A 72,089-nucleotide genomic window follows, 5' to 3' on the forward strand; every position below is an offset into this window, starting at 1 on the left:
AAGTGGTATCTTGTAGGATAGCTTAGCCAAGAGTCAAAGCTGGCTTGCTGCAATAACTCCACCACATTCTTGAGAATGAGCATGTATAGTAGGATCTGTTGTAAGACCTGCTGAGTACCTTTGTACTCATGTTGCTTTAATTACTGTTTTCAGACGACAACACCGCCCCCTCCGACGGGTTTTACGTAGACCTCGATGTCGATGAGTAACTTGCCACCCAGGTGGTGATTCTGGCCATGGAGGGGCCTATGTAGATAGACAAGCTTCGTCAAGCCTTCTTTCTTTCTAGTGTCTGTACTCAGACTTATTTGCTTCCGCATGTGCTTGTATGCTTGTATGACTTGAGTGTCGGGTCATGTGACCCCTACCTGTCTGAACTTGTTATGTATGGCTCCTCGGAGCCTTTAAATAAAGTACTTGAGTTGTAGAGTTTTGTTGTGATGCCATGTTGTATTTACACATATCGAGCATATTGTGTATTGTTGAAATGCTTGGTATGTGTGGGATCCGACAATCTAGTTGTTTATCCTTGGCAGCCTCTCTTATGGGGAAATGTAGTCTAGTGCTTCCATGAGCCATAGTAGTCCGCTACAGCCCGGTTCACCGGAGTCCTGCTGGCCCAGCACTACTGCTCAGGATGTTTGACTGGTCAGCATGTGTTTCACTTTGTTCCTGTGTCTATCCCTTTGGGGTATTGTCACATGGTGACATTCGGAGTCCTGCCTAGCTTGCTACAGCCCGGGTTCCCGGAGTCCTGTTAGCCCAGTGCTACAGCCCCGGATTCACACGCTGCTGACCGACATGTTCGATGTGATTCATGTATGCCTGTCCCCATAGGTTAGTGCCGCTTTGGGTTCACGACTAGCCATATCAGCCCAGGTTCTCTATCATATGGATGCTAGCGACACTATCATATACGTGAGCCAAAAGGCGCAAACGGTCCCGGGCCATGGTAAGGCGACACCCGTGGGAATACCGTGCGTGAGGCCGCAAAGTGATATGAGGTGTTACCGGCTAGATTGATGTGACTTGGAATCGGGGTCCTGACAGCTTTTCATTTCCTTCTGCTCCTCACTGGGTTTGACACTCTTACTTATCGAAAGGACAAGATAGATCCCCTATACTTGTAGGTCATCAGTCTCTCTAGTATTTTGTGTTGGGAAACATAGCATGTAATTTAAAAAATACCCTATGCTCACGCAAGATCTATCTAGAAGATGCATAGCAATGAGAGGGGGAGAGTGTGTCTACATACCCATGTAGACCGAAAGCGGAAGTGTTTGTTAACGCGGTTAATGTAGTCGAACTTCTTCTCGTTCCGACCGATCAAGCACCGAACGTACGGACCTCCGAGTTCTGTACAAGTTCAGCTCGATGACGTCCCTCGAACTCTTGATCCAGCAAACTGTCGAGGGAGAGTTATGTCAGCACGACTGCGTGGTGATGGTGATGGTGAAGTGATCCATGCAGGGCTTCCTCTAAGCACTACGTGAATATGACCGGAGGCGTAAACTGTGGAGGGGGGCGCCGCACACGGCTAAGAATGTTTGTTGTGTGTTCTAGCGGTGCCCCCCCCCCACATATATATAGGTTGGAGGGGAGGAGAGGAAGCCAAGGGGGCACCCCAAGTAGGAGGAATCCTACTTGGGGTCCTCCCAATTCGGCCTCCCCCCTTTCCTATTCTTATTCGGAGTAGGAAGGGAAGAGGGGGAAGGGGGAATCCTATTCCCTTTTTCCATTCCTCCTTCCCCTTTTCTACTCCAATTTGGCCAGCCCATATGAGGAGGTGCACCAGCCCCTTTGTGGCTGGTGTGTTTCCCCTCTTGGCCCATAAGGCCCATATCTTTTGCCGGGGGTGCCCGGAACCCCTTCCGGTGACCCGATAAGTAACCGGTGCATCCCGAAACACTTCCGTTGTCCGAATACCATCATCCTATATATCAATCTTTACCTCTAAACCATTTCGAGACTCCTCGTCATGTCCGTGATCTCATCCTGGACTCCGGACAACATTAGGTCACTGTCGGTGTCAAAACCGGCGGATCTCGGGTAGGGGGTCCCGAACTGTGCGTCTAGGCCGGATGGTAACAGGAGGCAAGGGACACGAAGTTTTACCTAGGTTCGGGCCCTCTCGATGGAGGTAAAACCCTACGTCCTGCTTGATTAATATTGATGATATGGGTAGTACAAGAGTAGATCTACCACGAGATCGGAGAGGCTAAACCCTAGAAGCTAGCCTATGGTATAATTGTTGTTGTTTATGTTATCCTACGGACTAAAACCCTCCGGTTTATATAGGCACCGGAGAGGGTTAGGGTTACACAAAGTCGGTTACAATGGTAGGAGATCTGCATATCCGTATCGCCAAGCTTGCCTTCCACGCCAAGGAAAGTCCCTTCCGGACACGGGACAAAGTCTTCAATCTTGTATCTTCATAGTCCAGGAGTCCGGCTGAAGGTATAGTCCGGCTATCCAAACACCCCCTAATCCAGGACTCCCTCAGTAGCCCCTGAACCAGGCTTCAATGACGACGAGTCCGGCGCGCAGATTGTCTTCGGCATTGCAAGGCGGGTTCCTCCTCCAAGTACTTCATAGAATATTTTGAACACAAAGATAGTGTCCGGCTCTGCAAAATAAGTTTCCACATATTGCCATAGAGAAAATAATATTTACACAAATCTAATCTGCTGACGTATTCCGTAGTGTGATACACCACGGCCAAGCCTTTATTCGAGTCGTTTCATTATCCCACCTCGGCGCGTCATGCAAGGCGGTTTCCTTGGCACGTCTTGTTAAAGCAGAGATCGTGTCCCCTTATTCCGGGATTCTCATCAATACAGGCGTGGGTAACCCAACCGCGCCATTGATTACGCGCTTGGAGATAGGCGAGTTTTACCAGGCTGGTGGGGACACGTACTTGCATCCACCCATATAAGGGGATAAGGATCCACCTTTTCACCTACGCCTTCTTCCTCCCTTGCTTATCCATTCTCGCGCACTCGAGCTCCAGCGCCCAAGTCCGCACTCCCCACCTCAACCTTCTCCAGCCATGTCCGGAGTGGGAGGCAAGTGGATGGTCTCCTCCGTCACGGAGGGACACATCAAAAAACTGAGGAAGGGCGGATACTTGTCTAACGACATCGCGTACCGGCTTCCCGAAAAAGGGCAGCTCCTCCCCACCCCAAGGCCCATGAGAGGGTAGTGTTCCTTCCCCACTTCCTCCGCGGACTGGGCTTTCCGATCCACCCATTCGTCCGGGGACTCATGTTCTACTACGGCCTGGATTTCCATGATCTGGCCCCGAACTTCATTCTCAACATCTCGGCGTTTATCGTCGTGTGCGAGGCTTTCCTCTGCATCCGCCCCCATTTCGGCATATGGCTCAAGACTTTCAATGTAAAGCCGAAGGTGGTGCGGGGCAACCAGGTGGAGTGCTGAGGCGCCATGGTGGGCAAGATGCCCAACGTCTTATGGCTCGAGGGCTCCTTTGTGGAGACCCTGAAGGGGTGGCAATTGGGGTGGTTTTACATCACCGAGCCGTTCGACCCTGAGTGGGTCGCAGCCCCCGAGTTCCGGTCCGGACCCCCAACGCGGCTCACGTCCTGGAAAGAGACAGGCCTGTCGTGGGGCAACAAAGGAGAGGTGACTGGACTGCAAACATGCATCCAAACCCTGGTGGACAAGCAGCTCAAGCTCGTCAACGTAGTCCAGGTTATGCTCATCCGCCCGATCCTCCCGTGTCAACAACGGGCCTTCAATCTGTGGGAGTTCAACCCGGCGCGGCACCAAACTCTGAGCAAGCTCTTCGACACTATGTACGAAGATGCCTGGAAGGTGCTTTTCAAGGGCGCAGAGGCTCCCGCATCCGCCACCGTGGATTGCGGATTTAGCGCGCAGCGTCATGCTAGCGCGGTAAGTTGTTTGTACCTTTTTACAGGGTATTAGTTTTTCATAGTTTAACTCAATGTGGGATCTAAGCTCCCTTACCTTTGACAGAGTTGGAAGGCAAGGTCCGGACAGATCGACTGTCTGGCTCCCTTGCCCGAAGACCCAGCTGATGCCCGCTTGGCGAAGCTGCTGGTTCCGGCACCCTATGTGGTGCCGGAGAAGAAGGCCATGAAGAAGGCCACGGGGACTCGAAATAGTGCCCGGCGCCAGGAGGTGTCGGGTTCATCACCCAATGGCTCCGAGGCGCATTCCTCCCGTGAAGACGAGGAGGAAGAAAAAGAGACCTCTCCCCCTCCAGCGGGAGGAGAGAAGAAAAGGAAGGCCGCCCTCTCTGGGGAGGCCAGAGGGTCCAAGAAGGGGAGAACCCTTCCCCAGGACTACTCCATCGATGCCGACGACGGCGGAGAAGAGTGGCCGCTCAGGGCCAAGCCCCTGGCGAAATCGTAAGTATTCGGATACCAGAGTAATTCATAGTATTCCTTTATTGCACAGCTTTCCCTTATGTCGAATATGATTATGCAGCCCACCCAAAGACCGGCTCGACGCATCGTCGAGCGGTTCACTGGACTCGTTGGATGTGAATTCTCTTCCGACGGCTTCCTCCCCCCGCCCTACGGACGATGCCAAAGTGCTGTCTCAACAGGTTCCAAGCCGGGAGGAGGTGGTCCTGGAGGCGCCGCAAGGCGACCTCCCGGACTCCAGGAGTAAAGGGGATGAAACCCCCAGGGCTCCAAGTCCGGCTCTAGGCCGAACACCGCTCCGGAATCTTCAAAGGTTCCAGAGTCCGGTGGGGGACCTCCGTCCAAGAGGAGCAAGCCCACCGTGCCGGTGACCCCCGTCCAACCGGAGGCGCCGGACAATCTGTTGGAGGCGCTCCAAGGCGCCTCCATCGACGAGGAGCACCGCACCATTATGAGTGCGGTGGTCCAGAAGGTTCAGTCCGCCAAGAGCGGACTGACTGAAGCTTGTACTAGCCTTTTAACTGGCTTTGAGGTAAGTAAAGAATGTGTAAATAATATTACCGCATAGACAGTAGCCCCTGATGCTCTATTTCGCATTCAGGAAGAAAAGCCGAATAGAGGATCAAATGAAATTCGCAGGAGTCTAACAAAAAGGAGTCAATATGCGTATGCAGGCTTCTCTACTTGCGTCCGCCGCACTGACTGCGGAAGTGGACACGCTAAAGCAGAACCTCGAGCGGTCCGAGCAAGAGCTCGGGCGTGCCAAGAAGCAGCTCGAGGAAAATGAAGGTAAGAAATACCTTGTTTAAATATATATAAAAAGGTGCAATTGCAAAAAATGACAGGATTATCGTGGTTATTGTAGGTGCCACGTCTGAGGTGGTGACCCTTAAGCAAGCGCTGTCGAGGCCGAGGAGAGGGCGGCCACGGAGCGCACCGAGCGGGAGAAGTACGAGGCCCAGGTTGGCAAGGTGCAGCAAGAGCTCCAGGTTCTCATGAAAAAACATGAGAGTTTGGAGCTTGACTCAAAGACGCGAGCGTCCGAGCTTGCGGCGGCTATTGAAAATGCCAAGTCTGCCAAGGCCGAATCCTAGAAGACCCTCCAGGAGTTGGATGAGGTGAAGAAGATAGCGGCGGGTAAGGCATTCTCTATGCAAAGCAAACACATAAACGTGAGTTACTTGTTACTTACCCGAATTCGGAGCTCTCCAGGAGCATTCGCAGATCTTCCCCGAAGTGTGTCTGATGCCGCCACATTCTATCGAGCCGAGGAGGGCAGCTCGATAGAGAAGGTGTTCTGGTCTCAGTATGCTGAGGCCGGACACCCCGTGCCCCTGAGCGACCAGCTGAAGCAACCGGTCGAGCTCCACAAGGCGGCCGAATAGGCCATGAAGGGCCTCATAGTTCACCTGTGGCCTGGAGAGGCTCTGCCTGGGAGCTATTTCGGGCTGGTGCGGCGGCTGGTGGAGGCCTATCCAAGGCTCGAAGTCATCAAGCACTCCGTCTGCATTGAAGGTGCCCATAGGGCCCTTGCCCGTGCTAAGGTGCACTGGGGCAAGCTGGATGATGAGAAGCTTGTGAAGGACGGGCCACCGCCGGGGAAAGGGCATCGCAAGCCCGAGAATTATTATAAGGATGTTCTGAAGGGTGCCTGCCTTGTGGCGGATGAATGTTCTAGGGATGTAATTTTTGAGTGAAACTTGCTCGTTTTGTCCTGTGCGCTGAAAACTTGTTCATATGCGCTAAGCAATGCTGTTGGAATTTAAAATATTACCTTCTGTGCGGCTGTTTATCAATTCTGAGAGATGGCGAGTCGTCGGCTTCTGCCCCCGTGCCGCTAGTGCTGGGGTGTTCGGGGATAAACCTGAGCGCTCTTTTTCCCATGTTTGGGTCCTTCGAGGGAGGCGCTCAGCCCAGCGAACAAGGCAATCGGACTATAATGCGTGAACACTCTCACTTAGCCATAGAATTCTATAATTTTAAATTTCGGCGAAGCCCCTGGTATTCGGAAGACCGAGTTCGGGGTGCTATCCACGCCTTGGCCGGACAGAGCCGACTCCTCGCTCTAAGCGGCATAAGTCTTTAGGGACTCGAAAAACCTCTTGAATAGCGACCAGCTCTCGCTTCATCATGATAGTCCGTTTTAGCTTTCTCCACTGAGGTGCTCGACCCAGCTCAACTGGGGCACAATCGCAGTGGTTCTCCTAGTGCTACCTTAGACGATATAGCGGAACGTAAGGCACCAAAACATAGGAGTCGGGCAAACCCAACTATTGACCCAAGACATGATTCGGAGCCGATGCATATAATGCTATAAGTTCGGGGTGCCGCACTTGTTAAAGTGTTCGGACTTCTCATACCATGTTGAGGGGTACTAAAGCCCCTGGCGTATCTTGGCCGTACCGAAGTGCACGGGTGCAACATGTCGTTAAGGAACATATATTTGTAAAAAAAAGAGTAATGCAAAAATAAAAAGGAGCTATGCATTGTTTATTAAAAAGGGCTGCGATCAAAGCAGAACGATACAAATAATGTGATAAGCAAAAGGTTGGACTATTTTAACATGTCCGTTCCAGGGGCAGGCTGCGGAATGGTATGCGAAACAGGTATACTGCTCGTGATAGAGACCACCTGGGAGTTACGTAATGCGGCATGGCTTGTCTGCTTCGCTGGTTCTTGCATCGTTTGTGCGGCAATTGAACTGCCGAACAGGCCTTCCGAAGAGTGGAGTCCTGAAAGTAAGAGAAAATTAAAAAATCGGCAGCCCCTGGTGCGGTTTAACCCATGTTTTGGGCGTGCCATGATGGTGCCCCTCCCCCTGTACCCATGGTATTTCTAGGGCGTAGTTATGTACGCGAAGTACTGGTGCCACATTTTTGCGATGGCTGGGGTTGGGGCCGCATTGCTACGCCTGCTCGGAACGTGCCAAGCGGTCTTGTTGTAGGTTACTCCAGGCACGCTTGATGGTGTCCGGACGTTTAATGGCCGGACTGGAGAACTGCCTGAAGAGGCTGCTTTGTACTTCCGCTGCAAGGGCCACCGTGTGCTCCTCCATTTGGAGGGAGCGTTCGGTGTTTCCATTGACCGTAATTACTCCTCAAGGGCCTAGCATCTTGAGCTTAAGGTATGCGTAGTGCGGTACCGCATTGAACTTGGTGAATGCGGTTCATCCGAGCAGTGCGTGATAGCCACTGCCGAATGGGACTATGTCGAAGATTAACTCCTCGCTTAGGAAATTATCTAGAGATCCGAAGACCACTTCAAGTGTGACTGAGCCTGTACAGTTGGCCTCTATACCTGGTATTACGCCTTTAAAGGTCATTTTGGTGGGCCTAATCCTCGAGGGATCTATGGCCATTTTCCGCACTGTATCCTGGTAAAGCAGGTTCAGGCTACTGCCGCCGTCCATAAGGACTCTAGTGAGATGAAATCCGTCAATAATTGGGTCTAGAACCAATGCGGCGAATCCGCCATGACGGGTGCTAGTGAGATGGTCCCTTCGATCAAAGGTGATCGGGAAGGAGGACCATGGGTTGAACTTTGGGGCGACTGGCTCTATCGCGTATACGTCCCTTAATGCACGCTTCCGCTCCCTCTTGGGGATGTGGGTTGCGTATATCATGTTCACCGTCCGCACTTGTGGGGGAAAACCCTTCTGTCCACTATTGTTCGGCGGCCGGGGCTCTTCGTCGTCATCGCTATGCAGCCCCTTGTCTGTATTTTTGGCATTTAACTTACCTACCTGCGTGAACACCCAACAATCCCTGTTGGTGTGATTGGCCGGATTTTCGGGGGTGCCATGTATCTGGCACAAGCGGTCAAGTATTTGGTCCAAACTGGATGGGCCCCTAGGATTTCTTTTGAATGGCTTTTTCCGCTGACCAGATTTATAGCCTCTGAATCCGGCATTATCTGTCGTATCCTCAGCGTTGTCGCCGCTAATGCGGCGCTTCTGCTTGTTGCGACGTGACCTGCCACTACTGTCCATGGTATCCGAATTACCAGGGTTCTTGGTCATGTTGTTGCTACGAGCAAGCCAGCTGTCTTCTCCCTCGCAAAAGCGGGTCATGAGTGTCGTGAGTGCTGCCATAGATTTGGCTTTTCCTGTCCAAGGTGCCGGGCAAGCCACTCGTCACAGATATTGTGCTTGAAGGCTGCTAGGGCCTCAGCGTCCGGACAGTCGACTATTTGATTTTTCTTTGTTAGGAACCGTGTCCAGAATTGCCTGGCCGATTCCTCTAGCTGCTGAATTACGTGACTTAGGTCATCGGCGTCTGGGGGTCGCACATAAGTGCCTTGGAAATTGTCGAGGAATGCGGCTTCCTGGTCCTCCCAACAACTGATTGATCCTGTTGGCAAGTTGTTAAGCCAATGCCGAGCTGGTCCTTTAAGCTTGAGTGGGAGGTATTTGATGGCGTGGAAATCATCGCCACGGGCATTGTGGATATGAAGGAGATAATCCTTGATCCATACCGCAGGATCTGTTGTGCCATCGTATGATTCGATGTTTACGGGTTTGAAACCCTCAGGGATTTGATGATCCATTATTTCGTCTGTGAAGCATAGTGGGTGTGCGGCGCCTCTGTACTAGGCTATATCACGACGTAGCTCCAATGTGCCTTGTCTACTATGTTCGGCCCTGCCGAATTTCTGGCCGGCGTGACGGTTACCGTCTCGAGTCATGGGGCGCCCATGCGATCCGTAGATCGATCTTGGTTGCCTTGCCTTGTCCTCCAACATATCTCGCAGGTCCGGCGCATTTTCCCGTGCCTTGGTACGGGGTGTGGCTTGAGTGGAGGGCCGAGAGGCCTCTCTGTCGCGGCCACGAGGTGGACGATTTACCGTCTCGAGTGCAGGTGATGCAGGTTTAAGTGCTTCCTCCTCTAGTCGGGGTAGCAACCTACGCTTTGGGTAGCTCTTGGAGGGGCGTTCGAGTTTATGCTCTTCGGCCGCAAGGACTTCAGTCCATCTATCGACTAGCAAATCTTGATCAGCTCTAAGCTGTTGCTATTTTTTCTTGAGGCTTCTTGCCGTGGACATAAGCCTGCGTTGAAAACGCTCTTGCTCGACGGGATCCTCTGGCACGACAAATTCATCGTCGTCGAGGCTTGCCTCGTCTTCGGAGGGAGGCATATAATTATCGTCCTCGACCTCTCTGTCTGCCACTCTCTCATGAGGGCTGGTTTCTCCATCCTCCTGTGCTAAATCTTGCTGGAGGGGGTTTTCTTCGGCACTCTCCGGAGTATTATTATCTCCAGTGCTGGAATCACCGTATTTGTTTTGGCGGGATTTTGATCGGCGCCGCTGACGCCGGCGCTTAGGCTGTTTCTTGGAGGGGTCATCCTCCGCTATTCCATCGCCATCTCCTTCTTTTGGGGTGTCCACCATGTATATGTCATATGACGAGGTGGCTTTCCAGGGCCTAATAGGCGCTGGTTCTTCATCGTCTCCTTCATCGGCGTCCATACCATCGATGTCTTCGGAATCGAAGTCGAGCATGTCGGTTAAATCGTCGACAGTGGCTACAAAGTGGGTGGTGGGTGGGCTTTGAATTTCTTCATCGTCCGTACCCCAACCTTGCTGACCGTAGTCCGGCCGGGCTCTCCTGATAAAGAGAGAGACTTCAGTGTCTTCAGAATATCGCTGAAAGGCGAGTGCTGAAAGATGTTCGCGGCAGTAAACTCCATGATCGGCACCCAATCGGATTCGATCGGCAGGGGCGTGGAGGGTTCGGAGTCCGGAGAGGAGTCCGACTTCTTGGAGTCACGGGTCTCGCGGAGTGCGGGGTTGGTGTTCGGCTCGATCGCCGTTGGGATCGCAGCCCCCGAGGCGGCGTCCAACTGCCCATCCTCGATCGGCGCAGTTGGCTCCAAATTAAAGGTCAAAGCCGATGCGGGTGCGGCCTCCAGGGCACTGTTTGGCGGCAGAGCTAGATCATGCTCGTCGTGACAGTGCGGCGCGCTCGGCAGTGGCTCGAATCCGTCGAAGATCAAGTCCCCGCGGATGTCAGCCGTGTAGTTTAAACTTCGAAATCTGACCTGACGGCCAGGGGCGTAGCTTTCGATCTGCTCCAGATGGCCAAGTGAATTGGCCCGCAGTGCGAAGCCGCCGAAGACGAAGATCTGTCCGGGGAGGAAGGTCTCACCCTGGACTGCATCGCTATTGATGATCGTAGGAGCCATCGAGCCTGACGGCGACGACACAGAGGAACTCTCAATGAAAGCACCAATGTCGGTGTCAAAACCGGCGGATCTCGGGTAGGGGGTCCCGAACTATGCGTCTAGGCCGGATGGTAACAGGAGGCAAGGGACACGAAGTTCTACCCAGGTTCGGGCCCTCTCGATGGAGGTAAAACCATACGTCCTGCTTGATTAATATTGATGATATGGGTAGTACAAGAGTAGATCTACCACGATATCGGAGAGGCTAAACCCTAGAAGCTAGCCTATGGTATGATTTTTGTTGTTTATGTTGTCCTACAGACTAAAACCCTCCGGTTTATATAGACACCGGAGAGGGTTAGGGTTACACAAAGTCGGTTACAATGGTAGGAGATCTGCATATCCGTATCGCTAAGCTTGCCTTCCACGCCAAGGAAAGTCCCTTCCGGACACGGGACGAAGTCTTCAATCTTGTATCTTCATAGTCCGGGAGTCCGGCTGAAGGTATAGTCTGGCTATCCGAACACCCCCTAATCCAGGACTCCCTTAGTCACCAAATCACATAACTCATATAATACAAAATCATCATCGAACGTTAAGCGTGGGGACCCTACGGGATCGAGAACTATGTAGACATGACAGAGACACCTCGCCGGTCAATAAACAATAGCGGAACATGGATGCTCGTATTGGTTCCCACATATTCTACGAAGATCTTTATCGGTCGTACCGTAATGACAACATACGTTATTCGCTTTGTCATTGGTATGTTACTTGCCCGAGATTCGATTATCGGTATCTTCATACCTAGTTCAATCTCGTTACCGGAAAGTCTCTTTACTTGTTCCGTAATTGTTGGGGATATGGTTACTGGAGGTAAACCGGCTAGGCGTAGCCGGGTTAGCTCCATGAAGATTGAAGCCCATGAAGAGGTGAAGATATTGGCGCTTTACGAAGGCCCAAGACCCAAAGGCGGGTTAAAGCCTGTATATGTGAACCGACTTTATCATATAAACTTGTATTGTAAGTTAGAGGAATAGAGACCGAGCCGGAAACCTCTATGATCCGGCCTCGGGACTTTGTAAACTGGCGGGCGTCAACCTATGTATATAAAGGGACGACCCGGGCGCGATTTGAGAAGAAGAAAACAACAACTCGAGAGCCAGGCAAAGCGGATTCGCTCCCTGGTCATCGAAACCCTAGCAATACCAATCACAACTAGACATAGGCTTTTACCTTCATCGAATTGGCCGAACTAGTATAAATTCCCTCGTGTCCCCTTGTCCGGTTTAACCCCTTTAAGCTAACCCGTAGCGATGGCTCCACGACTAAGTCCTTTCATGAGGACATCTGCCATGACAAACCCACGATAGTTGGCGCCCACCGTGGGGCTATCGCACGATGGTTTCAAGTTCTTGAAGGGAAGCTTTGATGGACTCAAGGGATACGCTATGGGCCGGATGACGAACAGTCGTCGTGGCAAGCTCTACATCAACGACACAGGATGGGGCCCCGAGGCCGGTTCAATCGAATACGGGTACCGGGTCCCCTTTGGTGGGATTCATGTCTTCATCGGCAAGATCGGCGAACCGGACCCTGAGCCGGACACCTGCGCCGACATCATCGAGACGGCTCAGTGTGCAAGCCCTTCCCCGGTTCAGCCCGCAGCAAGGCATGTTTTCGTAGGTGTCATCCATGGAGCAGAATATGAGGATGGACCAACATTTGATAGAGAAACTGTTGTCTGCTCTGACAACGAGTCTTCTGGAGAAACCGAATCGCTATATCAGTTGCAGGACGGCCGGATTAGCGGAGGCTCCGATGGCAACAGTATTCTGGACTCCCTTGATCTACCAAGCCAGGTCGCTATCTTCATGGCCGGTACACAATCAGCGCCCCACTCAACAACCGCCATAGCAATGCTCTCTGGTTCAGCAACAGCCACGCTGGCAGGAGCAGGGGGCTCTGCACCACCTCCAGCTCAAGTTTTGCCTGACTTGTTCGACACTTTCGCAACATTGATGGTCGTGGAGGTGGACGCAGCAGCCCGGGATCAGCACAATGCGGAGATCGCAAAGGTGAAAGATCAGATAAATCGGGCTAAAGCGGACCTAGCAGCAGAGAACGCTAGGATGGCTATAGAACGGGACGAGTTGGAAGCTCAGGCCTACCGGCTTAGGCTGGATCAGAATGCCTCACAGGAAGTCAAGAGAAGAAGATACCGGTCGCATCTTCCACTGAGTTATGAGCCAAGAAATCTCTTCAACACGCCAGGAGCAGGAACTAGTAACCATCTAGTATTAAACCGGGCGGAGGCGCCGGGAACAGGAGCGCCGGTTCAGCCGCGCATGATGGACCCGCCTCGTCAGAATAATATTGTTCCACAGTATGTTCCAATGCCCCCAGGGCATTACTCCAACCCGTTGGACAACATTGTGGCCGCCGCTTCATGATTGGCAGCCCTCCCAACCGACGGCGAATCACTAGTTGCGATTGAGGCACGATGGGCCAGAGAGCTCCTTCAAATAGCTTTAAACCAGCAGCGGGCTTATTCGCATAGTCGTGAGAGGATTCATTCCACCTCCGTCCGAGCCAGAGCTACAGCAGGCACGTTGAGGATGAACCGGCCGTGTCAAGCAGTGCACATCACCGTAACTCGCCGCGAGGGCACAACCCGGTAGGTGGAGGTGCTAATGCGCAGGATGTGGTGGATCATGGTCGTGCACGTCGAGAGGCCAAGTTAGCAGCTCTGCATGGAGCCCGTCAACCTACTCCGGTTCACCCTGCCGCTTCAGTGGAGCCAGGTGTAGTATTCAGTTCCTTAGGGGTGCCGTGTCTCACCCCCGCTTTGCGTAATGTGCGACTGCTCAAGGATTTCAAAGGCCCTCGTAAGGTACCCAATTACACCATCGATCTGCAACCAGAGGCATGGGTTGAAAGCTACGAGATGGCAATGGAGATGTTATATGTGATGAAGCGGTGTGTGCTAAATACTTCATCATGATGTTGGAAGGGACAACTCGTACTTGGTTGAAGAGCTTACCAGCTAACTCTGTCGGATCATGGGCCGAATTGAAGCACCGGTTTATCCAGAACTTTAAGGATACTTGTAAGCAGCCTATGTTAATCGTGGATCTAGCCGCTTGTGTCCAAGAGGATGGGGAGTCCACAACCCATCGGGTGAAACGGGTCTCAGCTATTCTGCATTCATCGGATCGCATCAATGCACATACCGCAGTGTTAACGTTGGAGGAAAATTGCTGTTTTCTGCCGCTCAAACAGAAGTTAGGAAGGCTCAAACGTCACTGCAATGATATGTCAACACTTATGGCCGCTTTGGTTAAGTATGTCGATTCAGATAATACCAAAGACCCTGACTCAGAGGAGGACAAACCGGGGAAAGGGAAAAAGAACGGCAACACCAAGGGACAGCAGCATAATCTGGCAGGCCATGGGAATAATGGTAAGCGCAAGGCCGACAATAGTTTGGACTTTGTGGCTAACACCAATGCTCATGAGAACGGCTGCGCCGTAAGGGCAAGCAGCCCCAGAGGGGCGGAGGTTCAGGCCCCAATTTGGAGCGCCTGCTAAATCAACCTTGTCCAAAGCATGGATCAAAGGAGAAGCCAGCGTCGCATCTTTGGAAGGACTGTTATATCATGCGAGAGTTCAAGAACTCCAATATGTTTCAGTACGATAATGGCCCGCCCGGCGGTTCAGGAGGTGGTTTTCACGGGCTGGGTTACGGAGGCAGCAGCTCCAGTTCAGGATTTCAGGGCAATCAAACCCGACACAACAATCAAGGGAACCAGGGAAACCAGGGAGGTTACAACCATCAGGAGAACCAGCAACAACAGCAGTCGGGTTATCAGAGCAATCCAAAGCAGTTAAATAGTGGGCAGTATCATGTCTTCACCACTAGCTTGTGCAAGCGTGATCAGAAGCTTCACAAGAGGGTTGTAAACTCTGTTGAACCGGTGATGCCTCGGTATTTGCGCTAGTCTAAGCAACCCATTCTATGGAGTAGAGAGGATCACCCACCCCGGGTTGACAATCCGGGTCATCTAGCCTTAGTGGGGGCTCCTCAAGATGGGGGTATAAGTTCACCAAGGTGCTCATGGATGGGGGAAGTAGTATCAATATTCTATATTATGATACCTTCCGTCGTATGGGGTTGACAGATAAGAATCTTAAACCGTCAAACACCGTTTTTCATGGTGTGGTGCCCAGTAAGTCCGCATATCCAGTGGGCAAGATAGCCTTAGAGGTGGCTTTTGGAGATGATCATGATTCTAGATCAAAAACATTGACTTTTGAGGTGGTAAAAATCAAAAGTTCATATCACGCTCTGTTTGGGCGGCCGGCTTACGCTAAGTTCATGGCAAGGCCGTGTTATGTTTATCTGTAGCTTAAAATGCCAGGTCATAAGGGGACTATCACAGTACATGGGAGCAGGAAGATCGCTTTGGAATGTGAGGAAGGTGATGCGGCTTATGCTGAGTCGGTTTGTGCCACGGAGGAGCTGAAGTTTTACAAAGACAAGGTTGATCCGGCAGATATGACTTCTTTGAAAAAGCCAACTACGAACACGATCCGGCGTTGAAGTTTAAATCGGCCATAGATACTAAGATGTATGATTTTGTTCCTGGTGATTCATCCAAGCAGTTCAGCATCAGTGCTAACTTGGATCCCAAATAGAAAAGCGCGCTCATCAAGTTCATCCGTGAGAACTGGGACATCTTTGCATGGAAGCCTTCTGACATGCCAGGTGTACCGAGGGAACTCGCTGAGCACACACTTAACATTGATCTGAAGTTTAAACCGGTCTGACAGTTTCTCCGCCGCTTCAATGAAGAAAGGCGCAAGGCTATTGGTGAAGAGGTAGCTCGGTTGTTGGCTACAGGGTTTATCGTGGAGGTCTTTCACCCAGAGTGGTTGGCTAATCCGGTGCTGGTTCTCAAGAAAAACGACACTTGGCGTATGTGTGTAGATTACACAGACTTGAACAAGGCTTGCCCAGCAGATCCCTTTGCACTCCCTCATATGATCAGATTATTGATGCTACGGCGGGTTGTGACCGTTTGTGTTTTTTGGACGCGTATTCTGGTTATCATCAGATCAAAATGGCAGTTAAGGACCAGGAGAAGACAACTTTTATAACTCCCTTTGGATCCTTCTGCTATGTCTCTATGCCCTTTGGGCTCAAGAGTTTCCAGGCAACTTATCAATGTTGTGTTCACAATTGTCTTCATAAGCAGATTGGGCGCAATTTTCATGCATATGTGGATGATATTGTGATAAAGTCCAGGAAGGAGGAAACATTGATAGATGACCTAAGAGAAACCTTTGACAACCTCTGGGTTTACAAGATGATGCTCAATCCGGACAAATGTGTTTTTGGTGTCCCGGCAGGCAAACTCCTGGGTTTTCTGGTGCCAAACAGGGTCATTGAGGCTAATCCGGAAAAAATCAGCAATTACATCTTTGGCTAAACCGGCGTGTATCAATGACGTTCAACGTTTGGCCGGCCAGATTGCAGCTTTGAGCCGATTTATCAGTCGTCTCGGGGAGAAGGCTATCCCTTTATACCAGATGCTAAAGAAAACAGATGATTTTGTCTGGAGCGAGGCGGCTGATAAAGCGTTTGAGGATCTGAAGAGGCAGTTAGCTGAACCGCCTGTGCTTGCAGCTCCGATCGATAAAGAGCCTTTACTGTTGTATGTGGCTGCTAATGCCCGAGATGTTAGCATGGCTACTGTTGTGGAGCGCAAGGAGGCTAGAAAGGAATATCCGGTTCAACAGCCGGTTTATTATATTAGTGAGGTGCTTATTGAATCAAAGCAGAGGTATCCACATTGGCAGAAGCTAGTGTATGGAGTGTTTATGGCAAGCCGGAAGCTCAAACATTACTTTCAGGGTCATCCTATCACAGTGGTCAGTTCAGCCCCTCTGGGAGATATCATTCAAAACAAAGAAGCAACTGGCCAGATTGCCAAGTGGGCTATTGAGCTTGGACCTCACGGGCTCAAATACACACCTCGCACAGTGATTAAATCCCAAGCACTCGTGGACTTCATCAATGATTGGACAGAGTTGCAGGCACCATAGGAAAAGCCAGATAACACGTATTAGACTATTCACTTTGATGGATCCAGACAGTTGGAGGGCTCGGGGGCTGGAGTCATACTAACTTCCCCACGAGGTGACAAGTTTTGTTATGTCCTCCGTTTAATGTTCCCTTGTACTAACAATGCAGCTGAGTACGAGGCCTTACTCCACGGCCTTCGGATGGCAAAGGAGATGAACTTAGGCTGGGTTAAGTGCTTTGGTGACTTGGATCTAGTGGCTCAACAGGTGTCTGGCACTTGGGATTCTAAAGACCCACTCATGGTTGCATACCGACGAGAAGTGGTCACAGTGGCTGGCCACTTCAAGGGTTATCAAGTTGACCATATAGACCGGCGAAAGAATGAAGTGGCAGACACTTTAAGCTGCCTTGGCTCTTAGCGTAAACTGGTCCCACCAAATGTCTTCCTTGATGTACTGCATAATCCGTCGGTCAAGGTACCAACAGAGGAGGAGTTGGCTATTCCTGATCCGAAGGCTCAATTGGTGACATCTTTTCATGTCATACCGGATTGGACAATCTCGTACCTGGCTTACATGAACCGGGGCGAGTTACCGGAGGATGAAACCTCGGCCCGGCAGGTAATCCGGCGTTCCAAGTCAATGACCATAATCAACGGGGAGTTACATCATTACAGCATCACAGGGGCAATTCAGCGTTGTGTCTCTCCTCAAGAGGGTTGTGAGATTTTGCGAGAAATCCATGAAGGGGATTGTGGTCACCACGCTGGTTCAAAGTCTTTGGCAGCTAAAGCTTTTTGCCACGGTTTCTATTGGCTAACAGCTCACGCTGATGCTGAGGATTTAGTCAAAAGATGTGACGGTTGTCAAAAATTCGCACACCGTGCTCATATTCCGGCTCAGGAGTTGAGTATGATTCCAATAACTTGGCCGTTTGCAACTTGGGGGCTCGATATGGTTGGAACCTTTAAGCGATCCAAGGACAAAAAGACCCACTTGTTAGTGGCAATTGATAGTTCACCAAATGGGTGGAAGCAGAGCCAGTCAGTAAGTGTGATGCGGGCACGACAGTTCAGTTCATCAAAAAGGTGATATTCTGGTTTGGCTTTCCACACAGTATGATAACTGATAATGGTACTGATCTATCAAAGGGAGAGATGGAGGAATTTTGCCAACGTGAGCACATCTGGCTTGATATAGCATCGGTGGCTCACCCCCAATCTAATGGTCAAGCGGAGAGGGAAAATCAAGAAATTTTGAGAGGTATTAAACCCCGGCTTATGGTTCCTTTAAAGTGGACACCGGGTTGTTGGGTGGATGAGTTACCTTCTATGTTATGGAGCATCAACACCACGCCTAACAGATCGACGGGTTACACGCCTTTCTTCATGGTTTATGGAGCAGAGGCGGTTCTTCCTAGTGACATCCGTCACGACTCGCCCCGTGTGGCAGCTTATGTTGAAGCTGGTAATGAGAAGGCACGTCAGGATTCACTGGACCTGTTAGATGAGGAGCATGATCTCGCAGCAGCACGTTCGGCGATCTATCAACAAGATCTCCGACGTTATCACAGCCGCCGGGTTAAGACCAGAACTTTTCAAGAGGGCGATCTGGTGCTTCGGCTCATCCAGGATCATACTAATATGCACAAGTTGTCCCCACCTTGGGAAGGACCTTTTGTGGTCAGCAAGAATCTGCACAATGGGTCATATTACCTCATTGATGTTCGAGAGCACAAAGACTCACGTAAATTGGAGGAGGAGACCAAGCGGCCGTGGAATATAGCTCTTCTTCGGCCTTACTATACTTGAGCCACAGGCTCCTCTTATGTACATATTTATGACAATGTATATATTATATAATAAACCGGAGCCTCGAATAAAGCGGGGTCTCTGTTCTTTTTACATCATGTGTGAGCCTACAAGAGCTTCTATTGTCAAAGCAGAGTTTTGTTAAACCGGCCTATACGGCCACACGGAGATAAAGAAAATCACTAGGGGGCTTGGTCGTATCCGAACCATAGCTACACCTCTTGATCGGTTTAAAACCACAAAGGGATATCACTAGGGGGCTTGGTTATCTTCCCCCCATAGCTACACCTCTTGATGGGCTTTAAGCCAAAAGGAAATTATATGGAGCCAAAGGGAGTCTGTTGCATTAAGAATAGCTCAAACATAGGTAACCACCGAGCACAGCTCACATATTACCTGGGGGCTCTTTGCTTCTCAAAGAACAATGAGTTTGAACCCTTGTAATAGGCTATCAAGCCAGGCTTGGAAGCCAGGTGTATTCACCTAAAACCCCGGGTTATCCTGCCTCTTTAAGTAAGCCACTCCGTCCAGGTAAACCTGGTATGACCCATCGAACGTTTGACAAGTCAATCCCATGGACCCTGAACTTGTCAAAGTTAAATCGGTGATTGGTTAAAGATTGAGGTCCATCTTAAAAGGCTTTGTAAAATGGTTTAACTCAACGGCCTGGCAGCCCATGAAAAGCCTCGATTTAGGGCCTGGTAGCCCATGAAAATCCTTGCATATTTCTTTTGTTTCTGTTGTTTTATGATAAGGGATTTATAAATATTCTTCTGATAAACCGGTGTTCATTACAATCCGGCTTGACTTTTAGCGCTTAGTTGTGAGTACATGATCAGATTATAAACCGGTAGCGAACTGCTCCGGTCTGGTTTTGACTAGATGTCACCAGCCTTATACGAACAAATCAACGGCTTTTTAGCCCAATATGATTTCTACCTGAAGCGGCAAGAGGGCCAGGAGTTATCAACTCTCTGGATTGCTGTTTTTCACCTCTACCATACAAGCAGTTGGTCAGCCAACGAGGTATGTCGCAGATATTCTTTATTTTATCTGATTAATACAAACTTTGGTTATTCATCCAAGTCCTGTATATTTTTGGGCATCATGACCCGTCTAGTGGTAAACCAATAGGACACTTTCAAGTTCTTGTATCCAGGAACACAAATCATCATGGACTATGCATAAATAGATCCCAAAAGTGCAACATGTTTTCCAAATATAAAGCAACATAAACATGCTCGATGGCATGACAGATAAGGGTGTTTTTGCTATCCTATTACAAGAAGCTTCAAAATGGCTCCAATTGAATAATTGTTTCAAGCAGTGGCACACAGTAGCTGATAAATCGGCTGCTGGTTTAGGATGCTTTGTCGGGATGGCTTGATGATTGAGGGTCATTTGGTGCAGTTACCTCTTCTTCATCCCTCCCCAGACGCTAGAAATCAATAGTTGACCAATCGATTCCGGTTAAAGCTTGAAACACGGCTTATTCATGGATAAGGCTGCAGGGGTTAATGTCAGGAGCGTAAGTATGCTTACGGATTGGAGGCACAAGTTCTTCGACTTCATGGATTTCAGTAGGCTGTCTCTTCCCTTCAACGTCGTAAACCGGCTAGAAATGAGATAAGTCTGTGTCTTCCGCCAGTTTGCTGGCTATTGGCCGCATCTCCTTTGTCAGCCTTCAAAGATCATCATTGTTGAAGTTTGAACCGTCCTCCTTCACACCTGGATATCCTTTAATGATGCCATCCGCTTCAAGATCCGGAATCCATGTCTTGGCCCGGATTAGTGCGGTTAGCGCTCCTGATCTTGCGGCTGCCTTCTTCAGTTCAGTAATCTGGGCTGGTAGCATGGCCAGCTTCTCAAGGGTTTCTTTTATCAGTGATGGTGCCGGCTTATTGTAGGCTGCAGTGCATATAGCACGCTGGGATCCAGAGTAAAGTTGTTCTATTAAGGTGTAAGCTGCTTTAAGCTTCATCCGCATATCAGCGCCCAGATGAGTAATACGAGTGCCTGTCATGGTTTAATATCAGCCAACTGGTAAATTATAAGATCTCATGAATTGGACAAACAGCATAAGGAGATACTTATCAAACACAGCGGACGTCATGGCGTCGATCTGCCGCTTCAAGCCAGTTAGTTCATCTGCAACTGGCTTCGGGGCTGCTTCTGCATCCTCGACTCTCTTGGTTAAACCGGCCTTTTCGACTTCCCAGTTAGTGCGCTCCTTGTTAAAAGTCTCTTTTAACTTTTCCATAGCTATCAGGGCATTGGTCAGCTCCTCCTTGACTTTCGAAGCCTTTGCTTGTTGGGACTTCACGTTCTCTTGAAGATCAGCGGTTCGAGCATCCCTGTTACTTAGCTCGGCCTGCAAAATCGAAGATATGTCAACAACAGGATATGTATTTTCTAAGTACTAAGCGTATAACAAGTTATGCACTTCGCACTTGGGGGATAATGCCTATTTGCTCTATTATCAACAAATCTTTCACAAGTCTCAAGTACAATGCAAGCATTATCCTTAACACTTGGGGGCTAATGTACATCTGTTCAAAACTGACACATGGATTCAAGACCTGGGTTACCTCGAAAAGCTAAACCGGCCCTTGGGGGCTACACTAATGAAAGCTACATAACTACACTGATAAAGTATCGATTTTGTTTTTACTAAGGACTTGACATATGGAGGGTCGGCATGTAAGTATTAAGGTATCACAAAGTCCTGGTTTAAGGTTAACATCATAAAACGGCCCTTGGGGGCTACTTGGGCTGATGTTTAGACTTTGGAATCAAGAAATAAAGGGAGATGAAAATACTTCATAGCGTTCCTTCATCAGGTTCACCAAACCAGCTTCATAATCACGGTTTGAGTGCAGATGGTTTAAAAAACCGTAGTGGAGTTCTTCAGCGCTGAGATGAGCATAACTTGACAAATCACTGCTCCATTTACCCTTCTCCATGGCAGCATGCTCTTCTTTGGCGCTATGTTTGGCCAAGATTACAGGATGGCCGGGAGAACTATGGCCCATGCCAGTAATGATAACATCATCTCGTTGGCCTCCAGTAGTTTTTACGGGGGATGGTGGAGTGCCAGTAACTCTCACCGGACTAGCCCGGATTGGAGCTGCCGGTTCAGTATCAGGAACAATAGTATCAGCTTCTGTTTGTTCGTCGATATTCCGGTCTTGAGGGGGTGGCTCATCAAAGGTAGCATGAGGATGGGGACCCTCCAGTTCACGAGTTTGGTCTGGTTCATCTATTTGCTCCTGTTCAAGAACCACCTGGTCTTCAGATGGATTGTTCACCCGAGCTTTTTTGCTGGGTATGGCTTTGGCTCTGCAAACAAAAATAAAAGAGGTGAAAATTTAGCATACCATTCAAAATATGCAAAACATTCGAAGAAAGGGCTTGAGTACTTCCCCAGCTACAGTTTTGAGAGGAGGGAGTTGGGTCGCTGTTGACTCGCCAGAGGATGAGGGAGGTGTCACCTGATAATTTGAATCGGACGGATTAAGAGGTTGTCAGAAATAACCTGCCTTGGGATAAGAATTATCAGAAGTGGGGGAGACCTCAGATCGGCGCTTCCGAACCGGAGTGTCAGGTAAACCGGCCGAAGTGACCTGTTGACCGCTGTGCCGGGTTGTTCGGCAAGCCTCGTACTGTTGCGTCTTCAAAATAAATGTTGGATCCAAGTAAGCAAGAGGATGAGAAAAACTTACTTTCCGGACCGCTTGACGGGTTTTTTGTGTTGGCATAGAGTCTGAACCGGAGGAAAGGGTAATTACCTCTACGTCATTAGCCTGGCTGCCTTCCACATCCTCCTGATAAAGATCATTGTTAATGAGGTGCATGAAAAGGGAGCCAAGTGAGTCAAGTTCTACCTCAACTTCCGGTTCATCTGCATCTTCATCAAGTTCCATGTTGATACGTTTAGCAGTTTTCCGCTTTGAGGTTCGCTTGACGGCTTTTGTTTTGGGACGGGATGGCTTTGCCGCTTTATCTATGGATTTCCACTTCCAGAATGGATCATCACCCTATTTATAAACAAACATAAGAATGTTTATGGGTTGAACAATTTAAGGAAAAAGATGTCGAAGATAAAAAAGGCAGGATAATACTTACAGCAGGCGGTTTATTTTGTGTATAGGAGGGGTTCAAGCCGGTTTGGCGACAGACAGATTCCGATTCATTCAAAATTTTCTTAACACCTTCAGTGACCACTTCATCGGTTAACTGAATGTTGATGTGGCGTTGGGGGTCTTCTAATTCACCGGTGTATTCACACACTAAACCGGAGCGGCAGCTTAATGGCAAGATGCTCCAAGATATCCAACAACGTACAAAGTCGACGCCTGATAAACCGTTGGCCGTAAAGGCCCGGCGCTTGGCGAGTTGAGGGGCATATGCGGCCCGTTCCGTAGAACTTAAATGTTGCGGCAATGGATGAGTGTTGGAAAGCCGGTGGTCACGATAGCCTGGCAGAGGGTTCTCACCTTCAGGAGAGGTATCCTTACAGTAGAACCAAGTCTGGTTCCAGACCTTAGGGTGACTGTGCCGCTTGGCATGAGGGAACTCAACTTCTTTCCGCTTTTGAATAGAGACGCCACCAAGTTCAGTGTTGGGGCCGTTTACAAATTCTGTACGCCGGTTCAGATGAAAAAAAATCCCAGAACAGCTCAGCAGTTGGTTCTTCCTATAAGTACAGTTCACAGAGTTGGAAGTTGCATAGACTGGACAATGAGTTGGGTCCAATATCTTGAGGATGGAGTTGGAAAGTGGCAAGAACATCCCGGAAAAACTTCGACCAGGGCGGTTTGAAACCACGGCCTATGTGGTCGACAAAGACCACTACCTCACCCTGCCTCGGGGTAGGAGGATTCTCTGTTCCTGGAACTCACCATCGAATCTCAGTTTTTTTGGGCAAGGTACCAATATTGACCATTCTGTTCAACTGTTCTTCGGTAACCCGGGAAGGAGCCCAGTTGCAAGCATAAAACTGTTTGGCCATTGCAAATGAAAAGCTGAAAAGGAAATACCGAGTTACAAATCATTCATGGTGGTATGCAAGATGCGATGGGATAAAGATATACAGCTATGTGAAATTGCGTAAACCGGAGGCTGATACAATAATGAATGACAAGGTCATATCAGAACAAAGGTATGCACATGTTGTTACACCTGACTATCACAACGGATGTAAAAGGGTTTGCCGGTTTACCAGGGGACTAGTGGTATGTGATAGATTGTTTTTACAAAGGTAAACTGCCTATGTGGTAAAGAGGATACAGATCCAAGGTAAAAATGACTAAGTAAGGTGAAACAGGTTCCACAAGGGGACATTGAAATTTTGGATCTACTAAAACACAGGAAAGCAAAAATATTTTGACCTAAAAAGGGTTGGGTCCAAAGCAGTTCGTAATGCTTCAGATCAGTTTTTCGCATACAAAAGGTTTGTTGTGGTAGCGGAAAGTAAGCTATTACGGGCAATATATCAAGCTTGAAGTTTTTTATCCATAGATAAGGAGGAACAGAGCCGCAGTGGAGCCTTGATGAACTTTGATAAACTACGAAGAACGAAGGAACCCTTAACAGATCTACAAAGGGGGAAAGGGAAAGACTTACAGAGGATGAAGCAACAAAGGAGCGCCGCAGCTTTCTGGCGCAACCAGGTTGATGCAGCGGACGGCGGAGGAACGGTGGCAAAGCTCGGTGGCGGCGGCGGCGCTCGGGGATAGAGATGCCGCAAGGAGGAAGAAGAGGGAAACGGAGACGAAGGGGAAAAAGAGAAGGGCCCGTGGTCCTATTTATAAGGTGAGTCGATAAGCGACAGGTGCGTAAATCGAGGAACTGGAAAGGGATAGTTAATAAGGATGACGCCTCGAGGGTTGAACGTTCATTAATGAAGGGTAGATGACGTCATAACGATTTACTGCGGATTTAAAGGATGACGTCACAGTGATTTACCAGATTTATACGAAGGTGCCAGAGCAAGAATTTTTCTAAGTCTTGGAGATTGACATGAATAGGTTCAAATCAATCTGGGGCCTAATGTTGGGGATATGGTTACTGGAGGTAAACCGGCTAGGCATAGTCGGGTTAGCTCCATGAAGATTGAAGCCCATGAAGATGTGAAGATATTGGCGCTTTACGAAGGCACAAGGCTCAAAGGCGGGTTGAAGCCTATAGATGTGAACCGACTTTATCATATAAACTTGTATTGTAAGTTAGAGGAATAGAGACCGAGCCGGACACCTGTATGATCCGGCCTCGGGGCTCTGTAAACCGGCGGGCGTTAACCTATGTATATAAAGGGACGACCGGCCGCGATTTGAGAAGAAGAAAACAACAACTCGAGAGCCAGGCAAAGCGGATTCGCTCCCTGGTCATCGAAACCCTAGCAATACCAATCACAACTAGACGTAGGCTTTTACCTTCATCGAAGGGGCCGAACTAGTATAAAATCCCTCGTGTCCCCTTGTCCGGTTTAACCCCTTTAAGCTAACCTGTAGCGATGGCTCCACGACTAAGTCCTTTCACGAGGACATCTGCCGTGACAAACCCACGACAGTAATGCATCATCCCTCAACTAACTCATTAGTCACATTGCTTGCAAGGCTTATCCTGATCTGTATTACCGAGAGGGCCCAGGGATACCACTCTGATACTCGGAGTGACGAATCCTAATCTCTATCTATGCCAACCCACCAAACACCTTCGGAGATACCTGTAGAGCATCTTTATAATCACCCAGTTACTTGTGAAGTTTGATAGCACACAAGGTATTCCTCCGGTATCCGGGAGTTGCATAATCTCATAGTCGAAGGAATATGTTTGACATGAAGACAGCAATAGCAATAAAACTTAACTATCATTATGCTAAGCTAGAGGATAGGTCTTGTCCATCACATCATTCGCCTAATGATGTGATCCCGTTCATCAAATGACAACACATGTCTATGGCTAGGAAACTTAACCATCTTTGATTAATGAGCTAGTCTAGTTGAGGCTTACTAGGGACACTGTGTTTTGTCTATGTATCCACACATGTATCAAGTTTCCAGTTAATACAATTCCAGCATGAATAATAAACATTTATCATGATATAAGGAAATATAAATAACAACTTTATTATTGCCTCTAGGGCATATTTCCTTCAGTCTCCCACTTGCACTAGAGTCAATAATTTAGTTCACATCGCCATCTAATTAACACGAATAGTTCACATCACCATGTGATTAACACCCATAGTTCACATCGCCATGTGACCAATACCCAAAGGGTTTACTAGAGTCAGTAATCTAGTTCACATCGCCATGTGATTAACAACCAAAGAGTACTAAGGTGTGATCATGTTTTGCTTGCGAGGGAGGTTTAGTCAACAGGTCTGACACATTTAGATCCATATGTATTTTGCAAATTTCTATGTCTACAATGCTCTACATGGAGATACTCTAGCTAATTGTCCCACTTTCAATATGCATCCAAATTGATAATCAGAGTCATCCGGATCGGTGTAAAAGCTTACATCGACGTAACTCTTTACGACGAACTCTTTATCACCTCCATAACCTTGAAATATTTCCGTAGTCCTCTTAGGTAACTAAGGATAACTTTGACCGATGTCCAGTGATCCACTCCTGGATCACTATCATACCCCCTTGCTAAACTCATGGCAAGGTACACAATAGGTCTGGCACACAACATAGTATACTTTATAGAACCTATGGCTGAGGCATAGGGAATGACTTTCATTCTCTTTCTATTTTCTGCCGTGGTCGGGTTTTGAGTCTTACTCAACTTTACACCTTGCAACACAGGCAAGAACTCCTTCTTTGACTGTTCCATTTTTAACTACTTCAAAATCTTGTTAAGGTATGTACTCATTGAAAAATCTTATCAAGCGTCTTGATCTATCTCTATATATCTTGATGCCCAATATGTAAATAATTTCACCAAGGTCTTACATTGAAAAACTCCTTTCAAACACTCTTTTATGCTTTCCAGAAAATTCTACATCATTTCCGATCAACAATATGTCATTCACATATACTTATCAGAAAGGTTGTAGTGCTCCCACTCACTTTCTTGTAGGTACATGCTTCACCGCAAGTCTGTATAAAACTATATGCTTTGATCAACTCATCAAAGCATATATTCCAACTTAGAGATGCTTGCCCAGTCCATAGATGGTTCGCTGGAGCTTGCACATTTTGTTAGTACCTTTAGGATTGACAAAACCTTCTGGCTCCATCATATACAACTCTTCTTTAATAGATCCATTAAGGAATGCAATTTTGACATCCATTTGCCAGATTTCATAAATTTGGAAATTGCTAACATGATTTGGACATATTTTAAGCATTTATACGAGTGAGACAATCTCATCATAGTCAACACCTTGAACTTGTCAAAAACCTTTTTCGACAAGTCCAGCTTTGTAGATAGTAACACTACTATTAGCGTCCGTCTTCCTCTTGAAGATCCATTTATTCTCAATGGATTTCCGATCATCGGGCAAGTCCACCAAAGTCCACACTTTGTTCTTATATCTGGATCCTATCTCAGATTTCATGGCCTCAAGTCGTTTATCGGAATCTGGGCTCATCATCGCTTCCTCATAGTTCGTAGGTTCATCATGGTCTAGTGACATGACTTCCAGGACAGGATTACCATACCACTCTGGTGTAGAACGTGCTCTGGTTGACCTACGAGGTTTGGTAGTAACTTGATCTGAAGTTTTCATGATCATTATCATTAGCTTCCTCTCTAGTTGGTGTAGGCATCACGGGAACGGTTTTCTATGATGAGCTACTTTCCAATTTGAGAGAAGGTACAATTACCTCATCAAGTTCTACTTTGCTCCCACTCACTTCTTTCGAGAGAAAACTCCTTCTCTAGAAAGGATCCATTCTTAGCAACAAAGATCTTGCCTTAGGATCTGTGATAGAAGGTGTACCCCAACAGTTTCTTTTTGGATATCCTATGAAGACGCACTTCTCCAATTTGGGTTCGAGCTTATTAGGCTGAAGCTTTTTCACATAAGCATCACAACCCCAAACTTTAAGAAACAACACCTTAGGTTTCTTGCCAAACCATAGTTCATATGGTGTCGCCTCAACGGATTTAGATGGTGCCCTATTTAATGTGAATGCAGCTGTCTCTAATGCATAACCCCAAAACGATAGTGGTAAATCGGTAAGAGACATCATAGATTGCACCATATCTAATAAAGTACGGTTACGATGTTCGGACACACCATTACGCTATGGTGTTCCAGGTGGCGTGAGTTGTGAAACTATTCCAAATTGTTTTAAATGAAGGCCAAACTCGTAACTCAAATATTTGCCTCCGTGATCAAATCATAGAGACTTTATTTTCTTGTTATGATGATTCTCCACTTCACTCTGAAATTCTTTGAACTTTTCAAATGTTTCAGACTTGTGTTTCATTAAGTAGATATACCCATATCTATTCAAATCATCTGTGAAGGTCAGAAAATAACGATACCCGTCGCGTGCCTCAACACTCATCGAACCACATAATTGGTATGTATTATTTCCAATAAGTCATTGGCTCGCTCTATTGTTCCAAAGAATGGAGTTTAAGTCATCTTGCCCATGAGGCATGGTTCGCTAGTATCAAACGATTCATAATCAAATGATTCTAAAAATCCATCTGCATGGAGTTTCTTCATGCGCTTTACACCAATATGACATAAACGGCAGTGCCACAAATATGTTGCACTATCATTATCAACTTTGCATCTTTTGGCATCAATATTATGAATATGTGTATCACTACAAATGATATTCAACAAACCATTTACATTGGGTGTACGACCATAGAAAGTTTTATTAATGTAAGGAGAACAACAATTATTCTCTGACTCAAATGAATAACTGTATTGCAATAAACATGATCAATCATATTCATGCTCAACACCAACACCAAATAACATTTATTTAGGTCCAGCACTAATCCTGAAGGTAGAGGGAGTGTGCGATGGTGATCTTATCAACCTTGGAATCACTTCCAACACACATCGTCAGCTCGCCCTTAACTAGTCTCTGTTCATTTTGCAACTCCTGTTTCGAGTTACTAATCTTAGCAACTGAACCGGTATCAAATACCATGGGGTTACTATGTACACTAGTAAAGTACACATCAATAACATGTATATCAAATATACCTTTGTTCACTTTGCCATCCTTCTTATCCGCCAAGTATTTGGGGTAGTTCCGCTTCCAGTGACCATTCCTTTGCAGCAGAAGCACTCAGTTTCAGGCTTAGGTCTAGCTTCGGGCTTCTTCATGGGAGTGACAACTTTCTTGTCATTCTCTTTCAAGTTCCCTTTCTTTTCCTTTGCCCTTTTTCTTGAAACTAGTGGTCTTGTTAACCATCAACACTTCATGCTCATTCTTAATTTCCACCTTCACCGATTTCAGCATCGCGAAGAGCTCAGGAATCTTCTTCGTTATCCCTTGCACATTATAGTTCATCACAAAGTTCTAGTAGCTTGGTGATAGTGACTACAAAACTCTGTCAATCACTATCTTATCTGGAAGATTAACTCCCACTTGATTCAAGTGATTGTAGTACCCAAACATTCAGAGCACATGCTCATTGATTGTGCTATTCTCCTCCATCTTGTAGGCAAAATACTTGTCAAAGGTCTCATACCTCTCGACACGGGCATGAGTCTGAAATACCAATTTCAGCTCTTGGAACATCACATATGCTCCATGGCGTTCAAAACATTTTCAAAGTCCTCGTTATAAGCCATAAAGCATGGCGCACTAAACTATTAAGTAGTCATCATATCGAGCTTGCCAAACGTTCATAACGTCTGCATCTGCTCCTACAATCGGTCTGTCACCTAGCGGTGCATCAAGGACATAATTCTTCTGTGCAGCAATGAGGATAAACCTCAAATCACGGACCCAGTCTGCATCATTGCTACTATCATCTTTCAACTTAGTTTCTCTAGGAACATATCAAAATAAAAGAGGGGAGCTATACGCGAGCTATAGATCTACAACATAGATATGCAAAAACTATCAAGACTAAGTTCATTATAAATTAAGTTCAATTAATCATATTACTTAAGAACTCCCACTTAGATATGGATGCTTGCAATAGGGGTTAATCATAAGTGGGATGCTTGTCCAAGGAAGGGTAGTACCCAAGCACCGGTCCGCCCACATATCAAATTATCAAAGTACCGAACGCGAATCATATGAACGTCATGAAAACTAGCTTGATGATAATTCCCATGTGTCCTCGGGAGCGTTTTCCTTTATATAAGAGTTTGTCCAGGCTTGTCCTTTGCTACAAAAAGGACTGGGCCATCTTGATGCACCTTATTTACTTTTATTACTTGTTACCCGTTACAAATTACCTTGTCACAAAACTATTTGTTACCGATAATTTCAGTGCTTGCAGAGAATACGTTACTGAAAACTGCTTATCATTTCCTTCTGCTCCTCATTGGGTTCGACACTCTTACTTATCGAAAGGACTATGATAGATCCCCTATACTTGTGGGTCATCAGTCTCTCTAGTATTTTGTGTTGGGAAACGCAGCATGTAATTTAAAAAATATCTTATGCTCACGCATGATCTATCTAGAAGATGCATAACAATGAGAGGGGGAGAGTGTGTCTACATACCCTTGTAGACCGAAAGCGGAAGCGTTTGTTAACGCGGTTGATGTAGTCGAACTTCTTCTCGTTCCAACTGATCAAGCACCGAACGTACGACACCTCCGAGTTCTGCACACGTTCAGTTCGATGACGTCCCCCGAACTCTTTATCCAGCAAAGTGTCGAGGGAGAGTTCCGTCAGCACAATGACATGGTGACGGTGATGGTGAAGTGATCCGTGCAGGGCTTCGCCTAAGCACTACGTGAATATGACCGAAGGCGTAAACTATGGAGCGGGCGCCGCACACGGATAACAATGTTTGTTGTGTGTTCTAGCGGTGCCCCCCCCCCCACATATATATATATATAGGTTGGAGGGGATGAGAGGAAGCCAAGGGGGCACCCCAAGTAAGAGGAATCCTACTTGGGGTCCTCCCAATTCGGCATCCCCCCTTTCCTATTCCTATTTGGAGTAGGAAGGGAAGAGGGGGAAGGGGGAATCCTATTCCCTTTTTCCATTCCTCCTTCCCCTTTTCTACCCCAATTTGGCCAGCCCATATGGGGGGTGCACCAGCCCCTTTGTGGCTGGTGTGTTTCCCCTCTTGGCCCATAAGGCCCATATCTTTTGCCGGGGGTGCCCGGAACCCCTTCCGGTGACCCGATAAGTACCCTGTGCATCCCGAAACACTTTCGTTGTCCGAATACCATCGTCCTATATATCAATATTTACCTCTATACCATTTTGAGACTCCTCGTCATGTCTGTGGTCTTATCCGGGACTCCGAACAACATTTGGTCACCAAATCACATAACGCATATGATACAAAATCGTCATCAAACGTTAAGCATGCGGACCCTACGGGTTCAAGAACTATGTAGGCATGACCGAGGCACCTCGCCGGTCAATAAACAATAGCGGAACCTGGATGCTCATATTGGTTCCCACAAATTCTACGAAGATCTTTATCGATTGTACCGTAATGATAACATATGTTATTTGCTTTGTCATCGTATGTTACTTGCTCGAGATTCGATCGTTGGTATCTGCATACCTAGTTCAATCTCGTTACCGGCAAGTCTCTTTACTCATTCGGTAATGCATCATCCCTCAACTAACTCATTACTCACATTTCTTGCAAGGCTTATCCTGATGTGCATTGTCGAGAGGGCCCAGAGATACCTCTCTGATACTCGGACTGACAAATCCTAATCTCGATCTATGCCAACCCACCAAACATCTTCGGAGATACATGTACAGCATCTTTATAATCACCCAGTTACTTGTGATGTTTGATGGCACACAAGGTATTCCTGCGGTATCCAGGAGTTGCATAATATCATAGTCGAAGGTGTCGGCGTTCTGGGAACGGGGGTCCCCAGACTTGCCTGCCTGCGGCCTGCGGCGTGGCTCAAAGGGGGGCCCAGCATGGCCCATCTTCGCTAACACAAACCGAAGACCCTCGCGAGGGGCCAAGCCTCGCGGGGCGGACGACGCGGAGCTTCCTCAGGCACGGCCTCGTCAGGCTGGCTCACGAGGAGGCGGAGAGACCAAGGCAGGATACCTCACGAGGTGCCCGTGACGCAAGCCATGACGACCAAGGGCGGCAGGCGGGTGCCAACCCGCGCAGTGTTCTCCTTTCCCCTTTGGTGCAAAGGGGGCAAGCGCAGCCGCGGAGTACCGAGGCATCAGGCAAAGGTTGCCATTTCGGTGCAACGAGACCAAGACCAGGAGGACTACGAGATGGAGGTCATCGTGGAGCCCGAGACGGCGTCATCACCAGAGCTTTGTGCAGGCGAAGACTACTTTTGTCAGGATAGCTGATACTAGCTGTCCCCCTTCAAATTAGCCCGCCATTGTTGGCTCCCTTCCCGCTCGATATTTGGGAAGAGGACCAGGGCCTCTATAAATAGGACGAGCCACCCATAGAGCAAAGGGGGGTTGGAAGGAAATAGGGGGATCGAAGGATAAAAAAAGGATCAAAGAGAGAGCTGAGGGGTTCGAAGAAGGAGGATCTTTAGAGAGAGGTTTCGATCAGAAAGAGAGAGAGAGAAAGGTGACTGAACTCCTCCCAGCAGTTCATCGCCCCAGCCAAGAACAGACCCTCGTGAGGCTGTTCTTCCTTGTATTGTTCATCATCATCAGCCCAAGAAGCAATCCACCACACCACACACTGGAGTAGGGTATTACACCACAACGGTGGCCGGAACCAGTATAAACCCTGTGTCTCTTGTGTTGTTCTTTCCGTAGTTTAGATCCGAGCAAGGCGGAGGAGTGCAGGTAGGTAGGAGGCGAAATCTCCGCGCGCACCCCAGTGTTCAAACCTCAAGGGTCTGCCGGAACCCGAAATCTGACAGAAGGAATATGTTTGACATGAAGAAAGCAATAGCAAAAAAACTTAACGATCATTATGCTAAGCTAACGGATGGGTCTTGTCCATCACATCATTCTCCTAATGATGTGATCCCATTCATCAAATGACAACACATGTCTATGGCTAGGAAACTTAACCATCTTTGATTAACGAGCTAGTCTAATAGAGGCTTACTAGGGACACTTTGTTTTGTCTATGTATCCACACATGTATCAAGTTTCCAGTTAATACAAATCTAGCATGAATAATAAACATTTATCATGATATAAGGAAATATAAATAACAACTTTATTATTTCCTCTAGGGCATATTTCCTTCAGTCTCCCACTTGCACTAGAGTCAATAATCTAGTTCACATCACCATTTGATTAACACAAATAGTTCACATCACCATGTGATTAACACCCATAGTTCACATCGCCATGTGACCAATATCCAAAGGGTTTACTAGAGTCAGTAATCCAGTTCACATCGCCATGTGATTAACACCCAAAGAGTACTTAGGTGTGATCATGTTTTGCTTGCGAGAGAGGTTTAGTCAACGGGTTTGACACATTCAGATCCGTATGTATTTTGCAAATTTCTATGTCTACAATGCTCTGCATGGAGATACTCTAGCTAATTGCACCCACTTTCAATATGCATCCAGATTGATAATCAGAGTCATCCGGATCGGTGTAAAAGCATACATCGACGTAACTCTTTATGACGAACTCTTTATCACCTCCATAATCGAGAAATATTTCCTTAGTCCTCTTAGGTAACTAAGGATAACTTTGACCAATGTCCAGTGATCCACTCCTGGATCACTATTGTACCCCCCCCCCTTGCTAAACTCATGGCAAGGTACACAATAGGTCTGGTACACAGCATAGTATACTTTATAGAACCTATGGCTGAGGCATAGGGAATGACTTTCATTCTCTTTCTATTTTCTGCCGTGGTCGGGTTTTGAGTCTTACTCAACTTTACACCTTGCAACACAGGCAAGAACACCTTCTTTGACTATTCCATTTTTAACTACTTCAAAATCTTGTTAAGGTATGTACTCATTGATTAATCTTATCAAGCGTCTTGATATATCTCTATATATCTTGATGCCCAATATGTAAGCAATTTCACCAAGGTATTTCTTTGAAAAACTCCTTTCAAACACTCTTTTATGCTTTCCAAAAAATTCTACATCATTTTCGATCAACAATATGTCATTCACATATACTTATCAGAAAGGTTGTAGTGCTCCCACTCACTTTCTTGTAAATATAGGCTTCACCGCAAGTCTGTATAAAACTATATGCTTTGATCAACTCATCAAAGCGTATATTCCAACTTCGAGATGCTTGCACCAGTCCATAGATGGATCGCTGGAGCTTGCACATTTTGTTAGCACCTTTAGGATTGACAAAACCTTCTGGTTGCATCATATACAACTCTTCTTTAATAAATCCATCAAGGAATGCAATTTTGACATCCATTTGCCAGATTTCATAAATGTAGCAATTTCTAACATGATTCGGACATACTTTAAGCATTGATACGAGTCAGAAAATCTCATCGTAGTCAACACCTTGAACTTGTCAAAAACCTTTTTCAACAAGTCGAGCTTTGTAGATAGTAACACTACTATTAGCGTCCATCTTCCTCTTGAAGATCCATTTATTTTCAATGGCTTTCCGATCATCGAGCAAGTCCACCAAAGTCCACACTTTGTTCTTATATGTGGATCCTATCTCAGATTTCATTGCCTCAAGTCATTTATCGGAATCTGGGCTCATCATCGCTTCCTCATAGTTCATAGGTTCGTCATGGTCTAGTGACAAGACTTCCAGGACAGGATTACCGTACCACTCTGGTGCGGAACATGCTCTGATTGACCTACGAGGTTTGGTAGTAACTTGATCTGAAGTTTTCATGATCATTATCATTAGCTTCCTCTCTAGTTGGTGTAGGCATCACGGGAACGGTTTTCTGTGATGAGCTACTTTCTAATTTGAGAGAAGGTACAATTACCTCATCAAGTTCTACTTTGCTCCCACTCACTTCTTTCGAGAGAAAACTCCTTCTCTAGAAAGGATCCATTCTTAGCAACAAAGATCTTGCCTTCGGATCTGTGATAGAAGGTGTACCAAACAGTTTCTTTTTGGATATCCTATGAAGACGCACTTCTCCAATTTGGCTTCGAGCTTATCAGGCTAAAGCTTTTTCACATAAGCATCACAACCCCAAACTTTAAGAAATGACAGCTTAGGTTTCTTGCCAAACCATAGTTCATACGGTGTCGTCTCAACGGATTTTGATGGTGCCCTATTTAACGTGAATGCAGTTCTCTCTAATGCATAACCCCAAAATGATAGTTGTAAATCGGTAAGAGACATCATAGATCGCACCATATCTAATAAAGTACGGTTACGACGTTCGGACACACCAATACGCTATGGTGTTCCAGGTGGCGTGAGTTGTGAAACTATTCCACATTGTTTTAAATGAAGGCCAAACTCGTAACTCAAATATTTGCCTCCGCGATTAGATCGTAGAAACTTTATTTTCTTATTACGATGAGTCTCCACTTCACTCTGAAATTCTTTGAACTTTTCAAATGTTTTAGACTTGTTGCCGGTGTCAAAACCGGCGGATCTCGGGTAGGGGGTCCCGAACTGTGCGTCTAAGGCGGATGGTAACAGGAAACGGGGGACGCAGTGTTTACCCAGGTTCGGGCCCTCTCGATGGTGGTAATACCCTACTTCCTTCTTGATTGATCTTGATTATATGAGTATTACAAGAGTTGATCTACCACGAGATCGGAGAGGACAAACCCTAGAAGCTTGCCTATGGTATGATTGTTGTCGTCCTACGGACTAAAACCCACCGGTTTATATAGACACCGGAGGGAGCTAGGGGTACACAGAGTCGGTTACAAGGGAGGAGATCTACATATCCGAATTGCCAAGCTTGCCTTCCACGCAAAGGAGAGTCCCATCCGGACACGGCATGAAGTCTTCAATCTTGTATCTTCATAGTCCAACAGTCTGGCCAAAGTATATAGTCTGGTTGTCCGAGGACCCCCTAATCCAAGACTCCCTCAGTAGCCCCTGAACCAGGCTTCAATGACAACGAGTCCGGCGCGCAGATTTTCTTCGGCATTGCAAGGCGAGTTCCTCCTCCGAATACTCCATAGAAGATTTTGAATATAAGGATAGTGTCTGGCTCTGCAAAACAAATTCCACATACCACCGTAGAGAGTATAATATTTCCACAAATCTAATCTGCTGACAACTTTTCATAACGTGACATCACGCCATGGCCCCGGTTATTATTCGAACCATTTTTCTCAACCAGCTACTGCACATACTGCGAGGCGGTTTTCTTGGCACATCTTGTCGAAGCAGAGATCGTGTCCCCCTATCACGGGATTCTCGTCAATACGGGTGTGGGTAACCCAACCGCGCCATTAATCACGGCACTTGGGGAATAAGCGAATTTACCAGGAAGGTGGGGAGGCGCATAGTTTCTTCCTCCCTTATAAAGGGATAAAGGTTCCACCTTTTTACCCACGCCTTCTTCTCTCCTGCCCATCCATTCTTGTGTACTCGAGCTCCAGCGCCCAAGTTTGCATTTTCTCCGAAGAACCACTCCAAATATGTCCGGAGCGGGAGGCAAGTGGATGGACTCTATTGTCCGGAAGAAGGACATCAAGAAACTTCGGGAGGCCCGGTATCTAGCCTAGAAAATCAGCCACCGTCTCCCGGCGGCGGGACAGATCGTCCCTACCCCGGAACCCCACGAAAGGGTTGTATTCCTCCCTTATTTTATCCGCGGGCTAGCGTTTCCCCTCCACCCATTTGTTCGCGGCATCATGTATTATCACGGGATCGATTTTCATGATCTATCCCCCAATTCCTTCCTCAACATCTCGACATTCATTGTCGCGTGCGAGGCTTTTCTCCACATCCCGCCACACTTTGGCTTATGGCTGAAGATCTTTTAAAGTGAAACCCAAGGTAGTGGGCGGTGAGCACGCTGAGTGCAGGGGCGCTATGGTGAGCAAGATGCCCAACATCACATGGCCAATAGGTACCTTCAATGATTCCGTCAGGGAGTGGCAACAGGAGCAGTTTTACATTACTGAGTCGCGCGGCGCGCAGTGGACCGCTGCTCCCGAGTTCCGATCCGGAGCCCCTCTGTGGCTCATGTCCTGGCTCAAGAAGGGCCTGGACTGGTCTTCGTCTGACGAACTGTTGGCGCTCCAGACGCGCGTCAACGATATGGAAGACAAGAATATCGAACTGTTCAATGTAGTACAGGTGATGTTAGTCCGTCGGATCCTACCTTGTTAACACCGAACTTGCAATCTATGGGAATTCGATCCGGCCAAGCACCAGACCCTGCGAGAACTCTTTGGCTCCTCGCATGAATACATCTGGAAGGTGCTTTTTAAGCTCAACAAATCATGGCCAGACTCGGCCGAGGACCGCGGGTACCAACTGTCCCGCCCTGCAAGCTCGGTAAGTTACCATACGTTTTATTCGCATAACTCAAGGGAAATGCTTAATGTGTTTTACACAACTCTCCTAGGGCTGGACGAAGAAGGCGGGGTGGATCCAATGTCCAGCCCCGCTGCCCGAAGAACCGGTCGGCCCACTTCTGATGAAGATGTTGGACCTGGCGCCTTACAAGATGCCGGAGAAGAAGACCGAAAAGGAGGCCAAAAAGACCCGGGGCGGCCTTCGTCACCGTGCCCGACCCGCCTCCGAAGAGGACCAGGAGGAGGAAGACGAATCCCCAACAGGGGGAAGAAACAAGAGGACGTCCTCCGTACACTTGGAGGCTAAGTCGCCTAAAAGGGGTTAACTCTTCTTTCGGAAGAGTCCACTTCCATCGCCGATAGCATCCCGGCGTGGGATCCTAGGGCCAAGCCCCTAGTGAACTCGTAAGTATATAAAATCCGGACACGTTCATGTGTCCGGACCCATCATGGCACAGTATTTTAACCTGAGCCATATTTTTGTAGTCCGACGGGGTCCTGTTCTGAACAATTCTCGTCCGAGGATTTGCTGAGCTCGGATGCTATGGAGAGTGGGACGCCTCCGAAGGCCCCTCCCCCCGAACATGTGATCAACACCGAGGCTTCGTCCCAGAGGGACTCCGTCCAAGGAGGGGTGGAGAAAATCGTAAAGGCGGCGCCTGGAGGTCAAACTTCAGGGGCCGGAGACATGGGGGAGAAGATCAGCATAGGAGTCGACGGCAGGGACCATCTTGGATTCAGCCCCCAGCCGGACACAGTTTCGGAGACCAATACGGCTCCGGAATCAAGTAGGCGGCCTTCCTTGGCTAGAGAGGGCGTCCCTGTTCCACCGGCGACCTCTGTCCAACCAGAGGCGCCGGGTGCTTTATTGGCGGCACTAGAGCGCCTCCATCGTCGATGAACACCGTGCCCTTATGGGTGCGGTGATTGAGAAGATTCAATCCGCTGAACATGGACTGAATGAAGCCTGTATCGACCTTATAAGAGGTTTTGAGGTATGTTTTATACAGTTTCGGAGAGTGTCATAGTATGGATAGTAGCCCCTGATACACTGTCCGGTGAACGAAATAACCGGACAGAGGATCAAATATATTTTTCGCAGGAAGACTCATTTGATGACATCTATCTCTCTTCTTTTGTAAGCAGGCGTCTGTAGAGGCTACTGCCGCTCATACCACAGAGGTTTCTGGACTGAATCAAAGTCTGGAGCGGGCCAAAGCAGAGCTTGGCCAGTTAAAAAGGCGGTTGGAAGATCAACAAGGTATGCACAAATCTTGTTTGCGTTCAGTGCGAACGAATTTTCAGTATGATAGAATATGTGTCATGATTTGCGCCAGGGGTGATGACCGAATTCGAGGATCTGAAGAAGGCTGTTGCCGAGGCCGAGGAAAAGGCAGCCGCAGAGCAGGGTCTTCATGAGAAGCACGAGGCCAAGGTTGTGGAAGCTAGGCGAGAGCTCCAAGAGGCCATGAAAAAATGCGAGACCCTGGAGCAGAGTTTAACGGAGAAAGAATCCGAACTCACTAGAGCTCATCAGGCCGTGTGGGATGCCCGTGGGGAAACCCAAGGCGACCTGCAGGAGATCCAAGAGGCGAGGGAGATCACGGCGGGTAAGGTCTTTTTCCATGTAAAGCACGTATTTCAGGAGAAAATTATGCTTTATAATTTTAAGTTCGGATTTCTCCAGGGGTATTTGCGGAACTTCCTTGCAGCATATCGGATGCCACCCAATTCTACCGAGCCGAAGAGGGGAATACTGCGGATAAGCTCTTCTAGTCGCAGTATCTGGCACCGAATTATTTGGTGCCTTTTACCGATCAATTGAAATAGCTGATCGAACTGCATAAGGCGGCCGAACTAGCCATGAAGGATTTGATTATCCGGCTATGGCCCGCCGAGCCGATTCCAGGTAGCTACTTCGGGCTCGTGAAGCGACTTGTTAGTGCTTGCCCTCGACTTGACGTCATCAAGCGGTCGGTCTGCATAGAAGGTGCATGAATGGCCTTTGCCCGCACAAAGGTGCACTGGGGGAAGATGGATGCTGAAAAGCTGATGACAGAGGGACCGCCAGAGGGAAAGGAGCACCGCAAGCCTGAATTGTATTATGAAAGTGTCCTGAAAGGATCCTGCCTTGCAGCGAAGCAATGCACCAAGGACATTGTATTTCCATGAATATAGTCATGTTGTCCTTTGTAATGTGTGAACAAGGTCATTTCTATTATTTATTGCCTATTATAAAAGTTTACCCTCCTACGCGGCCGTTTTATATATTAAACCTGAGAATTGGCCAATCGTCGGCTTCTGCCCCCTCGTAAGAAATACGAGGGTGACCACTCTTTACCCCAGTGTTGGGTCCTTTGAAGGAGGTGTTCAGCACAGCGAACTAGGCAATCAGACTATAGGGCTTTATCATTCTCACTTAGCCATAGGAGCATTAGGAAGGTAGGTGCAGCCCCTGGTGTTCGGAAGACCGCACGAGGGGCCCTATAGGCACCTGATCGGAAGAAGAACCGATCCATCGCACGCTGCATTGGTTATGGAATTATGCGGGAGAAATCCTTAAAGATTTTACAACCTCTCGAACAGCTGACCAGCTCTCGCCGTATCATGACAGTCAGTTCTCGGCTTTCTCTACTGAGGTGCTCGTTCGGAAGAACTGGGACACAATCGCAGTAGTTCTCCCTATGCCGCCTTAGCCGATATAGCGGAACGTAAGGCAGGAAAACATGGGAGCCGGGCAAAGCCAACATTTGACCCAAGACATGATTCGGAGCTGATGCATATAATGCTATAAGTTTGGGGGCCAAACTTCTGTGAAGGTGTTTGGACTTTATTGCCTTATTATGGGTAAAATGAAGCCCCTGGCAAAGGCATATCATGGTGTACGGGTGCCACTTAACAAAAGAGTTTCAATCAAAAATAAAAGCAAATAAGCTTCATATAAATCCACAAGTTGTATTTGAATGATACATCGATCCGTATGAGTACATGTAATGTGATAAAAAGGGGAATATGACTGTGGAACCTGCTAGGACCAGGGAGGAAGGAGCTGTGTGCAGATCCGGAGTGTAGTCGGATGGACGTCACGAGGAATATCTAAAGATTCCCTCGTGCGTTCAAGCTGTTACCATGTCACCAGTCCCGGTCTGCGCAAAGGTGAGCCTGCAAAGGAAATGTAAGAAATATTTGTGTGCCGGAGAGCGGTTGAGCCGCGATATGTGGCATGTTCTGGACTTCGCTGGAATGTTTAGTCGAGCCATGGACGAGCCGGGCTATCCTGCCGTGAAGTAGTTCGGACTACTTTGAATGTGTCCGGGGGTTTGGCCGTCGACTCAAGATTTGACTAGAAGGTGCCCTCCATTGCTTCTGTTGTTTAAAGTGGTGGCGTACTCTATGGTACCGAGGGAGAGTTCGGCCTCGCCATTAACCACCATCACGCCACGCGGACCGGGCATCTTGAGTTTACGGTAGGCATAATGTGGCACCGCGTTGAATCGAGCAAACACAGGTCGCCCGAGCAGTGCCTGATAATCACTGCAAAAGGGGACGATGTCAAAGATTAACTCTTCGGTGCGGTAATTGTCTGGTGATCTAAAGACTACCTCGAGGGCGATGGAGCCGGTACAGCTGGCCCCCACGCTTGGTATAATACCTCTAAAGGTGGATTTAGTGGGTTTGATCATCGAATGATCGATGCCCATCTTGCGCACTGTGTCCTGGTAAAGCAGGTTTAGACTGCTGCCTCCATCCATAAGGACTCGTGTGAGGTGGAACCCGTCAATTATTGGGTCAAGGACTAGTGCAGCTGGATTGCCATGACTAGTGTTGACCGGATGATCCATTTGGTTGAAGGTGATCGGCCCTAGTTTGTATTGAGGGCTGACTGGTTTCGTTAGGTCGACATCCCTAAGGGTGTGCATCCGGTCCGGGTTGGGAGTGTGGGTGGCGTTTACCATATTCACCGTTTGGATTTGCTAGAGAGATTTCTTTTGTCCTCCTCTATTTGGTGATCTGGGATCCTCATCGCTGTCATCGCTTTGAGACCCCTTATCTTTGTTTTTGGTGCCAAACCTTCCAGCTTGTTTGAAGAACCAACATTCTCTGTTGGTATGATTGGCTGGTGTTCCTGGTTTGCCATGAATTTGGCATGGACGGTCGCGGTCCAAACTGGACGGACCCGAATTGTCATTTTTGAGTGGCCCTGTCCACTGTCCGTACTTAGAGCTATTAAATCCTGCATTGATTGTCGTGTCTTCGACGCTTTCACCATCTTTGCGGCGTTTGTGTTTGTTGCGCCGGGGTTTTCCGTTGCTATCTCTGGCCTATGATTTGCCAATGTTACTTGTTGTGTTGTTCCTATGAGCCAACCAGCTATCCTCGCTTGCGCAGAAGCGGGTCATGAGTGTCGTGAGGGCTGCCATGGACTTTGGCTTCTCTTGGCCGAGATGTAGGGCAAGCCACTCGTCACAGATGTTATGTTTAAAGGCCACTAGGGCTTCGGCATCCGGACAGTCCACAATTTGGTTCTTTTTGGTTAGGAACTGGGTCCAGAATTTCCTGGTTGACTCTCCGGGCTGTTGTGTTATGTGACTCAAATCATCAGCATCTGGTGGTCGCATATATGTGCCCTGGAAGTTATCCAGGAATGCATTTGCCAGGTTCTCCCAACTTCCGATGGAGTTTGCTGGCAAGCTATTCAGTTAATGCCGAGCCGGTCCTTTGAGTTTCAACGGGAGATACTTGATGGCGTGTAAATCATCCCCACGGGCCATGTGAATGTGGAGGAAGAAATCCTCGATCCATACCGTGGGGTCAGTAGTACCATCGTATGATTCAATGTTCATGGGTTTAAACCCTTCTGGGAATTCATGATCCATTACTTCATCGGTGAAGCATAGGGGGTGTGCGGAGACTCTGTGCTGGGCTATTTCACGATGCAGTTCGTACGAGTCTTGTATGCTATGTTCGGCCCGGCCGAATTTGCTTTTGGTATATCCGGCATGACGGTCATCGTCATGTGTTGGGGCGCGCCCTCGTGATCCGAGGATCGATCTTTTGTGTCCTGCTTTGTATTCCAATATGTCTCGCAGGTCCTGCGTATTACCCCGGGCCTTGCTGTTTTTGTTTGACTGGCGACGGGGTGCGGGCTGGACTTCGGGCTTATATGCCACTTTGTCCCGGCCACGAGGTGGCTGGTTTGCCGCATCATACGCTGGAAGCGCAGGATTTAATGCTTCCTATTCAAGTTGGGGTAGCAACCTGCGCTTTGAGAAACTTTTGATTGGGCGCTCGAGTTCATGTTCCTCGGCTGCGAGGACCTCAGTCCATCTATCCGCTACCAGATCTTGCTCAGCTTGAAGCTGTTGTTGCTTTTTCTTCAGGCTTTTTGCGGTGGCAATAAGCCGGTGCTTAAAGCGCTCATGTTCGAAGCCTGGCTGGAGGGGATTGTCTTCATCTTCGGCACTATTTGCAGCGTTATTGTGTCCTGTGCCGGTATCGCTGTGTTTGCTATGGCGGGGCTTAGAGCGGCGACGATGACGCCGGTTCTTGGATTGCTTTTCGGGGGGGTTATCCTCCGTTACCTTATTGCCATCGCTTTCTTTGGGGGTGTCCACCATGTATATATCATACGATGAGGTGGCAGTCCAGCGCCCTATGGGCGGTGGTTCCTGTTCGTCTCCCGCATCGTTGTCCATACCGCCGATGTCTTCGGAGCCGAAATCGAGCATGTCGGTTAAGTCGTTGGCAGTGGCTACTAAGTGCGTGGTGGGTGGGGAACGAATTTCTTCGTCGTCCGCTTCCCACTCGAGTCGGACATAGTTTGGCCAAGGGTCTCCTGACAAGGAGAGAGACCGTAATGAGTTTAGCATGTCGCCTAGGGGCGAGTGTTGAAAGATATCCGCGGAGGTGAACTCCATGATCGGTGCCCAATCAGATTGGATGGGCACGGACGCGAGCGGTTTGGAGTCTGTGGCCGGGGACGAATCCGAGTGTCCGGCAACACAGGTCCCATAGGAGGTGAAGTCAGTATTCGGCTCTATCGCCGCTGAGTGTGCGGCCTTCGTGGCGGGGTCCATCCACCCATCCTCAGACGGCGCGATCTGTTCCGGATTGAGGGCCGGAGTAGTTACAGGTGTGATCTCCCGAACACTGTCTGATGGCAGAGCTAAATCATGCTCATCGTGACTGTGCGGCGTACCTGACATGGGTTCGAATCCGTCGAAGATCAAGTCTCCAAGGATGTCGGCGGTATAGTTCAAGCTTCCAAAACTGACCTGATGGCCAGGGGCGTAGCTCTCGATCTGCTCCAGATGGCCAAGCGAGTTGGGCTGCCGTACGAAGCCACCGAATACGAAGATCTATTCGGGAAGGAAAACCTCACCCTGGATCGCATCGTTGCCAATGATCGAAGGAGCCATCAAGCCTTATGATGACGACACAGTGGAACTCTCAATGAAAGCACCAATGTCGGTGTCAAAACCGGCGGATCTCGGGTAGGGGGTCCCGAACTGTGCGTCTAAGGCGGATGGTAACAGGAAGCGGGGGACACAGTGTTTACCCAAGTTCGGGCCCTCTCGATGGAGGTAATACCCTACTTCCTGCTTGATTGATCTTGATGATATGAGTATTACAAGAGTTGATCTACCATGAGATCGAAGAGGCTAAACCCTAGAAGCTAGCCTATGGTATGATTGTTGTCGTCCTACGGATTAAAACCCTCCGGTTTATATAGACACTGGAGGGAGCTAGGGTTACACAGAGTTGGTTAGAAGGGAGGAGATCTACATATCCAAATTGCCAAGCTTGCCTTCCACGCAAAGGAGAGTCCCATCCGCACACGGGGCGAAGTCTTCAATCTTGTATCTTCATAGTGCAACAGTCTGGCCAAAGTATATAGTCCAGCTGTCCGAGGACCCCCTAATCCAGGACTCCCTCACTTGTGTTTCATTAAGTAGATATACCCATATATGTTCAAATCATCTGTGAAGTTCAGAAAATAACGATATCCGTCGCGTGCCTCAACACTCATCGGACCACATAATCGGAATGTATTATTTCCAATAAGTCATTGGCTCGCTCTATTGTTCCGAAGAACGGAGTTTCAATCATCTTGCCCCTGAGGCATGGTTCGCAAGTATCAAATGATTCATAATCAAATGATTCTAAAAATCCATCTGCATGGAATTTCTTCATGCGCTTTACACCAATATGACCTAAACGGCAGTGCCACAAATATGTTGCACTATCATTATCAACTTTGCATCTTTTGGCATCAATATTATGAATATGTGTATCACTACGATCAATATTCAATAAACCATTTACATTGGGTGTATGACCATAGAAAGTTTTATCGATGTAAGCAGAACAACAATTATTCTCTGACTTAAATGAATCACTTGCAATAAACATGATCCAATCATATTTATGCTCAACACAAATACCAAATAACATTTATTTAGGTCCAACACTAATCCCGAAGGTAGAGGGAGTGTGAGATGGTGATCTTATCAACCTTGGAATCACTTCCAACACACATCGTCACCTCGCACTTAACTAGTCTCTGTTCATTTTGCAACTCCTGTTTCGAGTTACTAATCTTAGCAACTGAACCGGTGTCGGTGTACAAAAGTAGGGGCTCTCCTTTTGACCCCTTTACTTGTGCACGGGCAGTCAGAGCCACGCGCCGCGGCCACACTTAGCAGGGAAGAGGAGGGAAGCCAGAGAGAAGCCGAAGCACAAGACGACCAAGGCGACGCCAAGACCAGAAGCGCAGGAGGGCAAGAGGGCGAGGTGGACTCCCTCGGCAAGGTCCTTGCCGAGGCGGCCCCCCACAGCCCCGGCAAGAGGGGCAACTTGCCCAACGCCAGCAGAGCGAGCCACCCTTGAGCCCAAAGGTTCTGAACCCCGTCAACAACTATGTGGGACCAGGGCTCGGGAGGCACCTCCGTGGTGGCATGCAGATCTTTTCAAGATCATAAACACACACAGGATCAGATGAGGATTAGAAGACGACGACCCTCGGCAGGATCCTCCCCAGGGAATCCACAAGACCCCCGACAAGCGTCTTGCCGGGGACGACTGTGACATCACGGCAATACCCTTGCCGGGCCCCCAGCAAGGCCCTTGCCGAGGACGCCAGCAGGGGCACTGTCAGGCCCGCACCAGCCAAGACTCCGCCGCTGTTCGCATGCAGCTGCCAGCCCAACCTGCTGGGCAGGCACCTGCATGGCAACATGCAGCTTCCAAGCCAAATTAGCAAGCACCTGCGTGGCGGCATCCAGATCTTCATGAAGGCCCTACCACCGCACCACCTCAGCTGCCTGCCTGCCTACATGGAACTGCATGCATCGCTGGTCCGGGTGCGTGTCGAAGCGAGGCGAAGTGACGACGGACGGGACGGGCCTTGTTCCCGTCCCCGATAAAGCTAATGGACACCTATGTAGCGCATTTAATGCACTTTGTCCCGTAATGTCGTGCAATAAGCTCACACACTGTAGGCCTTTCCACCTCCTGTGTGCCACTATGGCAACCCCTTTTTCCTATAAAAGAAGGCCCAAGGCGACCAAGAGAGGGATTCTACTTTTTGGAACGGTACAGCCACCGTAGCTAGCTCAAGAAGCTCAAGAACACTCAATACATCCACCAAAGCAGGACTAGGGTTTTACGCATCCTCGCGGCCCGAACCTGGGTAAATGATCCGTGTGCTAGCTCCTAAACCTGCTCTCCTCACGACCCCGCGCCCGCTGACCGTAGAAGTGATCCCAGTGATCCCATAGGTGTCGTTCCCACCGACATGTTTGGCACGCCAGGTAGGGGGTGCGCAGTTGTGAGAATCTGGTCTAGCAGATAGCCTAGCGGTTCTTCGTCACCATGGCTAACAAGAAGAAGAAGGCCACAGTGGTCGGTTCATCGGGAGCCAGACGGCACGTACCAGTGCAGGCGAGCAGCGGGCTGGTCGCGGATAGAACTCGAGGCATGACCCGCGAGCACCAACATCGCTTTGTTAGTCAAAGCCTGGCAAGCGGCGTCATTCATCCACAAGGCGACGGGGCACACGCCGTGAAATCTAGAGACGGGGCTGGGCCCCCGCAGACGGCGCGGGACCATCCGGGGACGTCGCCGTACCACCCGCGGGCGGCGCGGCGACCTCCAAGACGCCCACTTCGGCGCCCACAACATGCTCTTCCCAGGTTGTGCACGACGAGCAGCATCACCACACCGGTGACCCTAGCCCCCGCCATGGGAAGAGTCCTGTGCGTCATCCACGGGAAGAAGGAGGCCAGCATGCCCTCCGAAGTGCTGGCGAAGATGGCGCACAGCCGCTGGGCCATGACAGAGCTCCTTCTAACGTGGTTAGAAGTTGAAGCGCGCCACGGTCCATGCAGCTTTCGCCGCCACCCACGCAAGCGGAAGCCTTGGCGCGTGCAGCTGCTCCTCGACTTCCCTCCCGCCGTGGAGAAGCTCGGCGAGTGGAGAGCCACTATCCAGAGCCTCGTCGGCGTCGCCAACAAAGACGAGTCACGGCCGACGGGGCCCTCAGGCCAGCGCTCCGTCGAGCCACTACATGCCGACGGTGGAGGGGCCGGAGGCGCCGCGGCCATGGTGCACTCTCCTCCTCCACGCCAGCCACCGCGGATGTCGGTCCGTCGTGATGATGCTTGTGATGACATTTCCATAGCGTCGTACGACCCACGGACCCACCGCGACCAACGCTAGGTTCTTCGGGAGCGATCCCATGAAGATGCTCGAACCACCATCGAGCGCCGGCACGATACACGCCACCCGTCGGATAAGTGGGCGGGACCCGCTATGGACCACCCAGCACCAGGAGGCTTCGGCGGCCTACCTTACGAGGTGGGTTGCGCAGCCTTTACCCGTGGGTTGCGGCAGTTCTAGTGGCTGTCCCACCGCATGTTCAAGCCCAACGTTGGCGAGAAGTACAACGGCAAGACCCACCCGTCAGAGTTCCTCGGCATCTACACCATCACGATGCAAGCCACTGGAGCTCGTGACGACAAGGTGCTTGCCTATTACTTCCTGTTGGCCCTGAAACCCAATGTCATGTCTTGGTTGATGCACTTGCCAGCGGATTCCATTTCTTCTTGGTCGGATCTGTGCCACGAGTTCGTTGGTGCCTTCACTGGAGGCCACCAAGCTCATGGTCAGGCAAGTGATTTTCATATCATTCCCCAGAAGGAAGGTGAAAACCTGCGCAAGTACATATAGAAGTTCAGCCGAGTGCAATACAACATCCCATATGTTCATCCTGCTGCCGTGATCTGCGCATTCCATCAGAATGTGCGTAACCACAAGATGCGTGAAGAGCTAGCAATGAACAAGGTCAAGGATGTGGCCGAACTTCACGTTCTGGCCGATAGATGCGCCCGGGCTGAAGAAGGAAGGAAGTACCCTGGCGAAGACACCGGTGCGGAAACCAACTCTACCGGCGAAGACACCGCCGCCCCGACGAAGAAGGGCCGGCATCGCAACAGGAAACGCAAGGACAAGACCGTGCTTGCCGTCGAGGGATCCTGCGACACCAGCACCGCCAAGAAGGCCAAGGCAGACGACCCTGGCAGGGAGATTGCCAGGTGCGCTGCTTGCCGGGCCTTGGCGGTTGCCGACAAGCCAGGGGCTCCGACAAGAAGTACTGCAAGATCCACCGCACCAAGGGCCACGACCTCTAGAATTGCCGACAAGTTGAGCTACTTGCTAAAAAGCAAAAGGCCGAGTATGAGAGGCGGGACAAGCAGAAGGGTCGGGATGGTGCCGAAGGATCCGGCAAGAAGTGTGGCGGGCAAGGAGGCCGCCGCGGCAAGGATAACCAGCGAGAGAGGCCCGCTCGGGGCCGCGACAAGAAGCAGGAAGACGATGATCATGACAAGGACGACGAGTCCGGCGAGCAAGAGTTTCAGAAGGCTACGGAGGCCATGTGCGTCGATGGTGGTGCCTCGCTGCACACTTCCCACCGCCAGCTCAAGCAGTGGGCGTAGCAGAGCCATCGTTCGACGCTCAGAAGCCACTGAAGTGGTCCAGCACGCCCCTCATCTTTGACGCTGAGGACCACCCTGACCGTACAACCACGGTCGGGTGTTTGCCATTGTTGGTCTCACCAACGATACGCAACCTCAAGGTGAACAAGATGCTGGTTGACGGCGGGGCCGTCCTAAACTTGATCTCGCCCAACGTGATCAAAAGGCTGCAAATTCCTGATGGAGACCTTGAGGAAATGGGTACGTTTCAAGGGGTCAATCCGGGAAGGAGCCAGCCGAAGGGGAAGGTCACATTGCCTGTGACGTTTGGAGGTGAGTTGAACTACAAGACAGAAAGGATCGTCTTCGATGTGGCCAAGATCCCCTTGCCCTATAACAGAATCCTCGGCCGCCCGGCACTAGCCAAGTTCATGGCGGCGGCGCACTATGCCTACAACACGCTGAAGATGCCTGGGCTGATGACCATCATCAACGTCCCCTCCGACAAGAAGGACGCGTTGATCTGCGCTGACCAACTCTATCGAGAAGCAGTTGCAGCGGCTACCGCCAAGGCACTTGATCCTGCCGTTGAAGCCCCGGGAGGGAAGAAGAAGACCGGTAAGACCTCTCGCACCCACTCCAGAAAGCGCACCTCATCGGAGTGTTGTGCTACCATTGAGGACGTGCCCGAGGGCTCTATCGGCAAGAGCAAGAAATCCAGAGCTGCACCACCAGAGACCAAGAGGGTGTCCGTCAAGGCGGATGGCACGGGAGGGGCTTTCACCATAAGCTCCACCCTTGACAGCAAATAGGAAAGCGCACTCGTCGCTTTCCTGCGGGCAAATGTCGATGTGTTTGCGTGGCAAGAATCCGACATCCCCGGCGTTCCCAGGGAACTGATTGAGCACCACCTTGCTGTCTGTCCCCATGCGTGACCCGTCAAGCAGAAGGTAGGAAGCAAGCTTTGGAACGACAGGAGTTCATCACAGAGGAGATCAGGAAATTGTAAGCAGCAGGTTGGGTGAGAGGAGTGTTCCATCCGACGTGGCTAGCCAATCCGGTGGTGGTGCGTAAGGCAAATGGGAAGTGGAGGCTGTGTATTGACTACACATATGTCAATAAGGCTTGTCCTAAGGACCCCTTCCCTTTGCCGCGCATCAACCAGATCTTTGACTCCACGGCCGGGTGTGATCTGTTATCATTCCTCGACGCTTACTCGGGCTACCACCAGATCTTCATGACAAGAGAAGATGAAGAGAAGACAGCATTTATCACCCCATGCAATAAGTATTGCTTTTTACGGATGCCTTTCGGGTTGAAGAGTGCTGGCTCGACATTCGCAAGGGCGGTCCAGATTGGTTTTGAGCCCCAGCTACATATTGATATGGAAGCCTATATGGATGACATAGTGGTCAAAACCAAGGACAAGGCGACCCTTGTACAAGACTTAGAAGATACGTTTGCCAACCTACACAAGATCAACCTCAAGGTGAACCCTGAGAAGTGTGTCTCTGGCGTCCCGTCAGGAAAACTTCTCGGGTTCTTTGTGTCGCAGCGTGGGATTGAGGCAAACCCAGACAAGATGAAGGCTATTGAGCAGATTGAGGCACCCAAGCGGATCAAGGATGTGCGCCGGCTCATTGGCTGCGTTGCCTCCATGAGCAGATTCATCTCCAAGTCCGCTGAGCTTGCCCTTCCCTTTTTCAAAATCTCGAAGAAGGCAGGCCTAATTGAGTGGACCCCAGAGGCCGAGGAGGCGTTGCAAGATCTGAAGAAATACATTTCCTCTACGCCAATACTAGTTGCACCTAAACCACAAGAGTCGTTGCTGTTGTATCTGGCGGCAACGAATCAAGTGGTCAGCGCCACACTAGTGGCACAGAGGGAGGTCGACGAAGAGGCAGTGGCAACGGCAGGACCGGCGGATGGCAAGTCAGAGATTCCCCCGGCAGGGCCTGGTGCCGGCAAGGCCAGGCCCCCGGCAGAGCCTAACGCCATTGGGACACGGTCCACGCAGCCAAGTGAAGTGGTGCAGAAGAAGAAGATGATGCAGCACCCGGTTTACTATGTCAGCTCCCTGTAGGATCGAAAGTATGTCTAGAGGGGGTGATTAGACTACTTGACCAATTAAAAATCTATCCTTTTCCCAATTTTAGACTTTGGCAGATTTTAGCTATCTTAGCACAAGTCAAGCAATCTTAACACAATTCAAGCAAGCATGCAAAGAGTCTATGAGCAGTGGAAAGTAAAGCATGCAACTTGCAAGAATGTAAAGGGAAGGGTTTGGAGAATTCAAACGCAATTGGAGACACGGATGTTTTTGTCGTGGTTCGGATAGGTGGTGCTATCGTACATCCACGTTGATGGAGACTTCAACCCACGAAGGGTAACAGTTGCGCGAGTCCACGGAGGGCTCCACCCACGAAGGGTCCACGATGAAGCAACCTTGTATATCCCATCATGGCCATCGCCCACGAAGGACTTGCCTCACTAGCGGTAGATCTTCACGAAGTAGGCGATCTCCTTGCCCTTACAAACTCCTTGGTTCAACTCCACAATCTTTGTCGGAAGCTCCCAAGTGACACCTAGCCAATCTAGGAGACACCACTCTCCAAGAAGTAACAAATGGTGTGTTGATGATGAACTACTTGCTCTTGTGCTTGAAATGATAGTCTCCCCAACACTCAACTCTCTCACACAGGATATGGATTTGATGGAAAGAAGATTTGAGTGGAAAGCAACTTGGGGAAGGCTAGAGATCAAGATTCATATGGTGGGAATGGAATATCTTGGCCTCAACACATGAGTAGGTGGTTCTCTCTCAGAAAATGTGTATTGGAAGTATAGGTATATTCTGGTGGCTCTCTCCACGAATGAAGAGTGGGTGGAGGGGTATATATAGCCTCCACACAAAATCTAACTGTTACACACAACTTGCCAATCTCGGTGGGACCGAATTGATAAACTCGGTCGGACCGATTTAGCAAATCTAGTGACCATTAGGGTTTTTGGTGGGACCGACTGGATCAACTTGGTGGGACCAATGTGCTAGGGTTAGGGTAAATCCAAAACTCGGTTTGACCGATTACTCAAACTCGGTGGGACCGATTTGGGTAATAAGTGAAACAGAGAGTTGGCCAAGCAAGCTCGGTGGGGCCGATTGCATATCTCGGTGGGACCGAAAATATTGCAATAGGTAACAGAGAGTTTGCAAGCCCATCTCGATGAGACCGAGATCCCATCGGTGAGATCGAACTGATTAGGGTTTCTGGCAGTGGCTATGTCAACTGAACTCGGTGGCTCCGGATAGAAAGAATCGGTGGGGCCGAGTTGGATATTTGGTGTGGGACATATGTGGATGTGGGAAGGTAGTTGAGGGTTTTGGAGCATATCACTAAGCACTATGAAGCAAGAACCTCATCAAGCAACGCCTAATCCCTCCTTGATAGTATTGGCTTTTCCTATAGACTCAATATGATCTTGGATCACTAAAATATAAAATGTAGAGTCTTGAGCTTTGAGCTTGAGCCAATCTTTTTGTCCTTAGTATTTTGAGGGGTCCACTTTCCTCATCCATGCCATGCCATTCATTGAGCTTTTCCTGAAATATTAATCTTGGAATAGCATTAGCTCAATGAGCTATATGTTGTTAGGAATTACCAAAACCACCTAGGGATAGTTGCACTTTCAATCTCCCCCTTTTTGGTAATTGATGACAACATATAGATCAAAGCTTCGACAAATGATAATAAGAGTGAAAAACATTGTCGCTTTGAGAAGTATGTGAAAAGCAAGACCTCCCCCTAAATTTGTGCATAGTTTATGATTTGCTTTGGACTTCAAATGCACAGAGAATTAGGCTCATGGGTTACTCTTCCATGTCACATACATCTTGGTGGAGCGCTCAAAATGATAGTAATTAAATACATGCACTCATCACCAAGCAAAGTGAATGATCATATAGTGATAAAATGATAATGTCATCCAACAAGCATTAATGTAGCATATGATCAAACACACATGATCATCCAAGTATCACACAGACAAGAAGTATCTCAAACAAGCAAATAAAGTTCAACCACCAAAGCAAGAGAGAATAAAAAAGCAGCAACGCTCTCTCTCAAAGCCTATGATCTATACATTTTTCTCCCCCTTTGGCAACAAGTTACCAAAAAGTTCCTAGAAAATGCATAGCACTAAATCGTCTCTCAGGCTTGGTCTTCAGGTGGTGGTGTCCGGATAACTCCAAGAACGAAGGCTTCAGTCGATGTAGATGGAGCTGATGGAGTAGGTGCTGGAGCTGGTGGCACTGAAGCTGTAGCTGGTGCAGATGAAGTGGCTCTGGTATCTGGAACAGGCACTGCAGTAGACCTCTGAGCTCTAGGCACTCTGGCAAATGCATCAGTGGTTGTCTTGCCCTTCCTCTCATGCATATCATCCTGAAGTTGCTCCACAACAGACTGGATCTCAGTTACCTTCACATCCAAGTCATAGAACTTCTGCTCCACGATCCTTTCCAAGCTCTCCTGGTTTTGAGTTAAGGTGGCCAGTCCCTCCTCAACCCTCAGAGTGGAGGCAATCAAGTAGCCAAGATGATCTTGCTTGCTCTTCAAAAGATATTGAGATGCTTCTTCAGTAGTTGGCATCCTTGCAGCCTTTTCAGCCTTTGCCTTCTCCTTCTTGGCTTATGCGTGCACAGAAGATGTTTCATTTTCATCCATCACCACAGTGTTGTCCTCAAATTCTGGGTAGATGGGTAGGTGCTCCTTGTCCAGCAGATATGTGCCAGTGCCCATCTTGGAGTTAATCAGCTCCTGGATCTGTGGGGCATACCCACAACTCCTCTTCTGATCTGCAGATGTCCTCTTTATGGTTTCCACTATTAGGCTCATGACTTTAAACTTCTGTGGGACATCAAAGATGTGAAGCAAGTTTATTGCATGGCCTCTGACCATCTTGTGATCTCTTGACTTTGGCAAGAGAGTGTGCCTGAGGATCCAGTTGATAGTTGGCAAGCCTGACAGAAGGTAATGTACAGATCCAAACTTGTGTGTCTCAAGAGCAGCATCTGGGATCTCCTTGTACATGTGTGCCATGGTGTTATGATCCTTCTTCTTCTTGGCATAGACATCCAAGTCATCTTCACTCTCTTCTAGAGCATTGATCAATTTCGCCCATTCAGCAACCGTTGACTGGTACCTAGTGCCTTCAGACATCCAGACAATCCTTCCATCTGGGTAGAAGTGAGTTGTGGAGTAGAACTGCATGATGAGCTCATCATTCCATTTTGTGAGATTCTGAGCCACAAACTCATCAACTCCACAAGCCTTGAAGCTGTCATATACACCAGGGAAGTGATCCTCGTTTTCCTTAATGAATGTCCAATCGACCCATCTCATGTCACACACTATGGGCTTCTTGTCAAGCAAGATGGTCTCATAGAAGTCCTGTTGTTCCTTTGTATGGAACCTGTAGTCCACAGTAGTCCTTCTCCTAGTGGCATATGGATCAGACTCTCTCCATAGCCTTAGACCAAAATCCTTTCTGACTTTCATGTTCTCTGCAACTGGATGAGCATCATTGTGATCTGGAATTTTTGGCTTCAATTTCCTCAAGACAACAGAATCATCTTCTTCTTCCATTGCAGCTTCAGGCATTGGGGCCTTGTTCTTCTTTGTAGCTGGAATGTTCCTGGTACTCCTCTTTGGTGCAGTTTTGGGTTGTGGAGCAGCTGGCTTAGAAGCTTCTTTGGGCTTAGATGAAGCAGCCCCTGACCTTATGGCATCTCCCATAAGTTTCTGCGCCTTAGGTGCTGGTGCAGCATCTTCTTCCTCTTCCTCTTTAGAGTCTCTCATGATTGAGGATCTCCTAAGCACTCTGGCAGCGGTATTCTTGACCCTCTCTTTCCTCTTATTCCCTTCTGCAGCACCCTCTTTGGGTTCAGATTCCAAAGGTACTTGAGTAGAGGCTCTGGCTTTATACATGAGAATTCTCTTTGCAGGTACTTTGGTCTTCATACCAGGCTTAGTGGCAGCAGCAGTGCTATATTCCTTCTTAACCACTTTCTTCTTGAAAGTGGCCTCATCCTCAACTGCCACATAGTCTTCATCCTCAGATTCAGAAGTTTTCTTCTTTCTGGTCCTGGTGGCAGCCTTTGGCAGATTGCTTGGTGTGCTCCTGCTGCCATCATCTGAGCTGCTAGAGGGACTAGTGCCCTCACTCAAGTGAACCTGCTCCTCTGACTTGTTCTGACTGTCACTTTGATCAGACATAATGCAATCTCTGACAGCTGACCCTGTGAATAGATTATAGATGAGGTAGAGTGGATAAGCATCACAAAATACAGAGGTTTTTGCAAAAGAATGAATTAAAAACTTAGTTTTACCATAGAAAGCATTTCGGATCTACCGATTTGCAAACTCAGTGATACCGAAGCAGCTTTTGGAACCTAAACTAGTGAACTCGGTCAGATCGAGTCACAGTTCGGTGGCACCGAGACTGCTAGGGTTTCACAAAGTGCTGAACTCAGTCGGTCCGAGATGGTTTCGGCGGAAACCTAACCCTAAATTTTCAATTCACGACTAAATTACGGAGTGTTTTCGATGGATAGAATGGTTTCAATCGTGGCAAGATACATGGCAAAGCAATGTGCTGGGGAATCGGAGATAGAACAGCACAAAGTTCAAGTCCATACCCTAGTTCGGCGATGAACTTGCTACGGAGGCAACGGCGGAGATGATCCCGTTGACAGCGGCGGAGACCAGTGATAGGAGGCGGCTGGCGACGAGGAGGACGATCCGGAGACCCAGGGAGGCAGAGCAGGCTAAGCGCGGGCAAGGAGGTTCGAAAAGTTTTCCAAAATTTGACCCGTGGATATATATAGCCTGACCCTGTCGGTGTGACCGAGTGGAACAACTCGGTGGAACCGAGATTCATAACTGCACGCAGTTACTGAAACTCGGTGTGACCGAAAAGTTCGAATCGGTTTCACCGAGATTGAAAACCTAGATCGACTTAGTGATCTCGGTATGACCGAAATGGATGAATCGGTCAGACCAAAACACACAAAGAAATTTTGGAAGTTTAAGTCTATGATGAATTGGGGACTCCGAGTGCTCCTCACACAGAGTGGTTCGAATCCGACCTGATCAAATTTTGTGATGTAGCATGAATAGAGTTTGAGACGAGAAAAGCATAGATAGCTAGAGAAGGTTCTTAGGCATTCTTGTCCATCCACTTGGCCAATATAAAGGGAAACCAATCAATCAAAACAACAAGTGGATGTCCTCGAATGAGTAAATTTTGCAACCAACATGCTCACACAATAAAATGACAAATGAAATATGTGGCAAAGCATGCACAAACAATTCTAGCATCTATCAAGCAATTGGCGATGACTAAGTCATCTATATATGAGTATATTGACTTAGGAGTCAAATGAGAACATTTGATCATAGGTCATACTCATCGTTTAAGCACAAGTGGAGTTACCACTTTTACATGAAGCATTGTTGTGTTGACACCATTAGAGTTGCTTTAACTCAATTGTTAGAGTAAAGCTCCCCCTAGATATGAGATCCCCCCTAAGAGGGATGAACTAACCTTGGGTTTTGTCGATGATGACTTCATGTAGGTGTTGAAGATGTGGATACTCTAAGTTGATGTAGATCATTCGGAGCTATCCTTTGGAGTGAGTTGCACTTTCAATACCTACACAGGTTAGTCCCACAAGGAAAAAACAAGGATATCCATAGACATAGAGTGATACACACACAAGATGATGTCTATGACAGCTTTAGGTTACCTTGTCCCTTGTCTTACCAACAAGAAGGTTTGTGTAACACCCTCGATGCGACTATAGCTCCCACGTGTCGAGGCACGACTTAGAGATATAATCGCATTGAAGGCATATGTCGCAAGTTAGGCTATCTTCACAACATCCCATGTAATATAAATAATAAAGGGGAGATAACATAGTTGGCTTACACTCGCCACGTCAATCAAGTACATAAATAACATTACATCAACCAAACACTCATGGCCCGACTACGGCGCCAAAATAAAAGAGAACCCAACATGCGACACGGTCCCAATCACCCCCAATTGGGCACCACCACTGATCATCGGGAAAGGAAACATAGTATCGTTGAGAGTCTTCGTCGAACTCCCACTTGAGCTCATACGCGTCTCCTGGAGCGGAATCATCAGGCCCTGCATCTGGTGTAATAGTAATCTGTGAGCCACAGGGACTCAGCAATCTCGCACCCTAGCGATCAAGACTATTTAAGCTTATAGGTAAGGCAAGGTAAAAATATGTGGAGCTGCAGCAAGCGACTAGCAAGTATGGTGGCTAACTTATTCGCAAAAGAGAGCGAGAAGAGGAGGCAAAGTGCGAGCGAGAAACTAGAGAGCAACCTGCGCAAACATTACTCCAACACCGTGTCCGCTTCCCGGACTCCGCCGAGAAGAGGCCATCATGGTAACGCACTCGGTTGATTCATTTTAATTAAGTTAAGGTTCAAGTTATCTACAACCGGACATTAACAAATTCCCATCTGCCCATAACCATGGGCATGGCTTTCGAAAGTTCAAATCCCTGCAGGGGAGTCCCAACTTAGCCCATGACAAGCTCTCACGGTCAACGAAGGAATAGACCTCCTCCCAAGACGTTCCGATCAGACTCGGTATCTCGGTTACTCAAGACACTTCGACAGGTTAAAACAAGACCAGCAACACCGCCCGAATGTGCCGACAAATCCCGATAGGAGCTGCACATATCTCGTTCTCAGGGCACACTCAGATGAGACTAGCTACGAGTAAAACCAACCCTCAAGTTTCCCTGAGGTGGCCCCGCAGGCAGCTCAGTTCGGACCAACACTCAGAGGAGCACTGGCCCGGGGGGGTTAAAATAAGATGACCCTTGGGCTCCGGTAACCCCAGGGAAAAATAGGCTAGGTGGCAAATGGTAAAACCAAGGTTGGGAATTGCTGGGAAAGCTTTAATCAAGGCGAACTATCAAGGGGTTCCCATTATAACCCAAGCGCGTAAGGAACGCAAAATCCGGGAACATAACACCGATATGACGGAAACTAGGGCGGCAAGAGTGGAACAAAACACTAGGCGAGAGGCCGAGCCTTCCACCATTTACCAAGTATATAGATGCATTAAGATAACAAGATAATATAATGATATCCCAACAAGTAAATAAATGTTCCAACAAGGAACGGGCTCCAATCTTCACCTGCAACTAGCAACGCTATAAGAGGGGCTGAGCAAAGCGATAACTGTTGGAAATATGCCCTAGAGGCAATAATAAAAGTATTATTATTATATTTCCTTGTTCATGATAATTGTCTTTTATTCATGCTATAACTGTATTATCCGGAAATTGTAATACACGTGTGAATACGTAGACCACAATATGTCCCTAGTGAGCCTCTAGTTGACTAGCTCGTTGTGATCAACAGATAGTCATGGTTTCCTGGCTATGGACATTGGATGTCATTGATAACGGGATCACATCATTAGGAGAATGATGTGATGGACAAGACCCAATCCTAAGACTAGCACAAAAGATCGTGTAGTTCATTTGCTAGAGCTTTGCCAATGTCAAGTATCTCTTCCTTCGACCATGAGAGCATGTAACTCCTGGATACCGTAGGAGTGCTTTGGGTGTATCAAATGTCACAACGTAACTGGGTGACTATAAAGGTGCACTACAGGTATCTCCGAAAGTATCTATTGTTTTATGCGGATCGAGACTGGGATTTGTCACTCCGTGTAAACGGAGAGGTATCTCTGGGCCCACTCGGTAGGACATCATCATATGCGCAATGTGACCAAGGAGTTGATCACGGGATGATGTGTTACGGAACGAGTAAAGTGACTTGCCGGTAACGAGATTGAACAAGGTATTGGATACCGACGATCGAATCTCGGGCAAGTAACATACCGATAGACAAAGGGAATTGAATACGGGATTGATTAAGTCCTTGACATCGTGGTTCATTCGATGAGATCATCGTGGAACATGTGGGAGCCATCATGGGTATCCAGATCCCGCTGTTGGTTATTGACCGGAGAACGTCTCGGTCATGTCTACATGTCTCCCGAACCCGTAGGGTCTACACACTTAAGGTTCGATGACGCTAGGGTTATAAAGGAAGTTTGTATGTGGTTACCGAATGTTGTTCGGAGTCCCGGATGAGATCCCGGACGTCACGAGGAGTTCCGGAATGGTCCGGAGGTAAAGATTTATATATGGGAAGTCCTATTTTGGCCACCGGAAAATGTTCGGGATTTTTCGGTATTGTACCGGGAAGGTTCTAGAAGGTTCCGGAGTGGGGCCCACCTGCATGGGGGGACCCACATGGACGTGGGTAGTGGGGGCAAGGCCCCACACCCCTGGTCAAGGCGCACCAAGATCCCCCCTTAGAAGGAATAAGATCATATCCCGAAGGGATAAGATCAAGATCCCTAAAAAGGGGGGATAACAATCGGTGGGGAAGGAAATAATGAGATAACTTTCCTCCCACCTTGGCCAACGCCCCAATGGACTTGGAGGGCAAGAAACCAGCCCCTCCACCCCTATATATAGTGGGGAGGCGCATGGGAGCTATACACGAAGTTCTGGCACAGCCCTACCTCTCTCCCTACTCCTCCTCTCCCATGGTGCTTGGCGAAGCCCTGCTGGATTGCCACGCTCCTCCACCACCACCACGCCGTTGTGCTGCTGTTGGATGGAGTCTTCCTCAACCTCTCCCTCTCTCCTTGCTGGATCAAGGCGTGGGAGACGTCACCGGGCTGTACGTGTGTTGAACGCGGAGGTGCCGTCCGTTCGGCACTAGGATCATCGGTGATTTGAATCACGACGAGTACGACTCCATCAACCCCGTTCACTTGAACGCTTCCGCTTAGCGATCTACAAGGGTATGTAGATGCACTCTGTTTCTACTTGTTGCTGGTCTCTCCATAGATAGATCTTGGCGACACGTAGGAAAATTTTGAATTTCTGCTACGTTCCCCAACAGTGGCATCATGAGCTAGGTCTATTGCGTAGATTCTTTGCACGAGTAGAACACAAAGTAGTTGTGGGCGTTGATGTTGTTCAATATGCTTACCGTTACTAGTCCAATCTTGTTTCGACGGTATTGTGGGATGAAGCGGCCCGGACCGACCTTACACGTACTCTTACGTGAGACAGGTTCCACCGATTGACATGCACTTGGTGCATAAGGTGGCTAGCGGGTGCCAGTCTCTCCCACTTTAGTCGGAACGGATTCGATGAAAAGGGTCCTTATGAAGGGTAAATAGCAATTGGCATATCACATTGTGGTCTTGCGTAGGTAAGAAACGTTCTTGCTAGAAACCCATAGCAGCCACGTAAAACATGCAACAACAATTAGAGGACGTCTAACTTGTTTTTGCAGGGTATGCTATGTGATGTGATATGGCCAAGAAGAATGTGATGTATGAGATTGATCATGTTCTTGTAATAGGATTCACGACTTGCATGTCGATGAGTATGACAACCGGCAGGAGCCATAGGAGTTGTCTTTATTTATTGTATGACCTGCGTGTCATTGAAGAACGCCATGTAAACTACTTTACTTTATTGCTAAACGCGTTAGTCATAGAAGTAGAAGTAGTCGTTGGCGTGACAACTTCATGAAGACACGATGATGGAGATCATGATGATGGAGATCATGGTGTCATGCCGGTGACAAGATGATCATGGAGCCCCGAAGATGAAGATCAAAGGAGCTATATGATATTGGCCATATCATGTCACTACTCTATTTGATTGCATGTGATGTTCATCATGTTTATGCATCTTGTTTGCTTAGAACGACGGTAGTAAATAAGATGATCCCTTACAACAATTTCAAGAAGTGTTCTCCCCTAACTGTGCACCGTTGCTACAGTTCGTCGCTTCTAAGCACCACGTGATGATCGGGTGTGATGGATTCTTACGTTCACATACAACGGGTGTAAGACAGTTTTACACAGCGAAAACACTTAGGGTTAACTTGACGAGCCTAGCATGTACAGACATGGCCTCGGAACACGGAGACCGAAAGGTCGAGCATGAGTCGTATAGTAGATACGATCAACATGAAGATGTTCACCGATGATGACTAGTCCGTCTCACGTGATGATCGGACACGGCCTAGTTGACTCGGATCATGTAATCACTTAGATGACCAGAGGGATGTCTATCTGAGTGGGAGTTCATAAGATGAACTTAATTATCCTGAACATAGTCAAAAGACCTTTTGCAAATTATGTCGTAAGCTCGCGCTTTAGTTCCACTGTTTAGATATGTTCCTAGAGAAAATATAGTTGAAAGTTGATAGTAGCGATTATGCGATCAGTAGAAAGCTTATGTCCTTAATGCACCGCTCAGTGTGCTGAACCCCAACGTCGTCTGTCGATGTTGCGAACATCGGACATACACGTTTTGATAACTACGTGATAGTTCAATTAAATGGTTTAAGTAGAGGCACCAAAGACGTTTTCGAAACATCGCGGAACATATGAGATGTTTCGAGGGCTGAAATTGGGATTTCAGGCTCGTGCCCACGTCAAGAGGTATAAGACCTCCGACGATTTTCTTAGCCTGCAAACTAAGGGAGAAAAGCTCAATCGTTGAGCTTGTGCTCAGATTGTCTAAGCACAACAATCACTTGAATCGAGTGGGAGTTGATCCTCCAGATAAGATAGTGATGTTTCCCCAAAGTCATTGCCGCCAAGCTGCTAGAGCTTCGTGATTAACTATAACATATCAGGGATAGATATGATGATCCTTGAAATATTAATGATGTTTGACACCGTGAAAGTAGAAATCAAGAAGGAGCATCAATTGTTGATGGTTGGTGAAACCACTAGTTTCAAGAAGGGCAAGGGAACAAAGGGATACTTCATGAAACGGCAATTCAGCTGCTGCTCTAGTGAAGAAACCCAAGGTTGAACCCAAACCCGAGACTAAGTGCTTCTGTAATAAGGGGAACAACCACTGGAGCAGCATTACCCTAGATACTTGGTAGATGAGAAGGCTGGCAAGGTCGATAGAAGTATATTGGATATACATTATGTTAATGTGTACTTTACTAGTACTCCTAGTAGCACCAGGGTATTGGATACCGGTTCGGTTGCTAAGTGTTAGTAACTCGAAATAAAAGCTACGGAATAAACGGAGACTAGCTAAAGGTGAGCTGACGATATATGTTGGAAGTGTTTCCAAGTTTGATATGATCAAGCATCGCACGCTCCCTCTACCACCGAGATTGGTGTTTGCGTTGAGCATAGACATGATTGGATTATGTCTATCGCAATACGGTTATTCATTTAAGGAGAATAATGGTTACTCTATTTTTGAATAATACCTTCAATGGTCTTGCACCTAAAGGAATGGTTTATTGAATCTCGGTCGTAGTGATACACATTTTCATGCCAAAAGATATAAGATAGTAATGATAGTACCACTTACTTGTGGCACTGCCATGTAAGTCATAATGGTATAAAACGCATGAAGAAGCTCCATGTTGATGGATCTTTGGACTCACTCGTTTTTGAAAAGTTTGAGACATGCGAACCATGTCTATTGGTGTATATGCATGAAGAAACTCCATGCAAATGGATCGTTCGGACTCACTTGATTTTGAATCACTTGAGATATGCAAATCATACCACATGGGCAAGATGACTGAAAAGCCTCATTTTCAGTAAGATGGAACAAGATAGCAACTTGTTGGAAGTAACACATTTTGATGTGTGCAGTCGAATGAGTGCTGAGGCATGCAGTGAATATAATTATGTTCTTACTTCACAGATGATTCGAGTAAATGTTGAGTATATTTACTTGATGAAACACAAGTCTGAATTATTGAATGGTTCAAGTAATTTCAGAGTGAAGTAGCAGATCATTGTGACAAGAGGATAAAATGTCTATGATATGATCATAGAGATGAATATCTGAGTTACGAGTTTTGTCACACAACTAAGACATTGTGGAAATTGTTTCGCAATTAATACCGCCTGGAACACCATAATGTGATGGTGTGTCTGAACATCATAGTTGCACCCTATTGGATATGGTGCGTACCATGATGTCTCTTATCGAATTACCACTATCGTTCATGGGTTAGGCATTAGAGACAACCACATTCACTTTAAATAGGGCACCACGTAATTCTGATGAGATGACACCGTATGAATTATGGTTTAGAGAAACCTAAGTTGTCGTTTCTTAAAAGTTTGGGGCTGCGACGCTTATATGAAAAAGTTTCAGGTTGATAAGCTCGAACCCAAAGCGGATAAAATGCATCTTCATAGGAAACCCAAAACAGTTGGGTATACCTCCTAATTCAGATCCGAAAGCAATATGGATTGTTTCTAGAATCGGGTCCTTTCTCGAGGAAAAGTTTCTCTCGAAAGAATTGAGTGGGAGGATGGTGGAGACTTGATGAGCTTATTGAACCGTCTCTTCAACTAGTGTGTGACAGGGCACAGGGAGTTGTTCCTGTGGCACCTACACCAATTGAAGTGGAAGCTTATGATATTGATCATGAAACTTCGGATCAAGTCACTCCCAAACCTCGTAGGATGACAAGGATGCGTACTACTTCAGAGTGGTACGTAATCCTGTCTTGAAGGTCATGTTGCTAGACAACAATGAACCTACGAGCTATGGAGAAGCGATGGTGGGCCCGGATTCCGATAAATGGCTTGAGGCCATAAAATCCGAGAGAGGATCCATGTATGAAAACAAAGTGTAGACTTTGGCAGAACGGCTCGATGGTCGTAAGGCTAATGAGTACAGATGGATTTCAAAAGGAAGACGGACAATGATGGTAAATGTCACCACTAAGAAAGCTCGACTTGTCGTTAAGATGTTTTCCGACAAGTTCAAGGAGTTGACTACGATGAGATTTTCTCACTCGTAGCGATGCTAAGAGTCTGTTGGAATTATATTAGCGATTACTGCATTATTTATGAAATCTTGCAGATAGGATGTCAAAACATTGTTTCCTCGACGATTTTAATGAGGAAAGGTTGTATGTGATACAACCGGAAGGTTTTGTCAATCCCGAAAGATGCTAATAAGTATGCAAAGCTCCAGCAATCCTTCTAAGGACTGGAGTGAGCATCTCGGAGTTGGAATGTATGCTTTGATGATGATCAAAAATTTTGGGTTTGTACAAAGTTTATGAGAGACTTGTATTTCCAAAGAAGTGAGTGGGAGCACTATAGAATTTCTGATGAGTATATGTTGTTGACATATTGTTGATCAGAAATGACGTAGAATTTCTGGAAAGCATATAGGGTTATTTTGAAAGTGTTTTTCAATGGAAAGCCTGGATTAAGCTACTTGAACATTGAGCATCAAGATCTATAAGGATAGATCAAAATGCTTAATAATACTTTCAAATGAGCACATACCTTGACATGATCTTGAAGGTGTTCAAGATGGACCAGTCAAAGAAGGAGTTCTTGCCTGAGTTGTAAGGTACGAAGTTAAGACTTAAAGCTCGACCACGGCAGAATAGAGAGAAAGGACGAAGGTCGTCCCCTATGCTTAAGACGTAGGCTCTTCAGTATGCTATGCTGTGTACCGCACCTGAAGTGTGCCTTGCCATGAGTCAGTCAAGGGGTACAAGAGTGATCCATGAATGGATCACAGACAGCGGTCAAAGTTATCCTTGGTAACTAGTGGACTAAGGAATTTTCTCGATTATGGAGGTGGTAAAAGAGTTCGTCGTAAAGGTTACGACGATGCAAGCTTGACACCTATCCGGATAGCTCTGAGTAGAGAGACCGGATACGTATAATGGAGCAACAATTTAGAATAGCTCCAAGTAGAACAGTTGTTTGGAATAGCTCCAAATAGAGCGTGGTAGCTGCATCTAGGAGATGACATAGAGATTTGTAAAGCACACACGGATCTGAAAGGTTCAGACCCGTTGACTAAAACCTCTCTCACAAGCAACATGATCAAACATAAAACTCATTGAGTGTTAATCACATAGTGATGTGAACTAGACTACTGACTCTAGTAAACTCTTGGGTATTAGTCACATGGCGATGTGACCTGTGAGTGTTAATCACATGGCGATGTGAACTAGATTATTGACTCTAGTGCAAGTGGGAGACTGTTGGAAATATGCCCTAGAGGCAATAATAAAAGTATTATTATTATATTTCCTTGTTCATGATAATTGTCTTTTATTCATGCTATAACTGTATTATCCGGAAATCGTAATACACGTGTGAATACATAGACCACAATATGTCCCTAGTGAGCCTCTAGTTGACTAGCTCGTTGTGATCAACAGATAGTCATGGTTTCCCGGCTATGGACATTGGATGTCGTTGATAACGGGATCACATCATTAGGAGAATGATGTGATGGACAAGACCCAATCCTAAGACTAGCACAAAAGATCGTGTAGTTCATTTGCTAGAGCTTTGCCAATGTCAAGTATCTCTTCCTTCGACCATGAGAGCGTGTAACTCCTGGATACCGTAGGAGTGCTTTGGGTGTATCAAACGTCACAACGTAACTGGGTGACTATAAAGGTGCACTACAGGTATCTCCGAAAGTATCTATTGTTTTATGCGGATCGAGACTGGGATTTGTCACTCCGTGTAAACGGAGAGGTATCTCTGGGCCCACTCGGTAGGACATCATCATATGCGCAATGTGACCAAGGAGTTGATCACGGGATGATGTGTTACGGAACGAGTAAAGTGACTTGCCGGTGACAAGATTGAACAAGGTATTGGATACCGACGATCGAATCTCGGGCAAGTAACATACCGATAGACAAAGGGAATTGAATACGGGATTGATTAAGTCCTTGACATCGTGGTTCATCCGATGAGATCATCGTGGAACATGTGGGAGCCATCATGGGTATCCAGATCCCGCTGTTGGTTATTGACCGGAGAACGTCTCGGTCATGTCTACATGTCTCCCGAACCCGTAGGGTCTACACACTTAAGGTTCGATGATGCTAGGGTTATAAAGGAAGTTTGTATGTGGTTACCGAATGTTGTTCGGAGTCCCGGATGAGATCACGGACGTCACGAGGAGTTCCGGAATGGTCCGGAGGTAAAGATTTATATATGGGAAGTCCTATTTTGGCCACCGGAAAATGTTCGGGATTTTTCGGTATTGTACTGGGAAGGTTCTAGAAGGTTCCGGAGTGGGGCCCACCTGCATGGGGGGACCCACATGGACGTGGGTAGTGGGGGCAAGGCCCCACACCCCTGGTCAAGGCGCACCAAGATCCCCCCTTGGAGGAATAAGATCATATCCCGAAGGGATAAGATCAAGATCCCTAAAAAGGGGGGATAACAATCGGTGGGGAAGGAAATAATGAGATTTCTTTCCTCCCACCTTGGCCAACGCCCCAATGGACTTGGAGGGCAAGAAACCAGCCCCTCCACCCCTATATATAGTGGGGAGGCGCATGGGAGCTATACACGAAGTTCTGGCACAGCCCTACCTCTCTCCCTACTCCTCCTCTCCCATGGTGCTTGGCGAAGCCCTGCTGGATTGCCACGCTCCTCCACCACCACCACGCCATTGTGCTGCTGTTGGATGGAGTCTTCCTCAACCTCTCCCTCTCTCCTTGCTGGATCAAGGCGTGGGAGACGTCACCGGGTTGTACGTGTGTTGAACGCGGAGGTGCCGTCCGTTCGGCACAAGGATCATCGGTGATTTGAATCACGACGAGTACGACTCCATCAACCCCGTTCACTTGAACGCTTCCGCTTAGCAATCTACAAGGGTATGTAGATGCACTCTGTTTCTACTCGTTGCTGGTCTCTCCATAGATAGATCTTGGCGACACGTAGGAAAATTTTGAATTTCTGCTACGTTCCCCAACAATAACATAGCCAATCAACGGTTTGCTAGGACAATGGTGGGTTAGAGGTTTGACATGGCAATTTGGGAGGCTTGAAAGCAAGTGGTGGGCATCGTAGCAATGGCATAGCAAAAGAGCAAGCAAACTAGCATAGCAAAGATAGTAGTGAATTCGAGGGTATGATCATCTTGCATGCACAGTTGTCAGAGTTGACTCGATCCTCAAAAGCAAACTCAACGGGCTCCTCGTTAGCGAACTCATCTCCCGGCTCTACCCAAACAAGACAAACAAGCAACAAGGACACAATCAACCACGTGCAAGAACCAAAACGATGCGATGATGATATGCTAAGCGGGATGCGATGTGGGATGCAAAATGCAAGATATGACAGGAAATGCATGAACCTGGACTCAACTTGGAAATCCAAGTGTGCCACTGGAAAGTTGAGATGAAATCTCTTGAAAACGATATAAAGAACGCCGGAATCGGAGTTACGGTTTGGAAAAGGCAAGCGATTCAAAAATGACATCGGGCAGCGATTTACAGCAAGTAGGCATCTAAATGCAATGAGATGAACATGCTACAGCACCCAAACAAGACAACAAAATACATGGAAGGGATGCATTCAAGATTCTTAACAAAACTCTAGCACTGAGCTATGGCCAATTCATCCATTAACAGGTTCAAACAAGCATGTCAAAAATGCATATGACAAACAGATCTCAGACTTAGTGAAATTAACACTTGTCTGGAATTTCAGATCAGGAAGCCCTCTTCGGAGCAACAAAACTACATGCTACAGGGCCTGAACATGGCAAAGTAAAGCATGGCATGGAGATACTCAAAAAGCTTAACAAAAGTCCCTTAGTGACCTTGAGCCAAAAGGGATCAGAAAATACAATTGCAAGCATGTGAACATGGCAAAAACATAATCAGTTTTTAGACTTAGTGAAAACTGGCACATGCTGAAATATAACTCAAGTAGGCATGTTTACGAGCTCGATGCACTCACTACGGTGCAAGTCATGGCAAGACAAGCATACATCCATCAAGAAGGCACAAAATTAAAGCTAGAAATGGCAAGAACAATAGCATAGCATGCACGGATCAACTACAACATCACCGGCAAAATTGCAAACAAGTTGACAATCTGCCCAGATTCACAAAGTAGCAAAAGTAGAGCTCGATTGACTCAAGCTAGGGTGCTCCATAATTGCAAACAAAGACATGGATGGATATAGCACTACAAGATTAACAAAACATCCTTACTGATCATCCTCGGAAGAGGCACGGATCACTAGGAAACAACATGAACATATGGCATCATGAGATAACCAGCTGCAGGACTTGGTGAAAGTACTAAGTCCCTGAAAACAGAGTTAGCAAGTGCACCACTTTGCAAGCTTGCACTAGTCACCACACACATCACAAAAATACATGGGTTGCACCTCTGGAAAGATGACAAAACCCTTAACAAAACACATGTAGAGCATCAGGGCATAGCATGCACACAATAATCATGGCAAAAATGACAAAAACCTAAATGTAGAAGCAAATCTGACAATTAACTCAAGTAGCCCTCTTCTAACAGCATTTCGGGAATCAAGGTGAACTCAAATGAAAATGATGCAATGGAATGAAATGATGTACTCTCTGAGATGAACATTTTGATATGCTATATACATGAATCGGAGCTACGGATGCAAAGTTACGGGGCTGTGAACATGAGCACTTGAACTGAAAATATCAGGGACTTAGAGAAAATTCAACCTCCGAGATCTAGGGTTATTGTTCATGCACGCGAACCGAGAACTCCGGCGAGGCGGCGGCGGCTCCGGCGAGCTCGAAGAAGCGGCGGGGAGGCGCGGGAGAGGTGGATCCGGCCACTCCCGGCCGGATCTGGCGGCGGAGGTGGCGGCGGCGGCCGGCGGGGCCTCAGGCGGCGCGGGCGAGCTGGCGGCGGCGAGGGGCGGCGATGGCCGACGGCGACGGCGCGGCGGCGAGGCGTCGGAGGCGAGGGAGGTGGCGGCGCGGGCGGATCGGAGGCGGCACGGGCGGATCGGCTCCGGGCTCCCCGGCCCGCGGCGGCGGCGAGGTGGCGGGTGGCGGGTGCCACATGGCAGCTCCGGAGTGGCTGCGGGCGGCGGAGCGGACGCGTCCGGTCCGTCCGAACGTGTCCGGCGGCGGAGGAGGAGAAATCTAGGGTTTCAGGGAGGAAGGAGATCCAAATTTCGGGGGGGTGTTTAAATAGGCATAGAGGGAGCTAGGAGAGTCGAAGTGAGGTGCGGTTTTCGGCCACGCGGTCGTGATCGAACGCTCTAGATGATGGAGCAGAGTTAGGTGGGTTTTGGGCCAAATTGGAGGGGTGTTGGGCTGCAACACACATGAGGCCTTTTCGGTCCCTCGGTTAACCGTTGGAGTATCAAACGAAGTCCAAATGATACGAAACTTGACAGACGGTCTACCGGAAGTAAACCAAGGCCGCTTGGAAAGTCTCGGTCCAATCCGGAAATGTTTAAACCCACACATGAAAGAAAGCTAGAAATGACCACCGGAGGAGAACGAAGCGCCGGAATGCAAAACGGACAACGGGGAAAATGCTCGAATGCATGAGACGAACACGTATGCCAATGCAATGCACATGATGACATGATAAGAGATGCATGACAACGACAACAACACACGGAGACAAAGAACCGAACCCGAGGAAATAAATATAACTTAACGCCGGAAACGGCAAGAGTTGGAGTACAAATTAGGAAAGTTACATCCGGGGTGTTACAACACTCCACCACTACGAAAGGATCTCGTCCCGAGATCTAGGACTGAAAGAACGTCGGGTACTCAGAACGGAGGTGATCCCCGCGTTCCCTGGTAGCTTCACGGTCGGAATGGTGTGACCACTTGACTTTGAGAAATTTGATTGACTTGTTGCGAGTCTTGTGTTCAGTCTCTTCAAGAATAGCAACTGGGTGCTCACGATAAGAGAGATCTTCTTGGAGCTCAATGTCCTCGAAGTTGATGGTGCGGTCAGGAGTCTTGAAGCACTTTCGAAGCTGAGAGACATGGAACATGTCATGAACATTTGCAAAGTTTGAAGGAAGCTCGAGTTGATAGGCGAGGTCGCCTCTCTTGCTGACAATCTTGAAAGGTCCCACGTATCTGGGGGCAAGCTTCCCTTTGATACCGAAGCGACGAGTACCTTTCATAGGAGAGACGCGGAGGTAAACATGATCTCCGATCTCGAAAGACAAATCACGGTGCTTACTATCATAGTAGCTCTTCTGGCGAGATTGGGCTGCTTTGAGGTTATCACGAATGACTTTGCACATTTCTTCTGCTTCTGTGATTAAGTCATTACCCAAAAGCTGACGTTCACCGGTTTTAGACCAGTTGAGAGGGGTACGGCACTTCCTACCATACAGAATTTCAAATGGGGCCTTGCCCGAACTTGCTTGAAAACTGTTGTTGTAGGAGAATTCAGCATAAGGAAGACAATCCTCCCACTTCATGCTGAAAGAGATCACACAAGCCCTAAGCATATCTTCAAGAATCTGGTTGACACGCTCGACTTGACCGCTTGTTTGAGGATGGAACGCTGTGTTGAAGCAGATGTTAGTGCCCATGGCCTTCTGAAAAGAATCCCAAAATTTTGAGGTAAAGATGTTGCCACGGTCTGAAGAGATCACTTGAGGAATACCGTGCAGAGAGACAATACGAGAGGTATAGAGTTCCGCCAATTGAGCTGCAGTGATCGACTCTTTGATAGGCAGAAAGTGAGCCACTTTGGTGAGTTTGTTGATGACAACGAATATAGCATCATTCCATGCTTGGACTTTGGAAACCCAGTCACGAAGTCCATTTCAATGTGGTCAAACTTCCATTCTGGAATGGGAAGAGGTTGGAGGAGACCCGCTGGCCTTTGGTGTTCTGCCTTCACTCTTCTGCAGACATCACATTCATTCACGAATTGAGCGATCTCGCGCTTCGTTCGAGTCCACCAATAAGCTTGCTTGAGGTCCTGATACATCTTCGTGCTCCCAGGGTGGATGGAGAGGAGAGAATTGTGAGCCTCTTTCATGATCACTTTACGGAGGTCACCTTTGGGTACCACAATACGATCCTCGAAGAAGAGAGTGTCCTTGTCATCAAGGCGGTAGCACTTGTACTTGGGTTGACTCTTGGCAATCCCAATCTTCACCTTTTTCACCATAGCATCAAGAAGCTGAGCTTGGCGAATCTGGTCTTCCAAGGTAGGAGAGACTTGAAGGTTGGCGAGGAAACCTTGAGGAACAACTTGCAGATTAAGTTTGTGGAAAGCTTCACAAAGCTCGGGTTGATAAGGCTTGAGAATCAGACTGTTGCAGTAAGCTTTCCTGCTCAAAGCGTCAGCAATCACATTGGCCTTGCCTGGAGTATACTCGATACTCGGATTATACTCTTGAATCATTTTGACCCATCGAGTTTGCCTGAGGTTGAGATTAGGCTGAGTGAAGATGTACTTGAGACTCTTGTGGTCAGTGAAAATGTCCACTTTTCTTCCCAAGAGAAGATGTCTCCAAGTCAAAAGAGCATGCACAACTGCCGCCAACTCGAGATCATGAGTGGGGTAGTTCTTCTCATTAGGCTTCAAATGGCGAGATGTATAAGCAACAACTTTTTTCTCTTGCATCAATACTGCGCCAAGACCTTGGAGAGAGGCATCACAAAAGACCTCGTATGGCTTGGATTTATCAGGCAGAGTGAGAACTGGAGCAGTGATCAATTTCTCTTTCAAAGTGTTGAAAGCAATGTCACACTCCGGAGACCAAACGTACTTGACGTGATTCTGGAGAAGATTAGAGAGAGGCTTCGCGATCTTAGAAAAGTTTTCAACGAATCTTCGACAATAGCTTGCGAGACCGAGGAAGCTAAGGAGTTGCTTCACATTCTGAGGAGGTTCCCAATTCACAATTGCAGACACCTTCTCAGGATTCACGGCAATGCCCTTGGCAGAGATGATATGACCAAGATAAAGAATCATCGAGCCAAAATTCACACTTGGAGAACTTGGCGTAGAACTGATGTTCTCTGAGCTTATCAAGAACCAAACGCAAGTGCTTGGCATGATCTTCCTTATTCTTCGAGAAAACCAGAATGTCGTTGAGATAGACCAAAACGAAGTCATTGGTGTAGGCGTTGAAGATGAAGTTCATCATGCGAGAGAACGTCGGAGGAGCGTTGACGAGGCCAAAAGACATGACACTGTATTCATAAGAACCAAAGCTTGTCCTGAACGCCGTCTTGGGAATATCTTGCTCACAGATTCGAATCTGATGATAACCCATACGGAGATCAAGCTTGGAGAATACTTGAGCACCTTTGAGTTGTTCGAACAGCTCATTGATGTTGGGAAGTGGGTATTTGTTCTTGATGGTCTTCTTGTTCACTGGACGGTAATCAACACAAAGTCGGTCCATTCCATCCTTCTTCTTCACAAAAAGAACACCACAACCCCACGGAGAAGAACTAGGCCGGATAAGACCCATTTTCTCTTGAATATCGAGTTGCTTCTTCAACTCCTTCAACTCTTCAAGTCCGAGCTTGTAAGGATGCTTGCACACAGGTTTCGTACCAGGCTCAAGATCAATAACGAATTCAACTGGCCGGTGCGGAGGCATTCCTGGAAGCTCTTCTGGAAAGACGTCTTGATATTCGCAAACGACTGGAATTTGAGAGATGGCATCCAATTCATCCTTCTCATTGAGAGCAAAACAGACGGATAGAATTATCCCGAGCGGCAAATACAATTACATCCTCAGACGAATGAGTCAATTGAATCTGCCTGGCTGCACAATCAAGCTGAGCCTTGTGCTTAGAAAGCCAATCCATCCCGAGAATAAGATCAATATCCGAGTTACCAAGAACCATTGGAGAAGCCAGAAACTTGAAATCACCCAACAAGATAGAAATATCCGGAACCAACAAACTAGAACTCAGACGCTTAGCCGGAGAGACGACTTGCATAGCTCTAGGTAAAGTCTTAGTACCAAAATTGTTCTCCGATGCAAAAGGGAATGACATGAAGGAATGCGATGCACCAGAGTCAAAAAGTACTTTTGCGGGAATATCATTAACAGGAAGGTTACCCATGATCACATCTGACGAATCCTCTGCCTGAGCTGCATTCATCAAGTTGACCTTGGCGTGCTTGGGGTTATGCTTGACCACAGCTGTACTTGCCGATCTCACAGG

This window comes from Triticum dicoccoides, chromosome 6A, assembly GCF_002162155.2.
Source record: "Triticum dicoccoides isolate Atlit2015 ecotype Zavitan chromosome 6A, WEW_v2.0, whole genome shotgun sequence".
NCBI classification, from domain to species: Eukaryota; Viridiplantae; Streptophyta; class Magnoliopsida; order Poales; family Poaceae; genus Triticum; species Triticum dicoccoides.